Source organism: Staurois parvus, unplaced genomic scaffold, assembly GCF_062004578.1.
Source record: "Staurois parvus isolate SC_StPar_1 unplaced genomic scaffold, SC_StPar_1.0 ptg000122l, whole genome shotgun sequence".
NCBI lineage: Eukaryota > Metazoa > Chordata > Amphibia > Anura > Ranidae > Staurois > Staurois parvus.
In genome coordinates, this window is record NW_028317918.1 from 14,308,469 (window position 1) to 14,380,557 (window position 72,089).

The window sequence follows — 72,089 nt, forward strand, 5'->3', positions numbered from 1 at the left end:
AGAGGACAAGAGATCCTTCTGCAGCGGAACAGTTGGGATCCTCTTTTCCAGCAAACTGCCTTTAGGTAGGCTCCCTCCCTGGGGCCCCCTCCCAGGCTCCACACTCCAGCCTTCCTCACTCCATCTTCAACCTGACACTGACCACTGCTCTCTAGGCTCTGCGATATTTGAGGGTTGCCTTGCTTACCATGCCCAGCCTCCTGCCAGAGGATTGGTCACGGTCCCTCAAATATGCAGATCTGGGACTTCTCCTCTCCACTCCCCTGTTCCAGAAGATTCTTCACACTTTAGAAATGTGGGAGAGTTCCAGAAGACCTGATCTGTTAGAGCCTCCCAGCCTATCCTGAGGTGACCTCACTACCTCACTTTCAGGCTGATTCATGCCAGCCTATCTGCTGGAGAGTGTTATACAAGAAGGCAGAAAAACACAGTAAGAAACAATTAAATGGAAAATAGTTTACAGGGCCATTAAGTAGTGGATGTGTGTGAATTATTTTTGTAGAATTGGGATATTGTTTAGTGTCACTTGAACTGAACACAAAAATGTTGATTTACCTAAAAGAACAGGATCAGAAATGTTTGTTTCGTTGCACCTTTCCATGCATTGCTTGAAAAATGTAAAGTGGATCTAAACCCAGTCTCTAAAATCTCATATACATTTCAGCATGAAGTCATTTTTTATATCTTCAGCTTTCATCATAATAATATCTGGTGATTTTGCAATAAAGCATCCTATTCAGGCATTTCCTGTAGTAGGGTGACAATGTTCTGACCCTTTTCCCCTATATTACTCTCCTACATTGTTACCATGTCACGAGCACTTCCAACAGAGACTATAAGAAGCCATGCCAATGCTCAGACATGTTCCATCATTGTCTCTGACAGGTAATGTAACAGCATGCAGCTTACACTGGAACACTTGCATGTATACATGAAGTAGCTATGAGGAGGGTGGAGGAAACAAGCATCAATCAAATGCAAAAAAAATAAAAAATCTTCCAAAACAGTATTTTATAAAGGAAATAAACATGGCAATTGCTTCAATACACTGTGCTTTAGCATGCTTCATGTCATGCATCTATGTACTACATATATAGTGTATATGACTTTTGCCAAAATGGTATAGGATCTGCATTGTGTTATGTGTTATGAAAGTGATAAAGCTGAGCAAAGACCATGCATAAGGCTGCATTTCTTACATTTCTGTACATGATGCTGTAAGGCCTATCTCATCCTTGTATTTATTTATCTAAATAATATTTCATAGTAATATTAATTTAGAAGCAATTTTCTCTTTTAGTAGTCCAAGAAAGGTTTTCCACGTATTTATCTGTAATGTGTAAGGCTACTTTCACACTAATCCGTAGCAAAAACTTGGCAAAAATGCATATGCATTTTGTTGCATTTACAGTGTGTTTTTTACAGGACATGCACCAAGGATGTAACATAGGTGGCATTTTTGGTGCGTTTTTGCCATGTCTTTCATTGATTTCAATGGGAAGGTGCATTTTTGGTGTATTTTTTTACCGCACCAAACCTGCACCAAATGCTTTGTTTAACTTATGCTGTTCATATGACTTTTAAAACCTACTGCACAATGAATTGTGGAACTTAAAATGAGCCCTTAGGTTTGCACATAAAATAATTACCTTCTAAAAACATCAGCAAAATCAACATAGGCATAGAAAAAAATGTAATGTATTACAACATAATAGTGGTGACCACATTTGTTTTTTCTTTCCAGTTTTCATTGCACTCCTGATTTGGATGATAAACACCTTATCTCCTCTTAGATGGGTGAGGTGGAGTGTTTGTAGTTCACAGAAGATAGTTTGGAGAGCTCACAAGATTGCGATTTCAAGTAAAAGTCCAGCCAAATACTAACTGAGCCCAGTCCAACCCCCATTCTAAGCACTATAGTAACTACACTGTAAAGAAAGGATGTCTATACTTACCTATTCTTAGTGCACTCTGGTCCAGTCCCATGATTGGCTCCCAGAGCCCGCTTCAGTGTAGAGGAGGGACGGCTGACAATAGATGCCCCATAGTAAGTCTATGGGTGATATCACATTGCAACTGTTGTCGGTGATCTCTCCTCTTCACTGAAGCCAGTCACTGAGGAGATAATGTGAACGGACTGGAGAACCCTCAGAACAGGAAAGTATAGACATAATTCCTTTGCAGGATAATTAGAATAGGGCTTTGAATGGAGGTGGGAGTAGATTCAACCTTAAATTATATTTGACTGGACATTTACTTTCAGTTCAACACACAGGTACAAAATACTGAATTTCTGTCAGGGTCAACGGGTATTTTTCTGTACTAGCCTAAAAAAAAAAGAATGAAGCCACAACATCTAAGGATGGCTAAACTCCAATATATTACATATTTTCTTGGGTGTATACACTTTAATTTCTGTACTACATAGGAAAATTGGCAAAGTTCAAATCTGAATAGCAATCTTGTAGCCAGTCTCAAAACCTTGACACTAATCAAGATGAAGTATTCTCTCATCAATAAAGTTAGCAATGCACTTTTTCTTTCTATGCGGAGAAGAAATACATGAAAGATAAATGTATAGTTATTCCTGTTTTCTTTATTATTTATGAAAACTCACTATAGCAAGTAAAATATTGCTTTCACCACAGATTGGGACACAGCATGGATTTGAGAATAAAAAATCCATTTTGGTGCCCCATGGATTTACTCAGCACTGATACAACTAATTATAAAATAGATATCTACTTAAAAACTCATTAAGTCAAATGAAATGTAAACAGCAAAAATTAATAAGTCATTAATATAAAAGAATCATAATAATTAGTGATGCTTCACATTTAAAACTAATTATTACAAATATTTTGTAGACCTTTCCTGCTGTACAAAATGAACCTATTTCCCGTGCTGGAAGATGCCTCATTAAATAAAAATTGTGAGGAAAACCCCTATTGTTTGGGGTGAAGAAGTATGTCCCATTATATACTAAATAATGTATCCCCTGCTGTAAAAGGGCATGGGAATTCCAAAAGAATCCAGTGACCAATTAAATGAATGAGAGTTTAGAGGGAAAATTTACTAAACTGGGTCAAACAGAATTTGGTGCAGATGTGCATAGTAACCGATCAGCTTCTAACTTCAGCTTGTTCAATTAGGCTTTGACAATAAAACCTGGAAGCTGATTGGTTACTACGCACAGCTGCACCACATTCTGTGTGCGCCACATTTAGTAAATCTCCCTCTATGTGTATTAGGCTGATCGAAACAAAGTGATAGATAACGCCTGAGACAAAAACAGACTGATTGACATTAATGAACACAGATCAGCAGATGTTGATATTCATATAATGCAATAAATGAACACAAGTTGACAGGCAAAGACTGGCATTCAGCACTGAGTGAATTGTAGGTAAAATTAGGTTGTTTCAGCACTCAGTAGTATAAAAATTATGGGGGTTATTTACTAAAACTGGAGAGTGCAAAATCTGGTGCAGCTCTGTATTGTAACCAATCATCTTCCAGGTTTTATTGTCAAAATTTAATTGAACAAGCTGATTGGCTACAATGCACATCTGCACCAGATTCTGAGTGCTCATGTTTTAGTAAATATTCCCCTATGCTTTACCCAAAATATCATATAAAACTAGCAATTTTCATGAGAGTGCTTAGGACTTAACAAATACTTAAAGAGACTTGACAATACACTCGGCCGAGACTAAATTTACAGTCACAGAGTTTGCATATGGCAGTCAGACTTTGTAAACAGCACTTTATGATGTGTGGAGTATTTACACTAATACAAAAAAATGAAATTTCATAGCCAAATAATGAGATACTGACTTCCAGTACTGGTGTCACATGTAAGAGCAGCAGGAGAGGTGAGAGCTCCCACAGAGCAAGTGGAAAAGCCATCTATAAATTTGGACAACCTACCCAAATCCAGTTCCAACACCACCACAGACTGTCAACAGACCTACATAGATCAATTCCTGACAAACAGCATTCAGTGCCATGACTTTAGGCACTTACAAACCCTGAAGACAGAGTCAACATGGCTGCAGCACAATCCCTGAACAGAACACGAGTCTTCACCTGGCATTTCAAAGGAGGATCTAAGAGGGATCATACTAAAATAGCTGCTGAAGTTATTAAACTCCTTATACCCACTTTTAAATCTGTGGTTGATGGTGCAGGTAAATGGGGAATACAGCAGATAAAAAAGCTGAAGAGCAGGCCAATAGACATGCCCATGCCAAACAATAAATTCCTTACTAGAGGATGTGCTCATTCAGGCACACAAACCCACCTTCATGATACAGTGAAATCTTATCACTCCCCTATCTCAGTGGTTATGATGGACTCTAAGTTGTTAGATAAGACTATCCACTGGTGTTCTCCCAATTGCCTTTCAAAAAGTTAAAAAACTTCCAACACACTGTGAAAAATACCATTCGCTTCAACTCGTATACAAAAACTAGTTACCTAGTGATGACACAGGAAGAGATTAGTGCACTTTTAGAAACTTATTATAGACAATTACATATAAAAATGATTGCCCTGACCCTTTGGGAGGCTTAAACTTCATATTACATATAGACCTTTCTCATGTAACTACAAGCATTTGAAAAGGTTTCATGCTTAAATAACTTCTCAGGATGTACAATCCATGATGGCATTAGCAAATTCTACATCCTTGGCCCAGATGGGTGTACACCCAAATTCTTTAAACTTATGGACAAAATAGACACCCTGAACTCAGTGTACACAAGAATGTACTATGGAGGATATTATTTGCAAATGGGAAAGGAGGCATACATTAAATTTTTACGAAAGAAAGACAAAATCCCATTCAACTGGGTTGTGTAGACCAATACCCTTAGTAAACATAGATGTAAAAATGTGGTCCAAAATAATGGCTAATTGACTGGCATCCATATGCAAAAAAATAATTCATCCTTCTCAGGCAAGATTTATCAAAACCAGAAAAGGGGTAATAAATAGCCACAAAATTCCAGTATTGGAAAACACAAAAGAGCACATTGACTGTGTGAATATGCACTGACTGTTCAAGGTTATAGGAGGTTTGGTTTTCATGGCAAAATATTGACATTTTCTCAATCTATGTATAATTCTTATTTAGCCAGAATCTGCATACCAGGTCACCTGTCTTCCCCATTTATTTTGCAAAAATTCCAAAGGCAGGGATGCCCCTTATACCCTCTTCCATTTAGTCTGAAAGTAGAAGCCCTATCTCCCTATTTACTCATGACCCCTATCCATAGGGGACTCAGAAGTCTGAACAGCATTATTTGACTAGGTTTCTCTTCACTTCCAGACTTCTAGATGATATCTCAAACATACAACAAATATTTGAAGAATATAGAAAACATTCTCAGGTCTGCATATACATTTTTTAGAATGACGTTCCCTTCATTAATGGATCTAAAAGTGAATCTGGAATGCTACATTCAGCTTTCACCATATTAAAAGAGCATATCACACATCTGGGCATTAAAATAGGCAAAACAACCTCCTCTCTATAAAGCAAAAACAACGTCTGAAAATAACTCCCCCTACCTAAATAGGCAAGCTAGCACTCCAATTTCTGAAACACAAAACAGAAGGAAGACTTGTGTCACAGGCAAGGGGGCATGGGAAGGTCACAATGCATTTCTGAGGGTCCACCTCCTTTTTTCAAGCTGATCCATCAAGAGGAAGTCAAGGCTATTTCAAGTGTGATGCTGTGCTGGTCTTCTTAGTTGCAATACACTGGTATGACACATGACATAGCACTGCCTTTCTCCCGGCAGGCCTGCTTGAAAAAGGGGGCAGAGCCTTGGAAATGTGTTGTGTCCTGTCCTGTCCCCCTTGTTTGTGATGTGTCTTCCTCCTGTCAGAGGTGCAAGTTGATGGCCATGGACATTGGCAGCCATCCAACATTTTGGCAGGTCCCTTGCTGATAACTCTGCACACATTCCACACATTGGCTACTGAACCTGAAGCACAGACTTTTCAGATGTAAGTATATTTATACAATAAAGTGCTGTTTTTACTTCATGCTGATCCTTGTGCCTTGTTGCTGTTCTCTTTGCATGTTCCATTGAAGGATTGATTCCAGATCTTCATACCAGGATTCCATTCCACTTCATTGCCTTCTACTTAATTCCATTTCTACGTGCACTTTATGGACTGCTTATCCATTCCATTGGGATTGTGAGCACTGAATAGACTGTTTTTTGTTCATAATTGTATTTTATTGAAAACGTTAACAGTTACAGAAAATATAATGGTACATAGAAAAATCAAGGCCTCGTACAACTACATTAAAGATGTCATAAATGTATGACACATGAAACAAGTTCGAGCATGTTATAGCATTCTAGGCAAACATAATAGGTTGCAGAGAAAAACAAGGTAATTCACATATAATACATGCCTCGGATGTGCCCATCAGGTACATAATAGAACATGAAAATACAAATATCAAATCCAGTAAAAATAGAATCCGGGATATTAAAAATGGTTACAACTAAGGAAACCTTGGTAAAGGTTTTGAAAGGAAAGATACATATCGTTGGAAAGCATGGGCAATTTGACATGTCACTTAAGGTAGTAAGGTGCTTTGAGTAGTCTGTGAAGAGGGAAGTGGGGTGCCAAATGTAAATTGGTCCATGGCTCTCAGACAGCTTCAAAGAGAGGCACATCAGACCTCTGATGAAAAAGCTGATTGCTTTGAAACGCGTCACTTCCCCCACCCCTTCCTGCGGCTCCACGCTACGTCCTGACATCACTCCCACCCAACAGCCATCTTGGCTGGTTCTTCCTATGTGACCTAACCCATGCTGGCTGGAGAGGCCAGGCACACATGCCAAGGGACCCGGCTCTCTCTTGCACTGCGACTCCCTGGTCATCCATGTGCCCTCCTCGCTCCTCCCTTGGGACCCATCAAGGAGTACCAGCAATCACGGTAGCCTTGGCCCCTGGAACCCCAGTCATCCTGCTCATGAGATCTCGCCCCGGATGACGTCCACCCAATTTACTATTGATGCCTTATATGCATCAACCTCTTGTGAGTTTTTTTTACTTGTGTGCAATAAACTATGACTTTCTTACTACATTAAGTCTGGAGCACCTCTCTCTCCTCTATTTTCTCTACACAGAGTTCCGGCTTACTCTAGAGGGTGCTGCCTCACGACGGTGTCATACCTTGCAGCATTTTTAAGCTACCCCCCTTCCCCTCTCACCCAGAACTACCTAAGCAGCATGATCCCCCACCCCCACTGAACATCCCATACCCCTCCACAGAAACCCCCCCCTTGTCTTTGTGGAGAAGTCCCTACACATCCCTACAGCTGAACTTCCCCCATCTCCCTATGACTTTTGTGAGTATAATACCCACAACAACCTCTCCTGTGCCAATACTCATTTCTTTTTTTTTTTTTTTAATCTGTAAATATACATATTGATGGTGAGATGGTATATGTTTAAAAGAACTCAACTCAGCAAAGGACCTCAGACAGAGTTGACTATATTATGTAGTTGAAACAGGGAGGCTTTGGCCCAAGGTTCCTTGGTTCTATAAGTTAAGCTGTCAGGGAGATCTGGGTTGAATAAAATATTATTTAAAGGTGAACAAGGGGAAGAAAGGGAGTACTTTAACTTACACTGTTTTTATATACGGTAAACATCAAAAGGAGCAAGAAATAGGTATTTATATAAAGAGAGCTTACCAGGAGTCAGGGACAAAATTAGTGAACAAAAGAGTATAAGTTGTAGTGATTCAATTTCAGTCCATGTATTTGGAGGTTGTTGGGCCGACCAAGTCACCACAGGGCGTAAATATGTGGCTAGATAATATTTCTCTGGACCACAAAGAAAGTAGGACTGATCGTGCAATGCAGTGGCCTTTATTTTGCCACATAAAGTTGAGAAATAATTTTTGTATAGAATGCAACTTTGTCAATGGGATTTGGATCAGAAGAATTTCAAATAAAAACAGTAGTTTAGACATAAAGGTCATTTTAAGAACAATCCTTAAATTTTTCCTAAAAAGGATATGTTATAGAAGTACCAGTGTTTCAATGATTGAGTAATATTATGGAATATGGATGGGTAGTTAACATCATATAGGTGTTAAGTTAATACCTAAATAGCACAGATATTGGGAACACCAGCGATAAGGAAAATTTTGCTGGAGAGTTTCCAAGGTGGCTTGGGGGATAGGAATGGGCAAAACATCCATTTTGGATATATTTATTTTGTAGTCTGACAATGCACTAAAACTGTTAAAGGAGTAGCTCATCTTTACCAAAAAGCTGCCTATGCAGATAAGGGGTGTCTGTAGATAAAAACAATCTGTGCAGCTCTGACTAAAGTTGAATAATGGCCTTGCTATAGGTGTAGGCCATTTCCATACCTCCTGAAGCCTGACTGGAAAACTCCCAGGGAGGGATTTATATTGGAATATACTATATACAGTATACATTATATTGCCACAAGTATTGGGACACCACTCCAAATCATTGGATTCAGGTGTTCCAATCACTGCCATGGCCACAGGTGTATAATAATCAATAATAAAAATCAAGCACCTAGGCATGCAGACTGCTTCTACAAACATTTGTGAAAGAATGGGTGGGCCAACTCAATATTGATTCCTACGGACTAAGAATGGGATGCCATTAAAGTTAATGTGTGTATAAAGATAGGCGTCCCAATACTTTCGGCAATATAGTGTGTGTGTGTGTGTGTGTATATATATATATATTGTCAACAAACACAGCTGTCCCTATTTTATATGAATATGTTATAGAGTAAAGTACATGCATGCATTAATAATACTAAATGCTGACAAATAATAAAAAATGTGATCAATATAATCTGGACAAACGAAGAAACAAAGTCTTAAGAAAAACTATCTACAGTAAGATATTCATTTCAAATATGTGCACAGGTGATTTCTTGGAAATTCGCTTCACACCACCTTTTCCACCCTTTGTGTAAAGCTCACACTCCTCTCCCTAGTGGAGGTCTTATTAAAATATAATTAATCACATTCCTAAGTCTATATGCACTCCATTTTGCGCACACAGAATACAGCATAAAATAGGTCAGGAACCCCAAGCTGGGATGTCTCTGTCTGCTGGATCTGAACACACTTCGAAGATCTCCCCACAACATGATGTCACTACAGCCCAATACATTGCATCTAGAGATGAGCGAAGTATTCAAAAATTCGATTCGACTGATTCGGCGAATTCGTGGAAAAATTTTGATTCGAGTCGAATATATTCGCTGTGAATTTAACTTAAAAAAGGGTGTTTCTAGGCTTCAGAGAGACTTAATATTAGTGCAGAACACTGTACCTTTAATTTAAATGCCCTTGGAGTCTGCTGGGGAAGAGAAATAATACTGTCAGTCAGTATGACATGCAGATGAGTGCCGTCGATCTTAGAATCACCGCACACTTCACTCATTTGGGCAGTCACGGGGCCAAAACCAGAGTGTGGAGCCACAGTGTGGCGGTGGAGGCAGCAGCAATGGGAGGCCATACAGCACCCTATGACAAAAATGGAAACCACCAGCAGTGTGAGGAGACCTGAAAGTGGCACATGGCAGAGTGTGGCGATAGAGACAGCAGCAATGGGAGGCCGTACAGGAACCCATGACACACTCTGGACCTGGCAGCAGCATGAGGAGGCGGTACAGGGGCCCATGACAGATTACGGGCCTGGCAGCAGCATGAGGAGTCGGCACGGGGGCCCATGGCAGATTACGGGCCTGGCAGCAGCAATGGGAGGCCGTACAGGGACCCATGACACACTCTGGACCTGGCAGCAGCATGGGGAGGCGGTACAGGGGCCCATGACAGATTACGGGCCTGGCAGCAGCATGAGGAGTCGGTACGGGGGCCCATGACACACTCTGGACCTGGCAGCAGCATGAGGAGGCGGTACAGGGGCGCATGACAGATTACGAGCCTGACAGCAGCAACTTGGACAGGAGGACGTTCAGCTTCTGCACCGTCGGGTGCGTGCTCGCAAACTGTTGTCTCTTGGAAACGGATTGCAAGAAAGACTGCTGACGGAATCCGTGAAGAGGAGTAGCAGGAGAAGGAGCATCTGAACGAGCGGAATATGCCAACAAGTGACAACAGGGGCCCATGACAGATTACGGGCCTGGCAGCAGCATGAGGAGTCGGTACGGGGGCCCATGGCAGATTAGGGGCCTGGCAGCAGCTATGGGAGGCCCGTAATCTGCCAGCACCCTATGACAAAAAATGGAACACACCAGCAGTGTGAGGAGACCTGAAAGTGGCACATGGCAGAGTGTGGCGATGGAGACAGCAGCAATGGGAGGCCGTACAGGGACCCATGAGAGACTCTGGACCTGGCAGCAGCATGAGGAGGCGGTATAGGGGCCCATGGCAGATTAGGGGCCTGGCAGCAGCTATGGGAGGCCCGTAATCTGCCAGCACCCTATGACAAAAAATGGAACACACCAGCAGTGTGAGGAGACCTGAAAGTGGCACATGGCAGAGTGTGGCGATGGAGACAGCAGCAATGGGAGGCCGTACAGGGACCCATGAGAGACTCTGGACCTGGCAGCAGCATGAGGAGGCGGTATAGGGGTCCATGGCAGATTAGGGGCCTGGCAGCAGCTATGGGAGGCCCGTAATCTGCCAGCACCCTATGACAAAAAATGGAACACACCAGCAGTGTGAGGAGACCTGAAAGTGGCACATGGCAGAGTGTGGCGATGGAGACAGCAGCAATGGGAGGCCGTACAGGGACCCATGAGAGACTCTGGACTTGACAGCAGCATGAGGAGGCGGTATAGGGGCCCATGGCAGATTAGGGCCCTGGCAGCAGCTATGGGAGGCCCGTAATCTGCCAGCACCCTATGACAAAAAATGGAACACACCAGCAGTGTGAGGAGACCTGAAAGTGGCACATGTTTGGGGCATGATTCATGGCGGATTTAGTCAGTTGTGTCAGGAACTGGTGGTTTGAAATCCAGACTAATCCACGCCTGATTCATTTTCACAAACGTGAGTCTCTCCACACTTTGGGTGGACAGTCGTGTCCTCCGCGGAGTTGCAATACCTCCTGCCGCACTAAACACGCGCTCCGATGCCACGCTACTGGCCGGGCATGACAGCCTTTCAAGGGCAAATTCAGCTAGTTGGGGCCAAAGGTCAAGTTTCGTTGCCCAGTAGTCAAGGGGATTGTCTGCCTCGGTTGACAGGGTGCTGTCCAAGTAGGCCTAAGCCTGTTGTTTGAGGTCCTGCTGCAGGTCCACCTGATGCTGCTGCTGCTGCTGCTGCGGCTGGTTAGTAGTTTCCTCACTGCGCTGGTGAAGAAAGCTACTCATCATCGACTGCAGACTGAGGCAGCCGCTGCTGGTGGAGCTGCCACTGCTCCTACCACCCCACCCCTCCCCTGCTGCCATGGCAGCGGAACGCGAGCGCACAGGGCCCACAGTGTCTGAGGATGGACGTTGGCGCAGACAGGCAGAGACCAGCTGACTACATAGGTGGTTTTTATAGTACGTTATTTTGGCCTCCCTCTCAGCAGGTGTGAAAAAGGCCACCATTTTTGAACGGTAGCGAGGGTCCAACAAGGTGGACAGCCAAAAGTCATCCCTCTGTCTGATGGTTATTATTCGGCTGTCGCTACGCAAGCAAGCGAGCATGCTATGGGCCATTTGTGCCAAGGAATGCGAGGGACTCCCTGCCTCCATCTCCACAGCATACTGCCACGGTGCGTCTGGGTCCTCTGTCTCCTCTTCCTCCTCCTCTACCAGATGCTCCTGCTCCTCCACTCCTGTCCGCTGAGTGGAAAAACCACCCATTTCACTCAATAATTCCTGAGCACCAATGTCCTCCTCTACCTCCTCCTCTTCTTCCTGTCCTGCCCCCACAGGGGTCATGTGGCGTTGAGATCTGTGCGCCACGTCTACCGCACCCTGACCAGCCATTGTTAACAGCATTTGTTCCAGGACGTGCAACAGAGGAATGACGTCGTTCATCCCATAGTCCTGCCGACTCACGAATAGCGTGGCCTCCTCAAAGGGCCTGAGCAAGCGCAGGTGTCACGCATGAGCTGCCAATGGCTGACATCTAAGTTACACAGGGAGTACCTTTATCCGCTTTTAACATCAGGAAATCTGTGATGGCCTTTTGCTGTTCGTAAAGGCGGTCTAACATATGTAGGGTTGAATTCCACCTTGTTGCAACGTCACAGCATGAGGAGTCGGTATAGGGGCCCATGGCAGATTAGGGGCCTGGCAGCAGCTATGGGAGGCCCGTAATCTGCCAGCACCCTATGTCAAAAAATTCAACACACCAGCAGTGTGAGGAGACCTGAAAGTGGCACATGGCAGAGTGTGGCGATGGAGACAGCAGCAATGGGAGGCCGTACAGGGACCCATGAGAGACTCTGGACCTGGCAGCAGCATGAGGAGGCGGTATATAGGGGCCTATGGCAGATTAGGGGCCTGGCAGCAGCTATAGGAGGCCCGTAATCTGCCAGCACCCTATGTCAAAAAATTCAACACACCAGCAGTGTGTGAGGAGACCTGAAAGTGGCACATGGCAGAGTGTGGCGATGGAGACAGCAGCAATGGGAGGCCGTACAGGGACCCATGAGAGACTCTGGACCTGGCAGCAGCATGAGGAGGCGGTATATAGGGGCCTATGGCAGATTAGGGGCCTGGCAGCAGCTATAGGAGGCCCGTAATCTGCCAGCACCCTATGTCAAAAAATTCAACACACCAGCAGTGTGTGAGGAGACCTGAAAGTGGCACATGGCAGAGTGTGGCGATGGAGACAGCAGGAATGGGAGGCCGTACAGGGACCCATGAGAGACTCTGGACTTGGCAGCAGCATGAGGAGGCGGTATATAGGGGCCTATGGCAGATTAGGGGCCTGGCAGCAGCTATGGGAGGCCCGTAATCTGCCAGCACCCTATGTCAAAAAATTCAACACACCAGCAGTGTGAGGAGACCTGAAAGTGGCACATGGCAGAGTGTGGCGATGGAGACAGCAGCAATGGGAGGCCGTACAGGGACCCATGAGAGACTCTGGACCTGGCAGCAGCATGAGGAGGCGGTATATAGGGGCCTATGGCAGATTAGGGGCCTGGCAGCAGCTATAGGAGGCCCGTAATCTGCCAGCACCCTATGTCAAAAAATTCAACACACCAGCAGTGTGAGGAGACCTGAAAGTGGCACATGGCAGAGTGTGGCGATGGAGACAGCAGCAATGGGAGGCCGTACAGGGACCCATGAGAGACTCTGGACTTGGCAGCAGCATGAGGAGGCGGTATATAGGGGCCTATGGCAGATTAGGGGCCTGGCAGCAGCTATGGGAGGTCCGTAATCTGCCAGCACCCTATGTCAAAAAATTCAACATACCAGCAGTGTGAGGAGACCTGAAAGTGGCACATGGCAGAGTGTGGCGATGGAGACAGCAGCAATGGGAGGCCGTACAGGGACCCATGAGAGACTCTGGACCTGGCAGCAGCATGAGGAGGCGGTATATAGGGGCCTATGGCAGATTAGGGGCCTGGCAGCAGCTATGGGAGGCCCGTAATCTGCAGCACCCTATGTCAAAAAATTCAACACACCAGCAGTGTGTGAGGAGACCTGAAAGTGGCACATGGCAGAGTGTGGCGATGGAGACAGCAGCAATGGGAGGCCGTACAGGGACCCATGAGAGACTCTGGACCTGGCAGCAGCATGAGGAGGCGGTATATAGGGGCCTATGGCAGATTAGGGGCCTAACAGCAGCTATAGGAGGCCCGTAATCTGCCAGCACCCTATGTCAAAAAATTCAACACACCAGCAGTGTGTGAGGAGACCTGAAAGTGGCACATGGCAGAGTGTGGCGATGGAGACAGCAGCAATGGGAGGCCGTACAGGGACCCATGAGAGACTCTGGACCTGGCAGCAGCATGAGGAGGCGGTATATAGGGGCCTATGGCAGATTAGGGGCCTGGCAGCAGCTATAAGAGGCCCGTAATCTGCCAGCACCCTATGTCAAAAAATTCAACACACCAGCAGTGTGTGAGGAGACCTGAAAGTGGCACATGGCAGAGTGTGGTGATGGAGACAGCAGCAATGGGAGGCCGTACAGGGACCCATGAGAGACTCTGGACCTGGCAGAAGCATGAGGAGGCGGTATATAGGGGCCTATGGCAGATTAGGGGCCTGGCAGCAGCTATAGGAGGCCCGTAATCTGCCAGCACCCTATGTCAAAAAATTCAACACACCAGCAGTGTGTGAGGAGACCTGAAAGTGGCACATGGCAGAGTGTGGCGATGGAGACAGCAGCAATGGGAGGCCGTACAGGGACCCATGAGAGACTCTGGACTTGGCAGCAGCATGAGGAGGCGGTATATAGGGGCCCATGGCAGATTAGGGGCCTGGCAGCAGCTATGGGAGGCCCGTAATCTGCCAGCACCCTATGTCAAAAAATTCAACACACCAGCAGTGTGTGAGGAGACCTGAAAGTGGCACATGGCAGAGTGTGGCGATGGAGACAGCAGCAATGGGAGGCCGTACAGGGACCCATGACAGACTCTGGACTTGGCAGCAGCATGAGGAGGCGGTATATAGGGGCCCATGGCAGATTAGGGGCCTGGCAGCAGCTATGGGAGGCCCGTAATCTGCCAGCACCCTATGACAAAAAATGGAACACACCAGCAGTGTGTGAGGAGACCTGAAAGTGGCACATGGCAGAGTGTGGCGATGGAGACAGCAGCAATGGGAGGCCGTACAGGGACCCATGAGAGACTCTGGACCTGGCAGCAGCATGAGGAGGCGGTATATAGGGGCCTATGGCAGATTAGGGGCCTGGCAGCAGCTATAGGAGGCCCGTAATCTGCCAGCACCCTATGTCAAAAAATTCAACACACCAGCAGTGTGTGAGGAGACCTGAAAGTGGCACATGGCAGAGTGTGGCGATGGAGACAGCAGCAATGGGAGGCCGTACAGGGACCCATGACAGACTCTGGACTTGGCAGCAGCATGAGGAGGCGGTATATAGGGGCCTATGGCAGATTAGGGGCCTAACAGCAGCTATAGGAGGCCCGTAATCTGCCAGCACCCTATGTCAAAAAATTTAACACACCAGCAGTGTGAAGAGACCTGAAAGTGGCACATGGCAGCAGAGTGTGGCGATGGAGACAGCAGCAATGGGAGGCCATACAGGGACCCATGACAGACTCTGGACTTGGCAGCAGCATGAGGAGGCGGTATATAGGGGCCTATGGCAGATTAGGGGCCTGGCAGCAGCTATAGGAGGCCCGTAATCTGCCAGCACCCTATGTCAAAAAATTAAACACACCAGCAGTGTGAGGAGACCTGAAAGTGGCACATGTTTGAGGCATGATTCATGGCGGATTTAGTCAGTTGTGTCAGGAACTGGTGGTTTGAAATCCAGACTAATCCACGCCTGATTCATTTTCACAAACGTGAGTCTCTCCACACTTTGGGTGGACAGTCGTGTCCTCCGCGGAGTTACAATACCTCCTGCCGCACTAAACACGCGCTCCGATGCCACGCTACTGGCCGGGCATGACAGCCTTTCAAGGGCAAATTCAGCTAGTTGGGGCCAAAGGTCAAGTTTCGTTGCCCAGTAGTCAAGGGGATTGTCTACCTCGGTTGGCAGGGTGCTGTCCAAGTAGGCCCAAGCCTGTTGTTTGAGCTCCTGCTCCAGGTCCACCTGATGCTGCTGCGGCTGGTTAGTAGTTTCCTCACTGCGCTGGTGAAGAAAGCTACTCATCATCGACTGCAGACTGAGGCAGCCGCTGCTGGTGGAGCTGCCACTGCTCCTACCACCCCACCCCTCCCCTGCTGCCATGGCAGCGGAACGCGAGCGCACAGGGCCCACAGTGTCTGAGGATGGACGTTGGCGCACAAAGGCAGAGACCAACTGACTACATAGGTGGTTTTTATAGTACGTTATTTTGGCCTCCCTCTCAGCAGGTGTGAAAAAGGCCACCATTTTTGAACGGTAGCGAGGGTCCAACAAGGTGGACAGCCAAAAGTCATCCCTCTGTCTGATGGTTATTATTCGGCTGTCGCTACGCAAGCAAGCGAGCATGCTATGGGCCATTTGTGCCAAGGAATGCGAGGGACTCCCTGCCTCCATCTCCACAGCATACTGCCACGGTGCGTCTGGGTCCTCTGTCTCCTCCTCCTCCTCCTCTACCAGATGCTCCTGCTCCTCCACTCCTGTCCGCTGAGTGGAAAAACCACCCATTTCACTCAATAATTCCTGAGCACAAATGTCCTCCTCTACCTCCTCCTCTTCTTCCTGTCCTGCCCCCACAGGGGTAATGTGGCGTTGAGATCTGTGCGCCACGTCTACCGCACCCTGACCAGCCATTGTTAACAGCATTTGTTCCAGGACGTGCAACAGAGGAATGACGTCGTTCATCCCATAGTCCTGCCGACTCACGAATAGCGTGGCCTCCTCAAAGGGCCTGAGCAAGCGGCAGGTGTCACGCATGAGCTGCCAATGGCTGACATCAAAGTTACACAGGGGAGTACCTTTATCCGCTTGTAACATCAGGAAATCGGTGATGGCCTTTCGCTGTTCGTAAAGGCGGTCTAACATGTGTAGGGTTGAATTCCACCTTGTTGCAACGTCCCAGATCAGGCGATGCTGTGCAATTCCGTTCTGCCGCTGCAGCTCAAGGAGGGTGTGCTTTGCCGTGTAGGAATGGCTGAAATGCATGCAAAGTTTACGTGACATTTTAAGGATGTCTTGCAGTGGGATGGTGGATTTTAGGAACCGCTTGACAACCAGATTGAACACGTGAGCCATGCATGGCGCATGGCACAACCTTCCTTGACGCAGAGCAGACAACATGTTCTTTCCGTTGTCGGTCAACATGGTTCCGATTTTGAGTTTGCGCGGAGACAGCCATCTGTCGATTTCTCTGTTCATTACACTGAGAAGTTCCTCCCCTGTGTGACTACGTTCGCCAAGGCATACCAGGTGCAGCACAGCGTGACACCGTTGCGCCCTGCACATGTGATATGCCGGTCAGGTAATGGGACTTGGCACGGGGGTGGCGGCTGAGGACACGGCGGAAGAAGAGGTGGTAGAGGCGGACATCTTTGCCGGACCAAGGACGTGCAAACGTGGAGGCAAAAGCGGCGTGACCTGTCCAAGTTGCTGGTGCGGCTGTGACGGCACCACGTTCACCCAGTGGGCCGTAAATGACATGTACTGTCCCTGACCGTAGTTACAGCTCCACACGTCGGCGCTGCCGTGCACTTTGGCAGAGACCGACATGCTCAAAGACTGGCCCACCATCTCTTCTACATGTGAATGCAGGGCTGGCACTGCCTTTTTGGCGAAGAAATGACGGCTTGGCACTCTCCACCGCGGCGCGGCACAAGCCATCATTTCTCGGAAAGGTGCTGAGTCCACCACTTGGAAAGGGAGGGACTGCAGCACCAGCAACTTGGACAGGAGGACGTTCAGCTTTTGCACCGTCGGGTGCGTGCTCGCAAACTGTTGTCTCTTGGAAACGGATTCCAAGAAAGACTGCTGACGGAATCCGTGAAGAGGAGTAGCAGGAGAAGGAGCATCTGAACGAGCGGAAGATGCCAACGAGCGACAACTCCCCTCAGCAGAGGTGTTGGAGCCTTGACTGGCTGATGGAGGGCGATTGACGTCAGGTGACGGAGCAAGTAACGGAGCGGGTGATGGAGCGGGGGCTGGGGCGGGCAGAACCGCCGTATCTTTATCACGGTTTTCCCAGGCCACCAAATGGCGACGCTGCATATGCTGCCGCAACGCTGTAGTCCCAACATGGGCCCCCTGGCCACGCTTGACTTTCTGGCCACATAGTCGACATACGGCTACGTTTACTTCCTCGGGCGGCTTGACAAAAAATTGCCACACCGCCGAGTAGGAAACTTTGCCCCCGATACTCCTCACTGGCTGACTGCTGCTTCCTCCGTGCACACCGGCACCACTACTGGCCATGGTGGTAGGCTGCAGTGGAGCTGGTGCTCTACTCCGTGGCCGTTTGGCTCCACTGACACTGCTGCGACCCTGCTGCTGTCTCCTGGGCAACCCACCGACTGTTTTGCTCGCTGCCAAGCTGCCACCCTCTTCTCCTGATGATGCGGAAGAAATTGCCTGATGACGACGAGGCTGCCAAGTGCGATCAACCTCCTCATCATCAAGTAGGGTCTCCGCCTCACTACTAGCCCCCTCGGCTGCGTCTGGGTCAGGAGACAGACCTGTCTCTAGACCGGCTACCGAGCCACTCTCCTCGCCACTACTTCTTCGCCTGGCTGCTGAAAAGGCGGATGTCTCCCCCCGTTCCTGACCGCCCTCTGTTAGCTCTTCCTCACTGTACAGTGGGGCTGAGCCCACAGCATGCGATACTTCGCTTGGTGAGGGAACACCAAAGGACAGGGGCAGGTAGAGGACACGTGATTTCAGTGGGCTTGGTCCCGGGCCATGCCAACTAACGGTTGTGTCTGACGTACCCACCGACCGTTGGCTGTAGGTGTCAGAGGTGACCTGGGAAGAGGAAGATGACCGAGCCAACCAATCGACGACGGCAGGGTTGTCGGTGGAGACACGACCGCTGGATGACACCGGGAGCACTGGCCTCTGGCTGCGAATAGTGCTGCCTCGACCCCTTCCTCTGCTGCCACGTCTGCTCGCTCCTAAAACATTGCCTCCTCTGCCACTCCTCTGCATGTTGTCTGACATACTCTTTAATTCAACGATTCTGTGTCCCTGAGTAACAATTCTGTGTCCCTGAGTAACAATTCTGTGTCTGTCCCTGAGTAACAATTCTGTGGCCCTAAGTAATGGTTCTGTGGCCCTCAGTAACAATTCTGTGTCCCTCAGTAACAATTCTGTGTCTGTCCCTGAGTAACAATTATGTGGCCCTAAGTAACGGTTCTGTGGCCCTCAGTAACAATTCTGTGTCCCTGATTAACATTTATGTGGCCCTAAGTAACGGTTCTGTGGCCCTCAGTAACAATTCTGTGTCCCTGAGTAACAATTCTGTGTCTGTCCGAGTAACAATTCTGTGGCCCTAAGTAACAGTTCTGTGGCCCTCAGTAACAATTCTGTGTCCCTGAGTAACCTTTCTGTGGCCCTAAGTAACAGTTCTGTGGCCCTCAGTAACAATTCTGTGTCCCTGAGTAACAATTCTGTGGCCCTAAGTAACAGTTCTGTGGCCCTCAGTAACAATTCTGTGTCCCTGAGTAACAATTCTGTGGCCCTAAGTAACGGTTCTGTGGCCCTCAGTAACAATTCTGTATCCCTGAGTAACAATTCTGTGTCTGTCCGAGTAACAATTCTGTGGCCCTAAGTAACAGTTCTGTGGCCCTCAGTAACAATTCTGTGTCCCTAAGTAACAAATCTGTTGCCCTAAGTAACGGTTCTGTGGCCCTCAGTAACAATTCTGTGTCCCTAAGTAACAATTCTGTGGCCCTAAGTAACGGTTCTGTGGCCCTCAGTAACAATTCTGTGTCCCTAAGTAACAATTCTGTGGCCCTAAGTAACGGTTCTGTGGCCCTCAGTAACAATTCTGTGTCCCTCAGTAACAATTCTGTGTCCCTCAGTAACAATTCTGTGTCTGTCCCTGATTAACGTTTACGTGGCCCTAAGTAACGGTTCTGTGGCCCTCAGTAACAATTCTGTGGCCCTGATTAACGTTTATGTGGCCCTAAGTAACGGTTCTGTGGCCCTCAGTAACAATTCTGTGTCCCTGAGTAACAATTCTGTGTCTGTCCGAGTAACAATTCTGTGGCCCTAAGTAACAGTTCTGTGGCCCTCAGTAACAATTCTGTGTCCCTGAGTAACCTTTCTGTGGCCCTAAGTAACAGTTCTGTGGCCCTCAGTAACAATTCTGTGTCCCTGAGTAACAATTATGTGGCCCTAAGTAACAGTTCTGTGGCCCTCAGTAACAATTCTGTGTCCCTGAGTAACAATTCTGTGGCCCTAAGTAACGGTTCTGTGGCCCTCAGTAACAATTCTGTATCCCTGAGTAACAATTCTGTGTCTCTCCGAGTAACAATTCTGTGGCCCTAAGTAACAGTTCTGTGGCCCTCAGTAACAATTCTGTGTCCCTAAGTAACAAATCTGTGGCCCTAAGTAACGGTTCTGTGGCCCTCAGTAACAATTCTGTGTCCCTCAGTAACAATTCTGTGGCCCTAAGTAACGGTTCTGTGGCCCTCAGTAACAATTCTGTGTCCCTAAGTAACAATTCTGTGGCCCTAAGTAACGGTTCTGTGGCCCTCAGTAACAATTCTGTGTCCCTCAGTAACAATTCTGTGTCCCTCAGTAACAATTCTGTGTCTGTCCCTGATTAATGTTTACGTGGCCCTAAGTAACGGTTCTGTGGCCCTCAGTAACAATTCTGTGTCCCTGATTAACGTTTCTGTGGCCCTAAGTAACGGTTCTGTGGCCCTCAGTAACAATTCTGTGTCCCTCAAGAAACAATTCTGTGTCTGTTCGTGAGTAACAATTCTGTGGCCCTAAGTAACGGTTCTGTGGCCCTCAGTAACAATTCTGTGTCCCTGATTAACGTTTATGTGGCCCTAAGTAACGGTTCTGTGGCCCTCAGTAACAATTCTGTGTCCCTGATTAACGTTTCTGTGGCCCTAAGTAACGGTTCTGTGGCCCTCAGTAACAATTCTGTGTCCCTCAGTAACAATTCTGTGTCTGTCCCTGAGTAACAATTCTGTGGCCCTAAGTAACGGTTCTGTGGCCCTCAGTAACAATTCTGTGTCCCTGATTAACTTTTATGTGGCCCTAAGTAACGGTTCTGTGGCCCTCAGTAACAATTCTGTGTCCCTGATTAACGTTTCTGTGGCCCTCAGTAACAATTCTGTGTCCCTCAGTAACAATTCTGTGTCTGTCCCTGAGTAACAATTCTGTGGCCCTAAGTAACGGTTCTGTGGCCCTCAGTAACAATTCTGTGTCCCTGAGTAACAATTCTGTGGCCCTAAGTAACGGTTCTGTGGCCCTCAGTAACAATTCTGTGTCCCTGATTAACGTTTCTGTGGCCCTCAGTAACAATTCTGTGTCCCTCTGTAACAATTCTGTGTCTGTCCCTGAGTAACAATTCTGTGGCCCTAAGTAACGGTTCTGTGGCCCTCAGTAACAATTCTGTGTCCCTGAGTAACAATTCTGTGGCCCTAAGTAACGGTTCTGTGGCCCTCAGTAACAATTCTGTGTCCCTGAGTAACAATTCTGTGGCCCTAAGTAACGGTTGTGGCCCTCAGTAACAATTCTGTGTCCCTCAGTAACAATTCTGTGTCTGTCCCTGAGTAACAATTATGTGGCCCTAAGTAACGGTTATGTGGCCCTCAGTAACAATTCTGTGTCCCTGAGTAACGTTTCTGTGGCCCTAAGTAACGGTTCTGTGGCCCTCAGTAACAATTCTGTGTCCCTGAGTAACAATTCTGTGTCTGTCCCTGAGTAACAATTCTGTGGCCCTAAGTAACGGTTCTGTGGCCCTCAGTAACAATTCTGTGTCCCTGAGTAACGTTTCTGTGGCCCTAAGTAACAATTCTGTGGCCCTCAGTAACAATTCTGTGTCTGTCCCTGAGTAACAATTCTGTGGCCCTAACTAACGTTTCTGTGGCCCTAAGTAACAGTTCTGTGGCCCTCAGTAACAATTCTGTGTCCCTGAGTAACGTTTCTGTGGACCTAAGTAACAATTCTCTGGCACTCAGTAACAATTCTGTCTGTCCCTGAGTAACAATTCTGTGGCCCTAAGTAACAATTCTGTGGCCCTCAGTAACAATTCTGTGTCTGTCCCTGAGTAACAATTCTGTGGCCCTAACTAACGTTTCTGTGGCCCTAAGTAACAGTTCTGTGGCCCTCAGTAACAATTCTGTGTCTGTCCCTGAGTAACAATTCTGTGGCCCTAACTAACGTTTCTGTGGCCCTCAGTAACAGTTCTGTGGCCCTCAGTAACAATTCTGTGTCTGTCCCTGAGTAACAATTCTGTGGCCCTAACTAACGTTTCTGTGGCCCTAAGTAACAATTCTCTGGCACTCAGTAACAATTCTGTCTGTCCCTGAGTAACAATTCTGTGGCCCTAATAACGTTTCTGTGGCCCTAAGTAACAGTTCTCTGGCACTCAGTAACAATTCTGTCTGTCCCTGAGTAACAATTCTGTGGCCCTAACTAACGTTTCTTTGGCCCTAAGTAACGATTCTGTGGCCCTCATTAACAATTCTGTGTCCCTGAGTAATGCTTCTCTGTCCCTAAGTAACGTTTCTCTGTCCCCAAGTAACGTTTCTGTGGCCCTAACTCTGTCCCTAATACAGAGCGGTCTGCCTCTCTTGAATGACTGGAGGCAAATGAAGAATTCTAAAATGGCCGCTATTTATAGCTCGACCATTACACAGTGCTGGCTGCCTGGCTGCTGATTGGCTAATGCGATCACATGTCATTAAGGAATGCATTATGGGTCAGCGCGCCTTGTCTGCGCGCCTTCCCAGACATCCCCGCTCCGTCGCCGCACATGTCCGCCGCCATTTTAGGAAAAATTTCGATTCGCGCGTCCGAAGTAGGCTATTTTTCGGATTCGGCGCGAATCGAAAATTTTCCAATATTCAACTCGAATTCCACTTCGCCTACTTCGATTCGCTCATCTCTAATTGCATCCATTGTCTTCCCCAGGGTAACCCTGAGAATCTGATGTTCCCACAAAACAGGGTCTACATTTCAAGAATGGAGAAAAGCTGCTTTACAAAAATACTGGCTCTATTTGATGATAAAACTTACAAGACAAAATCTTTTCAGGCTTTAACATCTGACTATCACATTCCATTGAAAAACACCTGTTTCACTTTCTACAAATCATTAACTACTAAAAAGCTCAAATAAACAATTTTGCTAAAGACGTACAACCCAATTTATGAATACTTTGATTGCCAACAAGGCCATCTTTATATCTGCTCTATATCATCCACCGAACAGGCTGTTTTTTAGAGCACTCTAGCATTGCTAACTGGAGTAAGGATTTCCATAAGGATGACATTGTTAAGAAATTGGTAAGAGGTTTCAAAGCAAGCACATAATATGTGACAAATTAAATATGGAGGTAAACACAGTTGAAAAGCATTCAGAGAGCTCATGTTCATTTTTCATTAGTATTAAAAGTGCAAGATCTTCTTGCTTGAAATGAGGGCAGCACAAGCCATCTGTAATTGGCTATCAGTGATCACTAGCTGCAAAACCTGTACTCTTTCTCCACTGAATAGAGAAAACATACATTGTACACAAAAGAAAGAGTTCTAAGAGAGATCAACCCCTATAGTTTAATCTCTGGTGTGACGGTCGCAGCGTCAGACCCTCAGCCCTTCTCACCAACTCGTGACCAAAGGACTAGCCAATCTAAAACCGCGCTGTCACATGCGTAATAATGCCACGCTCAGCTGCACATTGCACAAAGATTTTCCAGCTAATGGACCACAATCTATGTACCGCAGCCTGATAGCGATTGTTACTGGATCAGGTTAATTATGCAATTATTCACACTGCCACCACCGCCTTTTTGTACAGAGTAGGAAGAAACTCGCCAATCTTAGCAATAACATTATGATGTTTGAATAAGCATCTGGATACACACTGTCACCGCAGGCAGATATATCCAGAGGTTTTAAAACACACAGTAGCGCTCTTCAGAGACAGAGATCCTTAGTTTGCATTAAAGAGCTTTAGAAACATTTCAACACTTTTCAGAAAATAGGATTTATTACTAAAAAGGGTCAAAATGGTGCAATAAAAATATTTTTCAGAAAAAGATGTAGCCAATATATATATATATATATATATAAATACATAGAGCAATACCACAACAGAGAGATAACAGAAATAAGTTTAGAGAGGTAGAATACTTACCGTCAGCCTTGGTTTAAGCAGATCAAGGTCCTGAACAAAAGGGTCCCATTCTCCCAAGTTGGTTCCTGATGTTAAAAAGGGAGAATTGTTCAACTTATTTCTCCAAGCTTGACAACCTCTTTTCTAGGAACCCAGCAGGGTGTCTCCTTAAAGCAGAGAACCAATCGCCTCATTTGGGGAGGGTGTTTAGGCGGGGAACTCTGCTATGACCAAATCCCTCCCGCATTTATACCATGGTCAATAATCTTCCATAGATACATGGAGCATCCTATCCACTGGTAGGATAATATGCAGAATCATCTGCTGAACATTTAGATATCAGATATGACATATCTACCTGTGATGGTTAAAGAGATATCGCTTTCTGCTCTCGGGTAGACGTAATCTAGAGGTGTAAGATATCAGGCGACTCGCATTAAACTGAGCTATCCAAATATATGCTTTGTTTGGTTGTATGCATTCCCTATTTTAAGCTATGAAAAGTGGTTTCTAAATGGGATGTATGTTTTATGGCTATTCTGGAATGTGTTTCATGTCCAGTGAAGGACTGGTTTATAGCTTTACGATAATTTCCAAGCAAGAGTCTCACAGACACACTGTGTCAGGGATCCGGGTGTGACCAGAAATGTGTGGACTGACACAGGGAAGTATCAGGCTTCAGGAACACAGGCATAGTCAGGGCTGGAGAGGTGGAATGGTCAGGCGGGCCATAAGGTACTGTCAGGCACCGCCCGGCGGGATCTCTAGTGACCCACAGAACAGGATTCCCCAGGGCGCGGAGTCTAAGCCCCAGTCTGCCTTTTCACCAGAGCCCCTGATGGTGGGGATGGACTTGGCGCAGGACTGAGACCAGGTCGCGGCTCCTGAGTGCACCCAACTGTGGTAGAGGGGTCCGCCTAGGGTATGTACCGGGAGAAAGCCTGATGTGAAGGGGCTGGCAGGTTTTCACAGTAGTGACTGGATCCGTGCGGGATGGATCGTCTGGGTAGCATCAGGCATAGTCAGGCAGGCCAGGTCAGCAATGTGCGGGCAGTGAGGTACCGGAGGAGCAGGCAGAGAATAGTCAGGGTCACAAGCCGGGTTCAGTAACTCACGGCAGCGCGGTAAAGAGGATCAGTCAGAAGGATGGTCAGGCAAGCCAGGGGTTCAACAAGAGACGGTCAGCAGAGGTCAGGATCAAAGCAGGGTCAGCAACTAGGCAGATAGGCAGGAACACAGGATACCAGGTACAGGGGCTCATGGGAAACATACACCAAGGCCCTGACTGCAGGTCTGGCCATTCCTTAAATACACCTTCTGCAATCAGCCCCAGGTGTTGGCTGATTGCAGGAGTGAGCTTCTGGCTGCTGAGAACACCCACTGGTCAGCCCTGGTACTGCAGCCCACACAGCAGGTGAGTCCCACCACCAGTGCTGAGTCCATTCCTCACACACTGGGCCCAGGCTAATTGGGGTTTATAACCATGATGCTATCCAGCTGTGCCTGATGCCTGAGGGAGAGAGAATGATACAAGATGGGGGATCTTCAGCAAGATGGATGACCGCGTCCATATCTGTGTGCACAATTGCTACAACTGGTATTGAAAAGGGAAGGGTTTTGAATGAAAAATAATTCAGTGTTTCTTATATTTTGGGATGTTGAAGCCATTCATTCAGCAACCCCTCTAGGAACTTGTGAATATATCTGTCTTCACAAAGACCCTTGGTCCAAGGTTGGTGCCTCTTGATGTGTGTGGGGTGGTGTCTGGGGATTTAAAAAAAAAGGATGGAAGAAGTCTTAGTAATGTTCATGCTCAGTGGTAAATTGGTACTGCCAAAAACTGGAAACATTTAGAGGCACCCATGTGAATAAAGACTCCATCGGAATAGAGTGAATTTGGAGCATTTGTACTGTACCTGAATGTATGATATGTAAAAAAAATCAGAATACCTTCAATGTGTTTCACGGCATTCCAGGCCAACTTATCAGATATGGTATAACAGAACTTTGGTTGTTGGCAATGCTCCTGAATTACAGGGACCAGAGATTGTAAATCTCTAGAATCTATGCTGCATGCACTGTACTACCTTTAAATGCCAGTTCCTCATGAGAATATTAACCCATGCTGTAAAATCTTCAGAATGACATTTGTATTTCACATTTTGGGATAAATAAATAAATGACAAGAAGGGATAGCTTACTTTTCTGATGTCGGTTTCATGCATTTTATAAACATCTCAAAGCTGCTTTTCATATTTTTGTACTGTTAACTCACATTAGAAGAGCAAATTGAGATCAAAGTCAACATTTGTTGAAAATGCTGACGAAGCAATATTACAACATATAATCAGGGGAAGTTACTTTTGCCGCACAATGTTCAGACCCATGCCCTATGGTTTTATATATATATATATCCTAGATTGTAAGCTCTAACGAGCAGGGCCCTCTGTTTCCTCTTGTACCAAATTGTATTGTAACTGTAATGTCTACCTTCATTTTGTAAAGCGCTGCGCAAACTGTTGGCGCTATAAAAATCCTGCATAATAATATATATATATATATATATATATGTAACATATTAGAGGCAGCACATAGATCTTCCTCCTATGGCAATCTCAGGGACCTAGTAGTAGTGCACCATGTTTTCCAGCTAGTGCTCTGGTTCCGGAGGTTGACGTCACTGGAAAGGCCGGCTGGGTTCTGTTGCTCTTGCCCTCTCTAGTTTGTCCCCAGCTGTATGTATGCTTCTGTGCAGGGGCAGACTGACTATTTGAGCACTCGGGCACTGCCCGAGGGCCCAGGGTCAGTAGGGGGCCCCATGAAATGCCCCTGGCACTTTTTATAGGCTTTTTTGGGTGTGTTTTGAGTGTGGGCAAGGACACAGGGGCCACATGATCCCCTATTGCCCAGGGGCCCCATGAGTTGTCAGTCAGCCCCTGCTTCTGTGTAATGTGTGGTTACTCATAGAGCTGCTCAGTGAAGCAACCTGCCTCTCTACCCCCTGAGCTTACAGCAGATAACTACCACATCATGGAGGCTTTAAAAGACTGCCAATTTACTGAGATTATGAGGTGCCTATCTGTTAGATAAACCCTCATGTGGAAACAATTCCTGCTTAGATTTTACTGTCTTGTTAATTCAATTATGTATCCATGAAGGGAAGCAAACTACTCATTAAATGATTCCATGTATGTCTTTTGGTCTAATCATGTGATCTATGGTTTCACTTTCAGGGTACACAATAGTGTTGCATAAGGTAGGAATCTTATTTGTTTAAAGCAAAAATCTGCTTTTAAAGTGAATACAGACCTAGATTTCTGGAAAAGCCATAAAGCCAAAACATAGGTCAACTAAAGTAAATATCTGCAAACAAAATAGGAAATGAGTATCAATTTACACAGAAAGCATATGTTTTGAGGTTTATAGAATGTCTGAACCACAAATACTGTATATTGCAATCTAACTCTCAAAGTATTTAAATGTACTCTGTCATAAAATGTAAACATTCATTAGTACTTTTACTGTTATAGAAGGATGTAAATTCTTACCTCTTCTATGGCTTGTGCCATGAAACACCACTCCAATGAAGATTAGCTGTCTTTAGTTTTTTTTCTGAAACTTACACTTCTGAGAGTGTTGATCTCCAGTGTCACCAGCTATGTTTGGTGTTTCCTCCTGCCAATTCCTATGTCACTACAAGACAAAGGAGTGGACAATCCTAAAAGTGTCAGCTTCATGGGTACCTTCTGGTGTCAATTCTTTTTTCATTGGAGTGATGTCCTGTGTGTCATGGACAATGGGGGAGGTAATGATTTACATTCTTTTTACATCCTAACTACAATATATACTGTATATATATAAAAATATTGAAACACTACCATTACTTTCAGGTGAAAATTTGATGCCATGTAACATTCTTTGGTTTTTGCTGTGCAATGAGATGCCTAGCTAATAGGTGGAAAGCCTCACTTTCATCATTCAATGCGTGTGCTGCTAGTAATAGTCATGTCAGAGCTTACTGAGTTACAAAGAGGGCAAATTGTTGGTGCACACTTAGTTGGTGCCTTTGTGACTGAAGTTGCCAATTTATTTAAGGTATTGCGATGTACAGTATCAAAGATTATGACGGCTGCTAAGCATAAGCATGGAAGCGCGGTCGACATGGTCAACTGACCGAAAGAGACGAAAGGACATTGCCCGGGATTGTGACCCGGAATAGAAAAACAACTTCTGAAAAAGTGACTGCAGAGCTCAGTCTTCCAAAATCTGTATCCACAAAAACTGTGCAGAGGGAACTCCATAAGCAAAACATTCATGGGTGGGATGTAATTGCCAAACCACTACTGAGCAATATTAGTGCTCAGAAGATGATGGAATCAGAAGATAATTCAATGGAAGACTGTAATATGGTCCAATGAATAGAGCTTCACACTCAACCACCAGATGAGTTTACGTGTAACAAAGACCATCCCAAGCTTATGACTGGGACTGTCTTGACTGGTAAAGCATGGTGTTGGCACAATCATGGTTTGGGCAGCAATATTTTGGAATATTGCAAGCCACATCATCACCTTGAAAGGCAGTGTCACTGCCAGCAACTATGTACAAATCTTTTCCAACCATGTGCACCCCAAGGTGCAGACAATGTTTCCTGAAGACAAAACCATTTACCAAGACGATAATGCTCCATTTCACACAGCTGGTGTTGTCAAATTGTAGTTTGGTGAGCATGCAGGCGAAGTCTTGCACCTTCCCCACGTGCCGCAGTCACCAGACCTCAATATCATAGAGCCACTGTGGTCAATTTTGGAAAACAAGGTTTGGGCTCGTTTTCCACCTCCAGCATTTCTGCAGGAACTGGAATTTTCTCATGAGGGGTGGAAACTGTTGTTAAGGGTGTTTTCTTCACCAGGGAAAGAATTCTTCGCTCATCCACCACAGTTGTTTTCCGTGGTCTTCCGGGTCTTTTGGTGTTGCTGAGCTTACCGGTGCGTTCCTTCTTTTTAAGAATGTTCCAAACAGTTGCTTTGGCCACGCCTAATGTTTTTGCTATCTCTCTGATGGCTTTGTTTTGTTTTTTCAGCTTAATGATGGCTTGCTTCACTGATAGTGACAGCTCTTTGGATCTCATCTTGAGAGTTGACAGCAACAGATTCCAAATGCAAATAGCACACTTGAAATGAACTCTGGACCTTTTATCTGCTCATTGTAATTGGGATAATGAGGGAATAACACACACTTGGCCATGGGACAGCTGAGAAGCCAATTGTCCCATTACTTTTGGTCCCTTAACAAGTGGGAGTCACATATGCAAACTGTTGTAATTCCTACACTGTTCATCTGATTTGGATGTAAATACCCTCAAATTAAAGCTGACAGTCTGCAGTTAAAGCACATCTTGTTCGTTTCATTTCAAATCCATTGTGGTGGTGTATAGAGCCAAAAATGTTACAATTGTGTCGATGTCCCAATATTTATGGACCTGACTGTATATATATATATATATATATATATATATATATATATTTTTTTTTTTTTTTTTTTTTTTTTTTGCTACAATTATTTTCCTTTCAAATTGTTGTATTGTCACTTATTTATCTTATAATACAATAATGGTAACTGTTGTATTTGAAGCCATGTATCTTTTTAAATTTTAGTTTGTTGCGATGACATTACAGTGAGGTCCACTTGCTGCTTGTCACAATCGTGCTGAGAAAGTTTCAGAAACATACTGTCCTAGCATGTGCTGCATAAATTTATATTTGGCAGATTGGAAATGTAATCTAAAATAAACAGAACCCATGTAGTAGATAGTAGATGAGTATGTTCTATAAATAGAGGCTCATGACAATGTTTAGATTACTTAAAAAAAAAATTCAAGTCAGGGATAGATCAACAAGTTCACATGCTGGAATGGAAACCAGATGGAACATCCGGCATAGTCATGCTTACAATTGTGTGGTGTGGGAAAATCCCACAGAAACATCCATTTTGCTCAATATCAGAATTCAGAGTCTCTGAATTCAGAATTTCTTTTTTGTGAGAATAGTTTGCATTTTTCTCAAACTTACAAAAAGGAACTCATTAGCTAATTCACCAAAGGGATGGTTTTATGTTAACCCAGCCTTCCTTATTTTTTTTAATTTCCTAAATTATTTCTACCCTATGAGGCAGAAAAACATAACTAAACTAAAGTATACTTTGGACATGGCTACTGACCACAAACTGCCACTTTGTTGGGAAGCTGGGAGAGTGCAATGTGTTCTTCCATGCCCAGAAGATCCAACTATTGCTCATACTGCTTGTTTTACAAACGTGTTACTTTGCCCACACAGGGCAAGTTCACTTTAACCACTTGTCCTCCAGAGGATTTACCCCTCTTCCTGACCAGGCCATTTTTTGTGATACAGTGCTGCTATAAACAAAAAAAAGACCAACAATTTTGAAAAGAAAACAATATTTTTGACTTTTTGCTATTAAACTAAAATCCAGTAAAATTTTTTTAAAAAACTAATTTCGTCATACATTTAGGCTAAAATGTATTCTGCTACATGTCTTTGCTAGAAAAAAATCCCAATACTTTTAAATTAATTGGTTTAGGTGAAAGTTATAACATTTACAAAGGGCGGTATATACAGTATACTGCATTTTTTTTTTTTTTACTAGTAATGGTGGCACTCAGCGACTTATAGCGGGACTGCGGCAGGCATTCTGACACTGGAGGGGAACTGACTTGGTGTCACTGACATCCCCAGTGACACCAATACAGTGATCAATGCTAATAAAAAGCACTGACTCTGTACTAATGGCACTGGGCAGGAAGGGGTTAAAATGTGTGGCGATCAAAGGGTTAATTGTGTGCTGTTTTACTATGAGGCTGTGTCTTGTGTTTCACTGTAAGCATACTGCAGTGTGCATGAGCTGACAGGGGAGAGATCTGTACTATTTACAGGTCTCACCCTGTCGAAAATCCTCCCAGGTGTCGGCGAGGAATCACTGGCTGGGACCCGGTGATTGACAGCCGAGGCTGCTAATGGCAAGCAAGCCCCCTACCCAGAACTGCAAAATCATATATATATATATATATATATATATATATATTTGTGTGTGATTTTGCGCAAGCATGCTGCCCTGTAGCAGTATTTCTGCTTTAGGGCGGCGAGGAAGCGGTTAAAGTGGAAGTAAACTTCCACTGGACACTTGTACCTGAACATGCACCATTTAGGAGATATTCAGTGTCCCTGCAGCCGATGACATTATCAGCAAAGGCACTCTGAAGGATTGGCATGCCCATCAATTTCTTCAGAGCTTTGTGCCGCAGCCAAGACTCCCACATGCATGCACAGGAGTGACTTCATTGTAGCTTGGCCAAACAAGTTGCCAGAGCCCACAAAGCCAAAAGGAAGATTGGGTGAAGATGGAAGCCCTGTCAGTGTTGACAGCGTGCTGCTGGAGGGCTTTGTTCTTCATTATGCGATGCATACTAGCACATTATGACATTATTTTGCAGGGGAATTTTTTTTTACACGGTTTACTACCGCTTCAACAGACTTTGGTTCCTGTATAAGAGTCTAGAATGAAATCCCATAAAGTACCTATTTTTTTTGTCGGTCTCACTTTTGTCACACACAGAAACTATCTTGGACTGGATTCCAAGATAAAGTTATATTATTAATGTAGAACTATATATAATCAGATAAACACACAGGAGAAATACTATATTTTTTACCTGCGAAAAGATTTGCATATCTGTCCATCCAGTTCTGAGGTTTGCACAGCCTTGCCATACAACAAAGGCACTTGCAGTTAAAAAATGCAGTGGTGTTCTTCCATCTCTGCCAGCCTGCTTATTAGAGGATAGCAGAAGACTGAGGAGGGCATGTCGCTGCTCCCTCTGCTCAATCCTCTTATCCTCATGCTTGTTTCAGGTCATTGATTCAAAGTATTGAAACAAAAAGGACAGTATGAGGGCTAAACAACCAGCATTATTAGAAGAAGTGGGTCAGCTATGGCAGCCTTCATGTTTCTCTCATAACAGGTTCCCTTTAAGCCATCTCAGAAATTTTCCATATATTTTGCAAGTTTTTGCTGCTCTAGTTGCTAAACAATCTGAAAGTTAGTACATCATTTAACATGATTTGACAACATTTTGATATACTGGAACCAACTGACAGCTCGTTCTTTTGAAAATAAAGTTTGCAGTTTTCATTCAGACTTTATAATGTACAAAGAGCCCTGGGGCTAAGAAAAAAAATATCTGACAATTCTGAGATAATATCACAGAAGTCTGAGACAGCAGCGCAGAATATAGACTTGTTTGAGAATAGTTTTTAAATAGCAGTTAGTTACACTTTACATGTACAACAATGATACTGTTCTGCACATTCAAGCTGAGTCTGATAAACTAATCACCATTTGTTGTGGAACTACAAACTCCAGCACTCCCTGCCAATTGTCCTGCATATGCATTGGGGGGGGGGGGGGGGTAATGGGAGGGGAGGGAATACAGTAAGCTACACTGATCTGTAGATAAAAAACACATTAAACGATTTGACATACAGCCTGTGATTTCTGTATATATCTCAATAATAACCTATTAACATGATTAACATAGATGTAGCCTGCAGAGTAGACAGAGCTGGCAGGTTGGGCCAGCACCCAGCACGTTCGATCAAAATGATGTATAACTAATGGTATACTCAGTTGTGCTCAAAAGTTTGCATTTCCTGGCAGAAATCATAACATTTTGGCATTTGTATTGAAAACATGACCGATCATGCAAAAAAAACTGTCTTTTGTTTAAGGATAATGATCATATGAATGCATTTATTATCACATAGTCAATTAGCTTCTGTTTAAATCATAATGATAACAGAAATCACCCAAATAGCCATGATCAAAAATTGACATCCCCTGGAATGTTTGGCCTTGATACAGACACACAAGGTGACACACAAGGGTTAAAATGACAATTAAAGGTTAATTTCCCACTTCTGTGGCTTTTTAGTTGCAATAGTGTCTGTGTATAAATAGTCAATGAGTTTGTTAGCACTCATATGGATGCACTGAGCAGGCTAGATACTGTGCCATGAGGAGCAGAAAAGAACTGTCAAAAGATCTGCATAATAAGGTAATGGAACTTTATAAAGATGGAAAAGAATATAAAAAGATATCTAAAGCATTGAATATGCCAGTCAGTACCGTTCAATCACTTATTAAGAAGTGGAAAGTTTAGGGATCTCTTGATATCAAGCCAAGGTCAGGTAGACCAAGACAGATTGCAGCCACTGCCAGAAGAATTGTTCAGGATACAAAGAAAAACCAAAAGCCTGGGTTCACATTAATGCATGTTGAAATCACACTGCGATTCAGGGATGTGATTGTGGGTGAATAACCATGCGTTTTTAATGCGAATTTAGTACTGCTGCAATTTTCAATCTGCCTTCATATGCTATAAATGCTGTCCATCCTCTTCTCTACAAAACTATCTTCCTTCCACTTCTATGCAAAACTGCCTTCCAGCCACTTCTATGCAAAACTGCCTTCCAGCCACTTCTATGCAAAACTGCCTTCCAGCCACTTCTATGCAAAACTGGATATGAATCACATTCTATGCAAATTGTTATCTCAGAATGCCACTATACTTTATGAGAGTTTGGAACGCATCACTCCAAACTTGCACAGGGCCCTTTTTAAAACTGCACTCAAAATGTCCTGCAGGTGGATCGAATCTGTGTGAACCACCTCCATAGGAATATATACTAACCGGCCTGTCATGCAAATCTGTGCGTTTGAAAAAAAAAACAGTGCTAAAATAATGTGGGGCTTTAAAGGTGCACACCAATCAAATATAACATAAAACAGCGTAGACTTTTATTTACCTTAGGTTGAAAAATACTCATTAGCTGTTTATAAAAAAAAAAAGTAATGGGGCCATTATTTGTGATTAACTCTAAATTAATGACCTGTAAGGACATACACAATTTCTGCAGCTAGGAGAAAGGTTAGTGAAAAGCTACTTCACTGAAATATGTTGAGTTACCTTCCATGGGTAATTTGGGCCTACTTCCCCCACTTGCTTACACAGCCTTGCGCACAGCATTTTTGGCATTCTTCCTTTGGCTGAAAAATCAATCTAGGGGTTTCCCTTTGGGTTTTTATTGGAGAACGATAAACTTGGATAGGGGTCGGGAGCATGGGATTGCAGGTACTGTAAAACGTGACTTTGAACAGCTTGAGGACTCTTAAATTTCTGGCTGCTCTGCACGAGTCTTGTAGGGCTGGCACAACTTTGGCAGCACTGTATAATTTCTGGCTGTATTGAAAACTGCTTGGCTATACTGCACAACTTCTAGATGCAATTTCTCAGCAAAGGCCCATAGGATTTGCAGCTGTCTGTGAGCTGGCTGCACTGTATGAATTCCAGCTGTATTGGAAAAAACTGCTTGGCTATACTGCACAACTTCTAGCAGCTCTTTCTCAGCAAAGTCCCATAGAATCTCCAGCTGTCTGTGATCTGTACGTCACACACAGTCCCAAGTACGTCACTGTCACCCTCACAGTTCTGGGGTCTTCTACTCACTCACTATATCCCTCCAGGCTTCTCCTAGTGATGGAAATGTAGACTCACAGCTCCTCTTGGACAACTCGGGCTGTCTCCCACAGCTTCCCACTGGCTATCGTATCCTGTGAGCTCTCTCCTGACCCTCTGGATTCATTGGTTGCTCTATGAATAGGTCCCTCAGGTAAGCCTAGCTGGGACCTCAATGTCTTCAGGCTGTCTTCCTTCCCTGGCTTCTACCCAGAAGGGAAAGGCCCCTCAACAGGGGTCTTCTCCAGCAGCCTTGACTCAGGAACAATGCCCTAGACCCACATACTGTGAGGTGCCCCTGCTGCACAGGCTTCAGACTATTTATGGACTCTTCCCCACCTTCTGGGCACACCATCCCAGTGATTAGCTGAATTCCCATACATTTTCAGGATGCCCTCCCACCCATTGTGTTCCAGAACACTCTGGAAAAACAGGGGGAAGTAGCAGAGCAACAGCCTGTGAAACTCTGAGCAGCCCTAATTATTCAAGCTCTGCTCCGCTGTGTATAGTGGAGCTTAAACTAAATTTAGCCTTGCAGCTTACTCTAACGAGGAGAGTGCACAATTATGCAACCTCCTCCATGTGTATATTTTGATTTTGATACCTAAACAGCACCTTTCTATTGGCTATTTCTTTGTATGTTTACTTATTTTGCTATCTTATTTAATTATAGTTTATGTACCAAAGATTGTTAAATGGACACTTGGATGCTATGTTTGTAATCCAACTGTCATATTTACTCAATAAAAATATTGAACAAGAAATATTATGATATAAAACAGAACAAATACTATGAATAAAAAACAGGCAAAGAAATATCCACTATATATATATATATTTTTTTTTTTTTTATTTATTTATTTATTTATTTTTTTTCACTTTGTAAAGAAAAATATAAAAATTGTGTGTGTATATATATATATATATTTATTTCATGCATATTTCTTTGTCTGTTTTTTATTCATGGCACAGAAATCCAGGCAGGCATTAGTCTTGCAATAGAGAGAAACAGTTTGGGGATTTGTGCTGAGAATCATATGCGAGGATGTGTCATTAAAGGGGGAAGCTTGCTCTCTCTGGCAATACCTATTGCATTTAGTGAGGAAATTGTCAGTAATCAAACCCTGCTGAGCTGTCGTGAGTGTTGAAAACAGACTACGTGAACTAGACTATCTTTCTCCTAACATGCTGAGCCAAAGCTTTTATGGTGCATTCCAACTTCATTTCCACACTTTTTATTGTGCTTGGTTTTCTCCTGTGTGCCTGAAAGGGGGAACAGAAAAATGAAATACACTTTTCATCCTCTTGAGATAGATAAGAAGAGAACTTATGAGGCTAAGAAGCAGAGCTGCAAATCTCCTCAGAACATGACAACAGAAAATAAATAATATGTTAAAAGTCAGTCTATAGGCTGTATATTTCTTCACCAGTGGGCGATTTGTTTTTCCAGATACCATCATCAAATATAACCTTTCTTTTACGATACATTTTAAATACTAAATGTCGCTTGCATAAGCGTCGTCATGCCACCCCAACGGAATCCTATGTTATTAAAAAAAAGAGAGATTTAGATAGACCGGAATATTGTCAGTAATAAAAAAAAAACCAATAAATACAGTATATAAATAAATATGTAATGCATTTTCACTTCTGTTATACTGGCTGTTTTTAAAGTAAGATGTAGATTTGCTATCTTGGTCAAAAACACTTTTCTTTCAATAAAAACTTCCTTTATTTTAAGCCCAATTGAAACATCTTGATTTAAAAATACAATGTAGGCAGGCTTCATATACAGTAATTTTTTTACTTATTTTTTTAATCTGCTAACTTCTGCAGCAAGGGTTAAAAACCTTATGCTTGAAGCACTAGGAGAGTCAGACCACAACTAAACCATTACCCAATTCAACAGCTCTTTTCAGGAACTGAGAGCGATATTATTAATACCATTGTTCAGTGAGACATGTCAGACCATTGGAGAACTAATGCGTGAGAACCATGAACATTAGCTTATCATTAGTCCTTAAAATTTAACTAAACCACTGAACAAAAATCTAATATACTGCAGTCCTTAGTTGTGGCGGCAGCATCGGTTTACATTTTTCAAACTAAGGCTACATTCACACTAGCTTTGTCAGCAGGCGTCAAACAGGCGTTTGGGAAGTGTTTTTAACACTTCTCAAACCCCTATGAAAATTCTGCACATGGCAGCACACAGTGCTGTACACAGGGAAGTGTTAGCATTGTTGCAAAACTGACGCCTCTTGTGGAGTCAGGAGGAGTTGAAGCCTCCCATTCAAGTCTATGGTGCCGCTCCGCAAATGCCTGGCAGGCGTTTTCAGTGCGGTTGCAACACGGGTGTGACGCGGTTGAGGAGCATTAATACCATTTAACTTCATTATAGGAGTTTTTGGTGCGGTTTTAATGCTTGGCAAACTCCTATCAACCACCTCAAAACCGTGCATGGGGCGTTTTGGGGGCATTTGGGGAGCGTTTGAGGAGCGTTAAAAATGCTTCCCAAACCCCTGTCAAACGCTATAGGGGCATTTGCCAAGAGTTAGAAATAAAGTCAAGTGTGAACGAACCCTACGAATGTTTCCAGTGACCTGATCTGGTATAGGAAGAAGGGGGGTTGCACACTGGCTGTTATACCTTTCCTGGCCACCTAGGTCACATTCCTGGATAAAGGTGAAATTTAGGGAGAACTCCATGCTGGACTATATAATTCTATCCAAACACCATAAGCAATTTTCAGGCATCCCCCAATCATGCTATTTATAATACACAACAAAAAAGTCCCTAATAGAAAAATCTAAGCAGGTCTTTAACCACTTGCCTACCAGCATTTTTACCCCCTTCCTGCCCAGGCCAATTTTCAGCTTTCAGTGCTGTCACACCTTGAATGACAATTGCGTGGTCATGCAACACTGTACCCATATGACATTTTTATTTCATTTTTTTCATACAAATAGAGCTTTCTTTTGGTTGTATTTAACCGCTTCCACACCGCCATATAGCAGAAATACTGCTACAAGGCAGCACGGGTGAGCACAATCACGTATATATATGTGATTTTGTATTTTCGGGTAGAGTGCATGTGCAGGGCATGTGAGCGCCTACCTGCGCCACCATTCGTAGCCATTCGTAGCTGTCAATCACCGGGTCCCGGCCGATGATTAATTGCCGATTTCCGATGATCTCCGACGGGAGGAGAATTGTTTTGTTTACTAAGAGTTCTCCCTGTCAGCTCGGGCACACTGTTTTGGATCCGAAGCAGTGTGCTTACAGTGAAGCACACTGACATGGCCCCCTATGTAAAACACTCCCAGCACACAGTTAACCCTTTGATCGCCCCTCGTGTTAACCCTTTCTTGCCCAGTGCCATTAGTACAGAGTCAGTGCTTTTTATTAGCACTGATAATTGTATTGGTGTCACTGGGGATGTCAGTGACACCAAGTCAGTTCCCTCCAGTGTCAGAATCCCCTCCGCAGTCCCACTATAAGTCGCTAATTGCCACCATTACTAATAAAAATATAAATAAAAACAAATTCCAGTATCTATACCGCCATTTGTAAATGCTAAAACTTTCACGTAAACCAATTAATTTACACGTATTGGGATTTTCTTTTAGCAAATACATGTAGCAGAATACATTTTGGCTTAAATTTATGACAAAATTAGATTTTTTACATTTTTTTACTGGACATGTTTAATAGCAAAAAGTAAAAACATTGTTTTTTTCTCCAAATTTTGTTTTAATAGCGTAAAAATAAAAAAACGCACAGGCGATCAAATAGCACCAAAAGAAACTCAATTCGTGTGAAAGAAAGGAAACAAATTTCATTTGGGTGCAGCGTTGCATGACCATGCAATTGTCAGGTAAAGTAACGCAGCACCGTAACAGAAAAAATGGCCTGGTCAGGAAGGGGGGTAAATCCTCAGGAGGGCAAGTGATTAATTACCACTGGGTGTTTATTTTTTCCTAAACAAATGAAAAAAATAATAAATTTTGATAAAAAAAAGGTTTTCTTATTTTCTATTAAAAAACTGGGCAAACAGGTAACTTTTCTCCTTCACTGATGTGCATTGATGAGACTGCACTGATGGGCACTGATAGGCAGCACTAATGGACACTGATAGGTTGCACTGATCAGGGAGCACTGATGTGCAATGATAAACTGCACTGATGGGCACTGATGAGGCGACACTGATGAGGTGGCACTTGTGGGCATTGATGAGGAGGCACTGATGAGGCTACACTGATATGTGGCACTGATGGGCATTAATAGGCGGCAATGATGGGCACTGATGGGCATTAATAGGCATCACTAAAGGGCACTAATAGGCAGCACTGAAGGGCATTGATAGGCGGCACTGACTGTAAGTAATGATGGGCACTGATTGGCAGCACTGATGGGCACTGACAGCACTTCTGGGCACTGATTGGCAGCACTTTTGGGCACTGATTGACAGCAGTGAAGGACACTAATTGGCAGCACTGATAGACCTTGATTGGCTTTATTAGGCAGAACTGTTGGGGGTGCACTGATAATCAGGGCACTGATAATCAGTGCCATGATTATCAGTGTAGATATCTCCTTTCATACTTGCCGGTTCTCCTTTCTTACTGTGACAGCGTGAGAAATGTACTGGCGATAACTGGCAAGTGTGTTTACATTGTGATCAGCTGTGATTGGACACAACTGATCACATAGTAAAGGGCTGCTGTGAGTGGCCCTTTACCATGACATGTGACCAGCTGTGTCAGAAGAACTCAGCAATCACAGAAAGCATTGGGTGCGCATGGAAATGGGCATGGTTCTAGAATGTCATATGACGCGCTCCTGGAATTGGATGACTGCGCTCTAGACATCATTCAGCTATAGTGCAGTTAGCAAGTGGTTAAAGATACCATACCATATGTATATAAAAAATAATCAGCATTTTTTTTTTACCATATAAAAGTTAAAATCCCACTAGTTACACATATTTACTTCAATATCATATACACACAGATAAGCTATGATGCACAATATATATCCTCAATCTTTAATACATATTAGGTCACATAAACCCTAAATAAATTGTTCAGATGGGATTAGTTAGTTCATATGACATGTTTTTACAGGTCAAAGCCTGCTTCTTCAGGTCATGTTATTTAATGGCTAAAGATAAGTGCCATTTAAATCACATGAAAATTCCCTCTTCCCACTGAACGTTTTTTGCTATTGGAAAATGCTCCCGGAGACTTTTTGTCCATTATAGCTTGCCTATTTTCCTTGCAAATGGCCATAAAAAAGCCAGTTTCATCCTCCTATAGACTTTAACGGGATTTGCCACTAAGTTCACAGGTTTCCCATTGAGTTTACTGAACCTGGCTCAAACCAAACCCAGTGCAGATTCACTCATCCCTAATGAAGAAGGAGCAATGTTTCCTACACAAATACTTTCTTACCATCTTACGGCTGCTGATAAATGATATACACTACAAGCTTCTTGGTTCCTTCAGCAGAGCATACCTTTACTTTTTTGCAGCTGTGACATGGACCACCACCATTCTTTCACCTTTGGAAACAGCATCTTTTAAACTGTGAGGGTCTTTGTTTCTCTTAACATTAGTCTTTGGACTTGACTTTGGATTGGTACATTTTATGTAATTTAAATGTCATGCATTACTTTTCTGAAAGCATGGCCACCATTTTCTACTGTATTTTTGAGGGCATCTGCTATTTTTACAGCAGAATTATCTTTACATTAGACTAATGGTGATATAGGGATGATGTAAGATGTTCCCTGAAAATCTGTTTGAACTCTAACCTGACAAATTGTATCCCATTATCTGTGTGAAATGTGTATTCCATGCTGACTAAAATATACCTTGCGCCATTTACCAATGCTTCTTGAAGTAGTGCCAGAAACTGCTTTTATCTCCCACAGACTGCAAAATTATCGACTATTATGTAATTCTGTGCTTGTAAAGAAAAGACGTCTGTCCAGTTTTCTCCAGGTTAGAATGGTTTCACTGTTTGCTTCTCAGACAGTCATTGCAAGCGTTACAATCCTTTACTGCTGCAATTATACAGATGGCCATTCTGTGAGCATACTGAAAATGTTGCCTACATGTATATATTTGTCATTAGGAGTATTTAGTGGGACCCCCTCACCCCCCTTTTGCATATGTATTTACATGTATTGGAACAGTTATAGTTCATTAAACATCATTCAGTGATGGTCCAAGGAAAAAGAAAAAAGGTATAGAAAGCCTTATTAACACTACAGGGTATCTCTACAGTCAACGTTCTATCTGAAACATGAAAAGAAAAAGGGTTCCATCTGTAAAGGGAAAAATAAAATAAAATTAAGTCCTATGTACTTGTTATAATTTACAATGTATTTTAAAAATGCCGGAAAATCCATTTGTGCAATGGGTTGCAGTAAAGTATGCCAATTATCTAGTGATTTTCTATATTGAGTTTTGTTTTTTCATTAAAGATTACACCTTCTCAATGTTAGTATTGCTATGTGGTAGAATCAAAGGATGCTTCACAACTGTACAAGCCCTGGAAAGAACAGTTGATTTAATTTTAGTCACACACGTTCTTTGTCTTCCAGTGTTCTGTGTTCTTCCTTCTATCAACCACTTACTGCCCCGGCACTGTAGATTTACTGCACAGGCAGGCTCAGTTATACAGTTTTATATATATATATATATATATATATATATATATATATATATATTCAGGAAATCACATTGTATGGTTTTTAAAGAATTTATTTGTCTTGCACTGCTGAACATATGTATTTGAACACCTAAGAAACAGCAAGAATTCTGGCTCTCAAAGACCTGTTACTGTGCCTTTAAAAAGTCCACCTCTACTCCACTCATTAATCTAACTTAGTAGCACCTGTCTGAGCTCTTTAAAGGCACCTGTCCACCCCACAGTCAGTCAGACGCCAACTACTACCATGGGCAAGACCAGAGAGCTGTCAAAAGACACCAGAGACAAAATTGTGGACCTCCACAAGGCTGGAAAGGGCTATGGGGCAATTGCAAGCAGCTTGGTGAAAATAGATCAACTGTTGTAGCAATTGTTAGAAAATGGAAGAGGCTAAAGACGACTGTCATTCTCCCTCGGACTGGGGCTCCATGCAAGATCTCACCTCGTGGGGTATCACTGATGATAAGAAAGGTGAGGAATCAGCCCAGAACTACAAGGGAGGAGCTGGTCAATGACATGAAGAGAGCTGGGACCACAGTTTCAAAGGTCACTGTCGGGGAACACTACGTCGTCATGGTTTCAAATCATGCATTGCACGGAAGGTTCCCCTGCTCAAGTCATCACATGTCCAGGCCCATCTGAAGTTTGCCAATGACCATCTGGATGATCCAGAGGAGGCATGGGAGAAAGTCATGTGGTCAGATGAGACCAAAGTAGAACTTTTTGGTCTAAACTTCACTCGTCGTGTTTGGAGGAAAAAGAAGGATGAGTTGCATCCCAAGTACACCATCCCTACTGTGAATCATGGGGGTGGTAACATCATGCTTTGGGGGTGCTTTTCTGCGAAGGGGACAGGATGACTGCACTGTATTAAGGAGAGGATGAATGGGGCCATTTATTGTGAGATTTTGAGCAACAACCTCCTTCCCTTAGTCAGAGCATTGAAGATGGGTCGTGGCTGGGTCTTCCAACATGACAACGACCCAAAGCACACAGCCAGGATACCCAAGGAGTGGCTCCGTAAGAAGCATATCAAGGTTGGCCTAGCCAGTCTACAGACCTAAATCCAATAGAACATCTTTGGAGAGAGCTGAAACTCCGTGTTGCTCAGCGACAGCCCCGAAACATGACAGATCTAGAGGAGATCTGTGTGGAGGAGTGGGCCAAAATCCCTGTTGCAGTGTGTGCAAACCTGGTCAAGAACTACAGGAAACATTTGACCTCTGTAATTGCAAACAAAGGCTTCTGTACCAAATATTAACACTGATTTTCTCGGTGTTCAAATAATTATGTTCAGCAGTGCAAGACAAATAAATTCTTTAAAAATCATACAATGTAATGTCCTGAATTTTTTTTTAAATTCTGCCTCTCAGAGTGGGAATGCACCTACAATGTGGATTTCAGACCCCTCCATGATTTCTAAGTGGGAGAACTTGCAAAATCACAGGGTGTTCAAGTACTTCTGTGCCTCACTGTATATATATATATATATATATATATATATATATATATATATATACTATATTGCCAAAAGTATTGACCTGCCTCTACACGCACAAGAACATTAATGGCATCCCAGTCTTAGTCCATAGGGTTCAATATGAAGTTAGCCCACCCTTTTCAGCTATAACTGCTTCAACTCTTCTGGGAAGGCTGTCCACAAGGTTTAGGAGTGTGTCTATGGGAAACTTTGACCATTCTTCCAGAAGCGCATTTGTGAGGTCAGGCACTGATGTGGGATGAGAAGGCCTGGATTGCAGTATCCTCTCTGATCCTCCACCCCAAACTTGCTCATCCATATCTTTATGGACCTTGATTTTTGCACTGGTGCGCAGTCATGTTGGAACAGGAAGGGGCCATCCCCAAACTGTTCCCACAAAGTTGGGAGCATGAAATTTTATAAAATATCTTGGTATGCTGATGTCTTAAGAGTTCCCTTCACTGAAACAAGGGGACCAAGCCCAAACCCTGAAAAACAACCCCACACCATAATCCCCTCCTCCACCAAACTTTACCTTTGGCACAAGGCAATCAGGCAAGTACCATTCTCCTGGCAACCACCAAACCCAGACATGTCCATCATATTGCCAGACAGAGAAGCATGATTCATCACTCCAGAGATTATGTCTCCACTGCTCTAGAGTCCATTGGTGGCTTGCTTTATACCACTGCATCCGACGCTTTGCATTGCACTTGGTGATGTAAAGCTTGGATGAAGCTGCTCAGCCATGGAAACTCATTCCATAAAACTATACACTGTTGTTTGTGCTAATCTAAAGCCCACATGAAATTTGGAGGTCTTTAACTATCTATTGTCTCTGCAGACAGTTGGCAATTTCTGCGCACTGTGCACTTCAGTATGTGCTGACCCCACTCTGTCATTTTACATGGCCTACCACTTCATGGCTGAGTTGCTTTTGTTTCTAGTCACTTCCACTTTGTTATAATACCATTAACAGCTGACCGTGGAATATTTAGTAGCAATGAAATTTCACGGATGGACTTATTGCCTAGGTGGCAACCTATCACGGTACCACACTTGAATTCACTGAGCTCCTGAGAGTGACCCATTCTTTCACAAATGTTTGTAGAAGCAGTCTGCATGCCTAGGTGCTTGACTGTATACAACTGTGGACATGGAGGTGATTGGTACACCTGAATCCAATGAGGATTGGAGGGGTGTCCCATTACTTTTGGCAATATAGTGTAAATATGTGACTGTCCTATTCTGGGTCTGTGGGTGTGCACATGCGAGTCCCCTGCTGACCTGCACTGTGATTGGACACAGCACAATTTTGTCAATGGGTTTCAGCCAATGATTTTGGCTGACACCTGCTGATTGGCTGTGTTCAATTGCAAGCCAGAGTACACATGCCTCTGAGTAAACAGAAGAGTAATCTTGCTGTTTCTTCTCCCTGAAAAGCAGGGAGAAAAAAAAAGCAAGATTGCAAGTAAAAGCAGCACATATTGCACACATTACACTTGTTAGGAACAAAATTAATCCATTGATTGCCCCTAGATGTAAACCCCTTCACAGCCAGTGTCATTAGTACAGTGGCATTGTACAGAATTAGCACTGATCACTGTATTTGTGTCAGTTTGTGTACTTCCAAGCCAGTCAGCTATTGCCAGTTTGCCCGCCACACTCTCACAGTCCCACTATAAGTCACTGATGACAGCCATTACCAGTATAGCGTCATAGCTGTGTAAGTTGCAGTATATACTTGTGGAAGCTATAAAGCAATTAATTTATATTTATTGGGATTTTTTTTACCAGAATTACCAGATTTTTATAGCAGAATACATTTTGGCCTACATTTATGAAAAAAAAGATTTTTTGATTTTTTTATTGGATATGTTTTATAACAGAAAATAGAAAATACCGTATTTTTCGCTCCATAAGACGCACTTTTTTCCCCCAAAAAAAGGGGGGAAAATGTCAGTGCGTCTTATGGAGCGAATATAAAGTGGCCGGTCCGGTATTTCTGCCACCACCATGTCAGAATACCGGGCCGGCCGCTCAGCTGTTCTCTCCTGCAGGGCCTTACCTGTTCCTCGCTCCAGCGCTGCACAGTCTTCCAGCGCTGGCTTCTGTGACAGCCGGGTGCCCACTGTGCATGTGCTGCGCTTTGTGAATGATCCGGTGTCTTCTGGGACACATGACAGGTCCCAGAAGGCGCCGGGCCATTCACAAAGCGCAGCGCTTCTCGCGCATGCGCAGTGGGCACCCGGCTGTCACAGAAGCCAGCCCGGGAAGAAGAGGAGAAGACAACTCCGCGGAAGTGGGAGCGGGTGCCTGTCAAATTCAGGTACCCGCTCCCCCTCCCTCCCCAAAGGTCAGCAGTCTCTGGTCATTCCCTGCATGTCTACAGTCTCTGGTCATCCCCTGCACTGTCTGCAGTCTCTGGTCATCTGTACTGTGTCCCTGGTATTTTCCCTGTACTATGTCCAGTCTCTGGTCATCTCCTGTACTGTCTACAGTCTCTGGTCATTCCCTGCACTGTCCGCAGTCTCTGGTCATCTCCTGCACTGTGTCCGCAGTCTCTGATCATCTCCTGTACTGTGTCCGCAGTCTCTGGTCATCTCCTGCACTGTGTCCGCAGTCTCTGGTCATCCCCTGCACTGTCTGCAGTCTCTGGTCATCTCCTGTACTGTGTCCGCAGTCTCTGGTCATCTCCTGTACTGTGTCCGCAGTCTCTGGTCATCTCATGTACTGTGTCCGCAGTCTCTGGTCATCTCCTGTACTGTGTCTGTAGTCTCTGGTCATCTCCTGTACTGTGTCCACAGTCTCTGGTCATCTCATGTACTATGTCCGCAGTCTCTGGTCATCTCCTGTACTGTGTCCGCAGTCTCTGGTCATCTCCTGTACTGTGTCTGTAGTCTTTGGTCATCTCCTGTACTGTGTCCGTAGTCTCTGGTCATCTCCTGTACTGTGTCCGCAGTCTCTGGTCATCTCCTGTACTGTGTCTGTAGTCTTTGGTCATCTCCTGTACTGTGTCCGTAGTCTCTGGTCATCTCCTGTACTGTGTCCGTAGTCTCTGGTCATCTCCTGTACTGTGTCCACAGTCTCTGGTCATCTCATGTACTATGTCCGCAGTCTCTGGTCATCTCCTGTACTGTGTCTGTAGTCTCTGGTCATCTCCTGTACTGTGTCCGCAGTCTCTGGTCATCCCCTGTACTGTGTCCGCAGTCTCTAGTGATCTCCTGTACTATATCCGCAGGCTCTGGTCATCTCCTGTAGTATGTCCGCAGTCTCTGGTCATCTCCTGTACTGTGTCCGCAGTCTCTGGTCATCCCCTGTACTGTGTCCGCAGTCTCTGGTCATCCCCTGTACTGTGTCCGCAGTCTCTGGTCATCTCCTGTACTGTGTCCGCAGTCTCTGGTCATCTCCTGTACTGTGTCCGCAGTCTCTGGTCATCTCCTGTACTGTGTCCACAGTCTCTGGTCATCTCCTGCACTGTGTCCGCAGTCTCTGGTCATCTCCTGCACTGTGTCCGCAGTCTCTGGTCATCTCCTGCACTGTGTCCGCAGTCTCTGGTCATCTCCTGCACTGTGTCCGCAGTCTCTGGTCATCTCCTGCACTGTGTCCGCAGTCTCTGGTCATCTCCTGCACTGTCCACAGTCTCTGGTCATCTCCTGTACTGTGTCCGCAGTCTCTGGTCATCCCCTGTATTGTGTCTGCAGTCCATTGGTTCAGAATATTTTTTTTTCTTGTTTTTTGCCTCTAGGTGCGTCTTATGGTCAGGTGCGTCTTATGGAGCGAAAAATACGGTATATTTTTTTTCATAATTTTCAGTATTTTTTGTTTATATATTAAAAAATAAAAAAAACAGTGGTGATCAAATACCACCAAAAAAAGTGGTGTGAAAACAATGAAATAAATGTAATTTGCATACAGTATTAGATGATCACGCAATTGCCAGTTAAAGTAGTGCAGTGCTGAATAGCAAAAAATGGCCTGGTCATGAAGGAGGTAAAACCTTCCAGAGCTCAAGTTGTTAATTTATCCACATTTTTGGAGAAAATTACAAGGAAGGAAGACATCTATAGAAGCTGTAGGGTTTTCACTGTGTAACTCTATGCAGTTAGGAACATCAAGTTTCGGAGCTGAAAGCCTGAGAACCAAATCATGTAACGTATTGTCACATAAAAGATTATTATTTTTCTAAAAAGAAAACATCTACATCTCCACATTTAAGATATGGAAATTTTGTTAACTGTTTTTTTTTGTGAATCTGAAGAAAAAATTTTCAAAGTTTTCAAGACTGATTCAGTGTTATTCTTTTCTGTCAAAATTTTCTGTCATTCTTTTTTGACAAATAGAGAAGGAGCACCTTGCACCTTAAGGCCCCTTCCACATGGGGTGGACCCACCAGCAGATTAATTTGCTCAGTAGGAGATCTCTCCACTGATCCCTTCTGAGCAGTGGATGATAGGTCTGTGTCCATACCACTGCTGCAGAACAGACACAACCTGCTTTTTCCTATGGGGCGGTCAGATGGAAATGGACCACCTGTCCGTTTCCACCTGACTGTTATCCAATCCACCAGAAGGACAGGGAGCAGATTCCTATCCATCAATTTTTGGCTTATAGGAACAGATCGGATGCTGGAGGATGTCAGCGGACACTTGTCCACTGACACCAGCCGGTCCATAGAAGTCTATGGATGGTCCGATCGAGTCCACCTGAAAAACTGACAGGCAGACCCGATCAGACTATCACTGTGAAAGGGGCATTAGAAGTATTTTTTGTTGTTTTATAAATGTTTTCAGATTAACAATTAAAGGTAATATGTCATAAAAAAAGAAAATAGGTATAGTTCTGCTTTGGGATTTCACAGCAATTCATTTTCTCTTCTTAGCTGCAGATCTGTTCCACTTACAAATTCATGTAGGAATTGATGGCAGGCAACTGGTCAAAATCTTTCCTAGCAGCTTTCTTAATTGAATGCCAAAGTGTTGCTACATGTTTGCACTGTTTGTGGATTTTCATGTTGCAAAATTTCCAAAGACTCATCAGTTGTACAATTATTTTCTCTACTGACAAGCTTACACAATTTTTCCAAGAAACGGTTGAGTTCCTGGAAAAAATATTCAAAAGGTATAGTGCATCCAGAAAGTATTCACAGCACTTAACTTTTGCCACATTTTGTTATGTTACAGCCTTATTCCAAAATGGATCAAATTCATTTTTTTCCTCAACATTCTACAAACAATACCCCATAATGATAACGTGAAAGAAGTTTGTTTTGAAATCTTTGCAATTTATTGAAAATAAAAAAACAAAAAAAAAAACACATGTACATAAGTATTCACATCCTTTGCTCAATACTTTCTTGAAGCACCTTTAGCACCAATTACAACCTCAAGTCTAAATGGAACATGCGCAATGGACTAGAGATGATATGTAGATTAAACTGGCTGCTGCTAGCAATACCACAAATGCGTCAATAAAATGTAAATAAATGCTGCGCTGCCACTAGTGAATAATTGTGCCACACAACCCTCATAGTTGTGACTCACAAATGGATTGACAAAGAAATAAGTGACTACATACCATATAAAACATACTATCCATAGTGCGCACCCTTCCTCCCCAGGGTCTCAATGCATCCCTGTGGTTAAGGGGAATTTGGTATATCTATATACTGTGCATGTAAGACCAATATTAACAGACTGTGCTATAATTGTGCAATACTGTGCAAAATAGGTGTACAAATAATAATACAATCATGGACAGCAATCCTCTCAATTAACCGGTTGCAAATACAAAATTCTAAATTGAAAAATGATTGAAAAAAATTAGTATAGTAGTTCGTCCTATATACTGAAGGTGAGATTCAGATCCACTTGTCCAGACTCTGACCTGATTTTTTTTTTTTTTTTTTAGTCCATCTCTTTCCTTTCCTTTTATTCTTTTTATTTTTCACATGTTCTACAGAAAGCAGCTGCTCACCGTTCATTTCTTATGTTTTCCACCACTGCTTGTTAAGCCTGTATGCATTATACATTTTTTCTAATTCACTACCCCGCCCCTCAATTGCCCACCCCTTCCTCCTCTCCTTATTTGTTGGCTCATCCCACTAGCCAATCAGGTCTGATGAAAAGGCAGGTTGCCTAGAAACGCATCACCGCCCCCTTGGAGGATTCCCAGCAACGTCCTGATGTCATTTCCTGCCCGGCGGCCATCTTGGATGTGCCTCAAGCTGGCTCCTGTACCCACGCTGATGTGAGAGATCAGCAGTGCCTGCCCTGGATCCCGGTACTTATCTGTGGCGCGACTCCCGGTTACTGCACCTGCCATCCTCGCTTCCTCCTGTGGGACCCGCCTAGAGCGCCAGCCGCGCAACACCTTGGCATTGCAGCCATCCATTTGTGAGGTGCAGCACAGATGACATCCTCCTCCTTATATATTGATGCCTGATATCTACCCACTTCTTGTGAGTTTTTATAATCTTGTGTGCAATAAACTTCTATATTCCTACTGCACTTAGTCTGGCACACTTCTCTTTCTTCTCTATTGACCTGATCATGATCCTAACAGGTGCCTGGACTACAACAAAATGGCGGCCTCTAGTACCAGCAATGCAATACAACATAACAAGGAACCGACCACAACAATATGGCAGCCAGAGGGACTACAACAAAATGGCGACTGCCAGTCAATATCGATTATTATCAGGATTTTGGGGGCTATATATAGATAACCAGTGGGGCACTCCAGCTCCACTCTTGATGACATCATATGATGAAACGCATAGAACGGTGTTTGTTAGCGCCACATCTGTTCCTTGAGAGGAAACATAGAGGAATTGCAGTGTCCTAGGAATTTAAAGTGCCATACACAAGTGCATTTTTAAGTGTTTTATACCCAATAAAAACAGTATTACGCTATGGAAGATTTCTTTTGATTGTTTTTCACAATGGTGGAGGAGGATTATGGATGATCTGCAGTGTTCTTTCATATATGGAGTTCATTACCAATGGATAGAGGCTCCAAGAACATATAGGAAGCTGATTGCTTTAGGGGCTAGCTGAAGCACCAAATGCACAGTTTGACCTACCTATACAGGGGGTCAACATCTTGTGGTAAGTGGGGCTCTGGAGGGGAAGCACTAAGTGGAGCACTCGACACAAAGATCTTTATGCATAAGAAGATTGATCACTGAATCACATAGCATCACAAATGATATGCGTTGATGAGGCTGCACTGATAGGCAGCACTGATGGGAGTTGATAGGCAGCACTGATGGGCACTTATGAGGTGGCATGGATAGACAGCACTGATGGGCATTGATAGGCTGCACTGATGAGGTGGCACTGTTGATGATGCACTGATATGCAGCAATGATGGGCACTGATAGGCGGTGGAACTGATGGGCAACACGGATCGGTGGTGCTAATTAGCGGCACTAACTGACAGCACCACTGGGCACTGATGGGCGCAGCTGCTGGGCGGCACTGCTGGGCAGCACTGATGGGTGGCACTGCTGGGGACTGATGGGTGGCACTGCTGGCCACTGATGGGTGGCACTGCTGGGCACTGGTGGGTGGCACTGCTGGGCACTGATTTTCAGGGCACTGATCATCAGTGCCCTGAAGATCAGTGCAGATGTCCTCTGTGACAGTTGCCGGTTATTAGCAGTACTTTCCTCATGGTGTGACAGCGTGAGGAAAGTGCGGCCGATAACCGGAAACTGTATTTACTTGGTGATCTGTTGTGCCATTGGACACAGCTGATCACGTGGTAAATGTCCGCTGTGATTGGCCTTTTATCTCATCACGTGATCAGCTGTGTCCTTAGGACACAGCAATCATGGAGATAGCCGGGTGCGCGCCGCTAGGGGCGCACGTGAGGGCGCGTTCTTGGAGGGCGTCAGATGACACCCTCCCAGAACTGAACAACCACGCTGTAGCCGTCATTCATCTACAGCGTGGTTGGCAAGTGGTTAAGTCATTTTGTAATCGCCAAGGTATCCTATAAAATTGTAGACAGCTTCACTGTCTAGTTGACAAAGAGTTTTCTTGCCCAAGGCCAGAGACATTTACAAGATGGCCCAACATGGGAAGCTACTTTGAGACATAGCCAGCATACTGAAGAACTACCATCAGTATGTAAACAAATATCAAAGCTCGCCAAAGTGGTCGTTTCTTAGTAAATATGTATCTAGGGAGAGTGGGCTAATTTAGCTCAGGGAGCTGCACTTTGTGCACTTATTATGTAATGCATTTTTCCAACAAGCATGACAATGTCCTTTGCCCCAAAGACATCTAACATTCAGTTTATTTACCATTTTTTAGCCCATACATTTACTTTTCTCTGTCTATTGACTATTCCATGATGAAAGAAATGTACAGCCTCCATCTTGCTCCCTTGCATTATTTGTATTTACAGTTTCGTGCACTGATTCTGCATGTCTAAAGTTCTTTGTACGTTGAGCTCTGGTACTCTTAACATTCTCTTCCATAGCTGACATCCTTTGATCTTATCACTATCCTCTCTCTAATAGGTTCATTATATAATGTTCCAGATTCCTGTGTCCCAGCTAGTTTTCTCTCACTGTGACACATTAGTTTATAGTTTTTTACTGATCTTGGGCTATAGTTTTAAAGAAAGATTAGTGTATTGTCAGTGACCATATATTTAAAGTTTTGTTTTAGTGTTTACATTTAAAGTGGTTGTAAAGGTAGAAAGTTTTTCTTTACCTTTATGCATTCTATGCAATCTTCTCTGTTTAGCAGCCCCCCCTAATACTCACCTAAGCCTAAGCCTCCTCTCGATCCAGCGATCTGTACTGGAGTCTCAGCTATCCTGGGACTCCCTCTATATTAATAGCACAGGGAGTTCATTGTTTTGATAAGTTTGCACCACCCAGATCAAAGCTTATTTCCAAACACAGCCCCTATCTAAGTTCAGCTCATCTACCTCCCCCCCCCCCGTTCTGTGTTTACATTAGTTATTAAAGGGCTGGAAGGTTGCTGACTCACTGCTGGAAGAGGGAGCAGGGTGACTTGAGCTACTCAGCAAAGCTACTTTAATTATTTTAGTGCTTTTGCTGTGACTTTAGATGATGAATTTCTCCTCAGTGCCCATAGCTACATAGGGCAGTGGGGGTTCTTTTAACCTCCCTGGCGGTATTCCAGAGTGTAGCTTGGGGTAAAGTTTCAGTACCACAAGCGGTAACCCCGAGCTACACTCGGGTTTACCATGCGGCGCTGCTCCGCGATCCCTCGATCACTTACCTTGCCCTTCGCTCCCGCGATGTCCCTCCTGCAGTGTCCGCGGGAATGTAATCTGGCGGATGCCGGCATCTGTCATCTGGGTTCCGTCCCCTGCGAGCGTATGGGGGATGGAACGGCGGGAAATTTGAAAATGACAAAAAGTGACATTCACTAAAATCACTAAAATCACATAGTAAAACATTACTATATCAAAGCATGTCACATTCATTTTGTCGCGAGTGCTTTGTCCTGTGCCCTGCCTGCATTTTTACTGTTCTTTCTGTATGGAAATTGAGAAACATCCATGCCGTCCAAAAAGCGCCCCTTTAGGTCAAAAGCGGTTTTAGACCAGCTAGAGAACAGCGATAGTAAATCAGAACCACTTGCAGAATTGAGTGATAATGATTCGTGGGGAAATTCGTCATCAGACACTGAAAACGATTTTGCGACTTTGCTCAGTGATGTGCAAACTTGGCGCTATAATTCAAATTTCAGTGTTTTTGGTTTGATTATATTATTGAATTAAATTTATTATTATTATATTATTATTTTTATGAATATTTATTAAATTATAATTTATGATTTTGTGTTTCAAGTTTTATCCCACCCGGGATGTTTACTAGACTCTTGTTTGGACAGATTTCAGTGAGTTATTCCTAAAAATTACAGGCCTACAATAAAAAAATACATATTTCCATGCAAAAAAATTTACCTCTTTGAGCACAGAAATACTGACATAATCAGACCGCTAGGGAGGTTAAAGCTTATTTCCTACTTTAAGAATATGTAACTACTCAAATGTCCATATTTTGGCCATATATTCACTTTACACATTATCATTTAATATTATTTTCTTAGTTTTAGCATGCAATATAAAATATAACTGATTAAAGAGTCAGACCCATTTGAGGGTATTTACTAAAAGTGGAGCACTCAGAATCTGGTGCAGCTGTGCACGGTAGCCAATCAGCTTCTTACTTCAGCTTGTTCAGTTAAGCTTTGAGAATAAAACCTGGAGGTTGATTAGCTGAGATTTTGAATGCTTCAGTTTTAGTCAATCCCCCATTGTGTCCCTGCGTTCAAAATCAACACAAAAAAAGAATTACCGATATATAATTGTATTATTAGCAATTTAAAACATGTATGGTTAGCCAGTTCCCATCAGCTATACGTATACATGTGACCTCTAGCCAAGTGGGCTTTAGTGCTGATTAGAATTCCCACCTTCACCTCCCATCATTTAGAACCTCTTAAAGGGCTGGTAGGTGGTGGCGGGAAGGGGTTAAAATCACATCATTATAAATATTTAAAATATCTAGAACACAAGGATGATTTCATATTGGATGAATGACATCATTCAGCACAACCTCATTATTTGTCCATAATCATGTGTATCACGTATGTATTTAGTATATCAAAACAATATATGACATATGTGATACTCCAAAGAGCCCTGGATGGAAAGATGATTACTTCTCAATGCATTTTGTGAACCAACAGTCAACTTGTTCAGAAGAATGGAAGATAATATACATTTTAAAAGGATTTTACCTAAACAATGGCAGCTTCCACTATATTACGTTCAAGGTGAGCAGAGACTGGGTGACAATTTGAAATTGTTATGGAAGTAAGTTCTTTGATAGCTGATATGTGATAATATTAGTGACCTCATTTATCAATTTTTATAGATCATTTCGAATGGCTTCCTCCTGAATGTCCCATTACTCACATTGGGCTTTGTACGAGCATTGGCACACAAATATTTGTAAGTGTTTTGGCTGATTTAGCTGAATATCTGATGTTTGTGTGTAAGAACAGGCTCTGTGGTGCATAGTTTCAAAATATATCATTATAATAAAATATTACCAAATGAAGTAAACCTTTGGTTCAGAAAACACGTTGAGCAGTAATCATCTTTCCATCTAGGAGTCTTTGTATTTTATATGTGATATGTTGTTTTTATATGCTAGATAGATTTGTAATATCCATTGGCATGGACAGATATGGAGGCTGTGCTTACAAATGTCATAAATAAAAAGTTGCAATTTTTAACTATACACAAATGTCCAATTTATGTGTACTGCAAAAGTCACAATTTTTTTCTCTATGTATATTTGGAATGTTGGTAAACTATGATTACAGTTAAACAGTGGAGCTTTCAAAACATTTTTTATTGTGTTATGTATTTATTCATTAATCCAATCATCCAAAACTTATAACCAATTAAAACCCTTTAGTTAATTTTCACCTAAAGGTATATGGCTGGCCAAACTAAATAAATAAATTAAAAAGTCCGCCCAAGTGGTGCCACACCCAGCTCTCGCTCTCCTACACATAGGAATTGACAAATTTAGCAACACATCCCGTACTCAGTATCCATATATTAGCAGCCGCAAAACTCACTACATCACTAAACTATGGAACTCTTCCAAAACCCCTTCTCTCTCTGCCCTTATAGCGGACCTGAACTTCCAATGTGACATGGAAAGAAGGTCAGCCTTTAATAATAACTCTTCCCATCACAAATTTAATAATCAATGGTCCCTATGGCTACCTAACCCCAATTGCTCTTTAAAATGATATAACACTCACAGGTGAATAACACTGCGACCCTAAGTCCTAGACTGGTGTCCCCCCCACCCTTTTTTCTCTCCCGCCCCCTCCCTACTCCCTACCCCTTTCCAACTTATATAACATTTTCTTTTATACCTAACGGCTCACACTAAATAAATAACACGTTGAAACACTAACTAATTGTTCATATACCCCCGACCAATTGGTGGGGTTTTCTCTTACTCCTTCATCTAAGTATGTATACATTTGATTGTGAACCGTAATGATATATATATTATTTTGTATTGTGTTAAAATCTTTCAATAAAAACATTTGAAATAAATTAAAAAGTCCATTTCTGCAATAAATGCATATTTCTCCATGTTTTGTATGTAAAATTTTTGAAAATTTTTGAATGAAAAGACTTGTTGAAACTTAGTGTGCTCCTACCTTTTTTGTTTGAGCTGACAACAAACAGTACCTACTGCACTGAAATACCAATCAAATTTGTCAAACTGTCTACAAGTCTACCTTCCTGGACTAAAAACACATTACCCTTACCTCATTTTCATCAAAGAAGGGAGAGGTGTTCTGTATTTCAAAAGGAGAGAAACTCTGGAAGATCTGATGACATTTCTTAGGATTTCAATGCAGCAGATTTGCCAGCTGAAACACAAAAATCGGGTGCTTACTGAATTTCTGGTGGGAATATCAGGTTCATTTTTAAAGAGAAAAAACACAGAAAATGTGCTTGCTTTGCAGAGATTTACTGTATTTTTTTGCCCAGACATATACTTTACCCACCAGACACAAATCACTTTTTTAGTATCCTCACAGTGCAGCCCTTGAGGTTGAGATTGTGTATATGAATCTTTGACAAGTGGAACCACAACACGTTTAAAAGGAAAACAATTGCTTCTAATCCTTTAGCAGCTTTTCTATCTATCTAGTTCCCCCAAGCCTATTTTTCTCACTCTAGGATAGTCTGATTTTCAATATAATTACTTGAGTTAGGGGAATTAGAACATTCATTGAATGAATTAGTATTTTATTTTTCAAGTTACTTTGCCATCTGTTATACTATGGGAACCTTTCCTAGAGTAAGCTTGCATGGGTTTTTCTCACAAACAAAAACAGATCTGAAATATATTACTCTTTTATTAAAACTCCCATCCTGTTTTAATGAATAGCAAGCAGTCAGGTCTAACTAGCTAGATCAACCTTCCTTTCTGAAATAACTGTTTAGTTCTCGTCATGGAGAAATAAAAAGACAAAGTAAAGTGGCCCACCAAAATTAAAACTCAATTTGGCAAGGGCCTCTTAATTTGCAAGTCATGGGACAGAATACTATTTTCTCATTTCAGTGCATACTTCACCATCACTAATTAGGCAAAACATTTTTATAAGCTTCTTAGTAACTTAATTGAGATGTAAATTCAAAGACAGATCCTGCTGAGTTTGTGAAGGAAAGATTTTTATGGAATTTGATCATTTTCTATACATAGTTAAATTCGGCTAGCTTGTGCTCATGAAAGTTTAATCAATGGTATCATGGTAAAAACAATAGAAAGTATTCTACGGATTAATGGAATAATCTACCATTTCAATGGACAATGTCTCAATTTTCTGTAGAGTTTCTTGTGAATGGATATTGTTGGTTGGCTTCCAGTACTGAACTTGACATCTTTATTTCTTTTGGGATGGCAATCCAAAAAACAAGGGCACTGTTGAGGATTTCTGACACCAGCATCATTTCTTAGCTCAAGACTGGATTGAAATGCAACAGAAGCTCTGGTTATGACAGGTGTGTCAGGCGGGAGACATTCTGTTCATATATTACACCTTCTATGTGATCCTTCACACCGTCCAAATGAGGTCCATATTGTTCTGTTGACTAATAAAATTATGTTTTTCTGCTAACCAGAGGCTGTTCTCGAAATTTTTTTTATTTGTGCTTGGTGTGTGATGTTTGGGGTATATGTTGGAGAATTTAGTTCCTGATTCTGATCCTGAATCCTAAGAAATATGAAAAAAGACATAAAGATAAAAGTGAAACAAAGCTGCAGCAACTGCTACTCTGTGGCAAAGGGTGTGTATAAATACATCTTGCTGAACAGTGGCTACGGCCACAGAACTTTGGAGGCTCAACTGGTACATACATTGATGTAATAGAAAAAATGAAGTCCCCTAATATTTATGATAATAGGAAATCAAAACACCTTTAACGCCTGCTTATGCTGCTCTTCCTATAAATCCTGGAAAGTCAATAAGTGCAAAAGTAATAAAGACATAAAACAGAATGAAAAGTTACATGTAAATTATAGGAATATCTTTATCACTTTAAACAAAGTCCAATATACCAATAAAGGTAAAATATCAAAAGAACGTCCATACACTAGTATAAGTGAATCTTTAAACCAAAAGCAAACACTCCATGCAATGCAGTACTCCTCCTATGTGGATCACCCAGTGCTCTCTCGGTTTCACCACACATATGAGCTTACCAGAAACAGTATGACCAGGGGCGGACTGACCATTTGGAAACTCAGGCACTGCCTGAGGGCCCGGGGTCAGTAGGGGGCCCCATGAGATGCCCCTGGCACCTTTTTCATAGGCTTTTTTGAGTTTGGGCATGGGCCCCATGATCCCCTATTGCCCAGGGCCCCATGAGTTGACAGTCCACCCCTGTGAATGACTCTCAATATATGAGAAGTCAAATAGTGCTTGGCATGTGATATTGTCTGTCAGCAATATATAAGGGTCACTGCCAATGATCCAGTCTAAGCAGACATCATGGGACCAAGGCACCAAAAAATAAAGAAAAAAGGAGCACCAAGCTTACATAGCATAAAAACCTCCTGAATAAAGTTTGTTATAATGGTTAAAAACACTTGCATATGTGTAGACAACAATCAGCATCTAGCAAACTACAATTCCCACAATGCAAATGGTGTGGTGATGTCATAACTGGTAAGAGCCGGAGTGTTTACTGTTGGTTTAAAGTTTCACTCATACTGGTGTATGGACTTCCATCACTGGGTTTTTTGGGATAATTTAAGATAAATTTCAGATGCAAACGCTTATAAATGCGATTTGCCGCATTTAGCAGCGTTTACAAGCATTTTGCATTTGAAACGCTGATAAAATCGACTGCTGAACGCAAGTTTTCTGCGTTCAAAAAAACGACTGTAAACTCAAATGCCTTTAAATGACTGTAAATGATAATGTGTACACGGACACATAGGAAAACATAAGGTTGAGTTCAGGGGCTGCTGAAAAAACCGCTGAACAGCTCCTAAACATGAGTTTATCAGCTGCAGTGTACATGAGCCCTTAGATTTGGTGTAATAGAAAAATTAGATTAGATTAGATAAATAGTTTAAAATTAGATTAGCAACTAGACTCATTGATGTCTTCTCAGACTCTCTGATGGTCTGGCTGTAGACTGACCCTGTGTCAACAGTCAACATCCTTGGCATGTAATACTGGGGACAATTCACTAAAGGTTATCGCATATGTTATGTCAGTCATGTGACTATATATCGCATGCAATACTGAAAATGTCAATTCACTATTGCAGTATGCAATATTTACTGCAAATAGCAAAAAAACTTGGTACATACCACATAAAAAGACCTTAAAGTCAATTCACAAAAGGAAATAAATAAGTAAGTACATGCAGTAATTAAGTAGCGGTTGAGGAATGTGGTATGTACTGGTAACTGTTAGCAACTTTCATGGTTGTTAAGGAGTGAGCGGCTGCCATGTCCTTAATGGCCTATGAGTCATCATCTGTCAGTGGGGTTCCCCACTGACAGCTGAATGTAAAAAAAAGAATTGCTGGCAATTAAAAATTAGGCAAAAACAGTCTGACAGTACGTAAATAACTAAGGGGCGAGGCCACCTGGTGAAGTTGTTGGGAGACCCCAAACCCTTGTGATGTCATCAACCCAGCAAGCCCCGGGCGTTGATGTTACAAGGGGGCGTGGTCACCCTGTGATGTAATTGGTCACCCCCACGCCATTTTTTTTACATTTTGGTGTGGGGGTTCCTCTTAAAATACATACCAGACCCAATGGGCTTGGTATGGATTGGGGGGTGACCCCATGACATTTTTTTTTCTTAATTTATGAATTGCCTGCAATTCTTTTTTTTACATTCTGCTGACAGCCGATACATTACTGCATGTTTTCACTACTAAAAGACCACAAGACTTAATAAAATAACTCTTTAGCGCTTTGCAATATAACGGGAGACAATACAGCAACAATACAGTTCAATACAAGAGGGATTTGAGGGCCCTGCTCCTTGGAGCTTACAATCTAGGGAGGGAGGGGCTAGTGGTACAAATGTTAGTAACTGTGGGGGATGGACTGGTTTGAAGAGTAGAAAATTCCATTATTAGCTGAGGGCAGGATAGGCTTCCCTGAAGAGATAGGTTTGCAGAGATTGCCTAAAAGTGAGCAGAGTAGGCAATAGTCTGATAAATTGGGGTAGAGAGTTCCAGAGAATCTCTGTGCTTCCTGTAATACTTCTACTGGACAAGACTAACTTACACCAATGCCTATGTTGGATGCCTATGTCCCCTGCGACACACTGCAGTTCCTTGCTTTGTGTCTTGTAGCTTCACCACTACAGGTCACTATGGATGGTCTAAGGCTGAAGAGTCTGGTGGAAGCTGCAGCATTTTAACTGAGATAGGATAGAATGCATGGGCCTCTAGAGAGGTAAGTGTAATATTTCTTCTTTTTAAAGGATTTCCTGATTTATTTGGTTTGCAACAACATTGTAGCTTTAATATAGCACTCTGGTAAAGCACCCAGGGTTTGTGGTCTTACAATGATGACTGGGTAAGAAAGATTGTCAGAATCAGAATTTGCTTAGATAGGCATTTGGGGAGATTAATTAAAGTTGGTTGGAATCTGTGCACCTTTGCAAGGTAGTCAATCAGCTTCTAACCTCAGCTTCTAGCCAGTTAAGATTTGGCTATAAAACCTGGAAGCTGATTGGTTTTTATGCAGAAGTGAACCAGATGTTGCACTCTCTGGCTTTAGTAAATAAACCCCATTGGGTCTTTTACAGCTTAGATTCATGTGGCACTATTTCTCCATTATTAATGGTTGCTTATTTTTTTCTCTCTCTCCATTGTTTCATTTTAAAAGAGAAGTTTTGAATTTTTTTTTCAATTATACTTACCTAGGTGGATACAGTATTGATCCACTGCTGCATCTGTCCCCCTCCAGCTCTAAGGCTGAGAACTGAGCAATCAAACACTGCTGATCGCTCAGTTCTCCCTGCTGCTACTGTCAGCCACTACCATCTGCTCTGCCCCCCAGCACTCATTGGAGTGCTAGGCTGTAAAGAAAGCAGGAGTGGCTGGCTCAGGCTCTCAGTGCCTCATTGGGAGGCTGAGCCAGGTGCCAGTCCTAGCTCCTGGGTGGATCCCAACCATATGGTCGCAATCTTTTCCTGAACCAACTGAGTGATGTCAGCCAAAAGCGGACTTTAGCCCCCTGTCTGCTGAAAATGGATCACAGCAGTGCAGAATGAACTTCACTCTTGTGATCCACAGTCGAAGTACAGCCAAACAAGCATTGGCTGTACTTCTCTTTTAATGTTAAAGAAAAAAACTACTGTACTGATACTTGCATTGGCAGCTTAATTTCTTCAGTGTATAATTCAATACAGTAAGCAAGCTGTGATATTATTTCTTGTTTTATTTGAGAAGCACCATGCATTCCACCTATAGATTTCCTTTAATTTGATTTATGTACTATGCAGATAAGACAAAACCAACAACCAAGTTACAGCAAATGCTAATAGAACACAAAAACAAAAATCTAATCCATATATTGTTTCCTTGTGTGCATAAATGACATGTTTGTTTAATGATGTGTGCTGGCTTGGCTGGATACAGAAATATGCAAACACTGGATATTTATAGACTAAACTCGGAAATGCAGAGATGGAAATTATATAGTAATCATTAACCTTCATGTCATACTGTGCATTTCAGACATGTATATTGACGTACAAAATTTTATAGAGTGCTTTGTTTGAGCAAAATATATGAATGCTTGTTTTTTAAGTTTTTTTAAGGTTCATGACAGGTTTCAGGAAAAGGAGATTCTAAGGTAAACTATAACATTATTTTATGGTTTTTAAATATCTCCAGACTAATGAAATCATCATTGACTTTCTACTTTTGCTGGAGAAAAAAAATCATTCAAAGACTTGGAAGAAAAGCTCTGGCTGATTGTCATTCAGTGGCTGCTCTGCTAAGCCTTATCAATTAACATTTCTCTAAGCTATTGAATATTAATGTACGGCAGTACACTGCAGTGATTCCTGGATGCATGAAATGGGCACCCAGAGTTACCAAGCAGATTCTTTACTTAATGATGTCATTGTGCTAACCGAGGTATGTCCTTCAGAGTTTGTAGGCAAGAACTTTGTTTTAACTAGTAGCAAGCACATTGTAATATGGCCATATTTAAAGGGATTTTTACTTCTCTCTATGGAGTTACTATGACTGTTTTGATTTTTTAAGGCACCAAAGTTAATATCTTCTTTTGTTTGCATCTTGTCTACTGACAGTGCTGGGCTTGTTGGCAAATGTTGGTGTCCCTTTTACTTTTGCCCCTCCTCTAGTGATTTAGAGGGTGGAGATAGTGCCCCTTTAAATGTCAACTGTGGGGGGGGGCCTGGTTGAGTAGGGTATGGGAAAGGGTTACACCTGAACATCACCATGTAGAGCTACAGTACACATCCGGGAATTGAGAGGGACAGTGTTCAGCTGGGCAGGACTTTGAATTGTGACAATTTGGCACGATGCAGGGTGCAGATGGAGTGACCTTCAACTGTGGGTCTGTGGCTTGCTAAGGAAAGTGCTGAAATGTAACTGGAGTAGACTTTCATTTATTCTGTGTATTAGGCCTCTAACAGAGAATATAGTGCATGGTCCTCTGTTTGGGAGAAATGTTACACAAGATGGTGGAATTCATTCCTAAAGATTGGTATGTGGTTGCCTTATCCCAAGAAAAAGCAGGGAGGGTCCAGAGTCAGCACAGTGTGAACTTCCAGCCAACAGGAGACCCCCTTACAGACTAGTCACACATAATAGATAACTGTCTATAACAGTGATATTTTCATTGGATCTTTGGAGATTTCGCAAGTACTTTTAATGTGACATAATTAAGGTTTGTTAGCGCCATGTGGTACCTGCATTGTAGGGCTAGTCTTTGTACAGCATTCCCACAGAACAGATACACCTTGAGGGTTGGTTTCTAAACGCACTAAGGACAACTAAAAACAGATGCAATTTTTATCTTTTGTTCCTGTATGTGTAATTCTGTGAAACTATCAGTGACTATACACATTTTGTTTGAATGTTGAACACTTTGAAAAATATAGCTTGACTCTATTCGCATTTTGTAGATCTTAGACTTGCATATAAAAACAGTTTTCAGCATCTGACAACTATTTCATGAAAATGTTCTCATGGGAAATGCCCTGGAAAAATACAAGGTTTGCAGAAATTGCTACTTTTGCCCACAGTACAGGATGCTGTCTACTTCTTTTGGAAAACTTCCAACATCTCAGTTGCATTGACCCACAATTCCATATGCCTTACAATGTAGTGCGAAGATTTGTAAGCATGATATGTCTGGAAGTAATTTTCTTTTTTATTTTGCTCACTCTCACTAAATAGGAAGTTATACAGAGGCATTTTGTTGAATCTCTCTTTAAAATGCACTATTTAAATCAAACTGCAGTTCTTACATATTCACATGTAGCCCCAGTAAGAAATAATGATCTGCAGGAGTTGAAGATTTTGCAGATAGGATTTAAATTGACTATGTGTTCTCATTGAAGAAGAATGCCAGGTATGGATATATTATACAAAGTTACATTGGCCAAGCTTGGACCAATGTCCCTGGAAGCTAGAAATTACTGAAGTAGACACCGCTACTCCAGTGATCTCTACTTGTTTCCAGGTCCTGCTCCGAGCTGCTGCCCTGTGGCATTGTGAATTCAGGAGGTCAGTCTTTCAGCACAGGTGCTATTCAGAGAATTCTTCGCATTTTTAGAACAAATGCAAAGCTTTCTCTGGTTGGACAAGGTGAAGAGGTGGGTCAGTGATGTCAAGCTCTCCACCTCGTCCAGTCATAAAATGCTTGGCATTCATTCTTTGAATTAATTCAGAAAATGAAAAGCATTTCATGCTGTAGGGGACACAGGAGATCGACATTTAATAATAATAATAATAATAATAATATAATTAAGTAATGTAATTATTATAACTTTAAAGCAAAACTAAAATCCTGTGTGCTGGGTCTGTATGCACAGCAAACTTGCACATTTTGGCATACTTACCTCCAAGTGGACCTAAACAAACAATCGACCATTGCAGTGAAGGATGGCCCTACTGCAAGGGTAAAGGTTTACATTTACCAGAAGCAGCCTTTACTGTCTGTTATTGTTCATGCTTATTGTGGGTATAGATTTACTGTAGCAGAGCAGCCCTGCTGCGTTGGATCGTATACATGCACGTGATCTGGCAATTCTGAGTTGGGAGCACATACTCGAGCACCCACTGCTCTGGCTGTGCTGTCATTCACTACAGTGCAAGCTGTTCAGAGGGTCCCAGCCAATGATTTATGGCTGGGACCTGCTGATCGGATGAGCAAATGATAGTAGTGTGCCCTGTGTTGATAAACAACACAGGGATCACTACAGAGTGCAGCGATGTGGCTGTTTTTTTTCTCTCTCTGCAAAACAGGGAGATAAAACAGTCACAGTAAAAGCAGCACACACTACATACTTTACACTTGTCAGGCACACAGTTAACCCTTTGATTAACCCTAGATATTAACTCCTTCCCAGTTAGTGTCATTAATACAGTGACAGTGTATAATATTAGCATTGATCACTGTATTAGCGCCACTGGGATGTCATTGTCAGTTAGTCAATTCCTACAAAGTGTTAGTGTCAGTTTTCCCACCGCACTATCACAGTTCCACTATAAGTCGCTAAACGCCGCCATTACTAGTATAAAAAAATTTAAATTCCAGTATATACTGTATACCATCATTTGTAGAAGCTATAACTTTCATGCAAACCAATTAATATAACCTTACTTTGGCCTAAATTTATGATGAAATTAGACTTTTTAGCAATTTTTATTAGATATGTTTTTTTGTTTATATAATAAAGAATAAAAAATCCAGTGGCGAACAAGTATCACCAAAAGAAAGCTCTATTTGTGTAAAAAAGAGTATATGAATTTAATTTGGGTATAGTGTTGCATAACAGCACAATTACCAGTTAAATTAGTACAGTGCAAAATATGGCCTGGTCATGAAGGAGGTAAAACCTTCTGGAGCATAAGTGGTTACACAACTCAACTTTTAATGGACCCGCAACACTTCTTTCAGTACAGTACATCACAAACTACAGATTGTTCACATCTGTGTGTTAGTGTTTTAAAATGCATGTGTGTTCGGGTGCCCTGGCTAGGTACACACACTGTAACTGCATATTTATATATTTTTCTATAATTTACATTTACACTTCTTTCTATAAACACATTTTCTTCATTAGAGGGGGTCTAGCTCTGGTCAGTGAAGAGCTGATCCAGACCCCCTATGCAGGCACATTTTAACAGATTACTTCTAATTGTGATCTATTGCTGGTTATAATCAGCTAGTAATAGATCCCATTAGCAGTGATCTACTGCTGCAAGGGTGGCTGCTGCGGCTCTGTCTTATCATATGTACTAATAGTGCTGTGACATCACTAAACTCCAGTTGTAAAAAAAGTGGAAGCATTCAGTTCCACGGCATGCTCCTATGCAGTGATCTGTATAAGAATAGTTAGGTGACCATTTCAGCCACCTGACTTAACATTTTACCCAAAGGAGCAGCCAAATCTCAGTTTCATTGTAAAACCATGTTGGGACAAATAGTCATTTTATTATGGCACCCAGGACTAAAGTGGTTAAGGTCAGTGAGACCTTTAAGAATGGGAAATCCAATGTAGATGAAATGTGAATGTGACATAATTCATAGAAAGTGTGGGTGACTATAACTAGAGTAAATGGCAGCAAACAAGTGAATTTATGGCAAATTGTCTGAAAATGAATCATTTGCTGCTTTATAGATCTACTGTAGATTGTAACCTAAATGTGAAACTCTCCACTAAATGTAATGAAGTTCCTGTATATAATTTGACATCTTATTGATTCTTCAGAACATTCTCATTCTTCACTCCTGCATCCACAATAGCTACATAAAGTTTTTATAAAATTATGATTTCTGAGAAACAAATTAGATACAGTAAAAATATATTCATTGTGTTTTTTGGGGCCAATAAACGCCATTTATCAAAAGTCCCCTTTACAAAGTCAATTTTTATTAAAGGAAAAAAATAAAATTGATTCCTTCTCCTTACATTTCCTCCTCTTTCATATTATTTGTGTTTGAGAATGTGGAAGAAAATTAATTTTATTGGCACAAAGACATATGAGGTAAAGCACAAGTCTGAATCCCAGCCATATCCTTGTCTCACAATCAATTCAAGTGGTTACTATGAAAATGCATTCGCTTCCTGATTAAACTAAGCTGTGGGATTAAACATATGCAGCTACTCTTTAATGAAGTAATGTTTTACAAAATAAACTTCAAAGTGAAGGTCACAAGTCTGTCTTAGCTTGATTAGCACTACTGGATTTTACACATTATGTTAGTTATTTAAAATTAGTGCAGGACAGCAATTTAAAGGATACGTCCACTTGAGCATATATGTAAGTAGTGAAATTATAGTCACACAAAGATAATTTATAAGTCATGCAAGTACTCATTCTGTAACCTGTAATAATCAGTGCCATTTAACTGTTGCTCTCAGACTGTTTTAGTAACATTGATGGAAACAAAAAGAGGTAGGTATTTCAACAGTGGGCTGGGTACTTCAAATATTTGGCTCAGAAAAAATATATATTTCATGTTTCAGTACTGTAAACAGTATATATTAGTATAGATCAGTGGTCTCCAAACTGTGGCCCAGTGGCTGAATGTGGCTCTTTGCTTGCTTTTGGTGCTTTTGGCAGTATTCCTCCCACTGATACAAGACACTATATTGCCAACTGACATCAACAATGGGATGCTATTTCTCCTACTGACACCAACAATGAGCCACTATTCCTCCCAATGATATCAATGATTCCACACTATTTCTTCCCCTAATAACAGATGTGATGATGTTTACTCCCATTTATGCCAGAAAAGTGTGCACCCCCGCTGGCCCATGGGACACTATTCCTCCCATTGATATGAGACACTATACTGCCAACTGACACCAACATCAGGCCACTAGTCTTCCAAGGATATCAACGATGCGGCACTATTCCTCTCCCTAATATCAAACATGCTAATGTTTACTCCTATTGATGCCAGGAACATTTTTCCACTCCCACTGACCACAGTCTAGCCCCCCTAAAGTCTGAAGGACAATAAACTGGCCCTTTGTTTAGAAAGTTTGGTGATTCCTGGACATAGATGAAACATGGCTGCTCCTAATGCATAACTATGAGTTTCTTGTTTATATATTTTGTTTTAAATATAGCCACACATTTTCTATTTGAGGTAATTATTAGGGCTGGGCTACATGTTCGAGTCAAACATAAGTTCGGCCATTCATGTGTTCATGAAAAAGGTGCATTGTGATTGGCCAGAGCAATGCACTTGACCACAGAGCATGATGATGTCACAAGGGTGCGGGGCCACCCTGTATACTTGTGACATCATAACAGTATTTAAGAACTGTCAGGCAGCTGTCAGACAGTGGGAGCCAGCGTTTTTTCTTTTTTGGGGTTGGCGGTGGTGGCGGACATTGTGATTGATGTTGGATCTACTCCAGGGAACATTTTTTAAATTTTTGTTTTTAATAAAGGACTTGTCAAACATTGTCTTCTGTCATTTTTTACACTATTCTTTTTTTTGTGAATAAAAAAGCGGTACCATGTACCCCATACTCATTCACATGGGCGGGTCAGAATCTGGGGGCCCCTTAATAAAAGGGGCTTCCAGATTCCGATAATGTGCTTTGGGGGGAACCTCCCTCAAAGCCCCCCCATGTTGAGGGCTTGTGACTTGATATAGTTCAGAAGGGTGAGCGCTTGCTCATCCCCCACCTTTCCTGACCTGCTGGGCTACATGAGTGGATAAGGGTCTGGAATGGAAAATGTCCCTTCAAAATTTATTCCAAGACCCTTGCTATGGGTGGGGGGATCCCACGGCATTTAAAAAAAAATGTAATTGCTGGCAAATCTTTTTACATTCAGCTGTCAGCAGGGAACCCTGCTGACAGCTGAAACATTAAAGCATGTTTTCACTACTGAAATAATGCATGACTTTAATTTAACTCATGTGGTATCTTAGTAGCTGTGCGGTATTTTACCCCTTACTCACATGCAGTAAGATACTGCTTAGAGAATTGTCCCTGTCCGAAGTTTCTGATCGAACTATCATTAGGTTTTAATGTTCGACCGTGAACCGGACAGAGGGCTGTTCAGCCCATCACTAGTAATTATTAAATCAATATTTGCCAAATATAACTTGTGAAATTGCACCATTTTCCCCACATACTTCAAAACGCACTTTACTAATGAATTAGCAGAGGAGGGCATATATACAGTAAATTGACTTGCAAACAGTGAAACTGAATATCAGAGGTAAAAGAGTGCTCACATCTGTATCAGTAAATCATATCCCTATATTACTTGCTAATGGGTTAATTAAATTCTAACAGACGTATTTGATTTCCACATGCACAAAGTTTACAAATTTGTTAGTGCAAAATGTCCTTCAAAAACACAATATGTTACTATATGATTTGAAAATGTTCATACAATAAAATGTGTAAATATCAACTTCAATGATCAGTCATGTGGAAAGAAAATCCCTGTTTGCTTATTTCATTTGTACATGATTGGTTAACTGAAGTGAAGCTTCATACGGTATATTTGTGAACATTTTCAAATTTTAGTAAATAAGCCCCAGCTATTTTGGGGGGTAAGTTACTCAGTTGACAAAACGTAGTGTGCTCACATTTTAACAAAAAATTACTCACCAATTATGGTAAGCTGGTAAGCAGGGTGAAGTGATCCTAAGTATCCACTGTTTGACAGACCAGGGGAACATTTAGTCAAAAATACCTAAGTTCATAATGTCCAGAATACACAGCAGCTCACCTAGCAGATAGCCTGTACTCCAAGAGCACTCCAAGCGTATCTCTTTTCTAACATCAGGGCTCTTATATATATTATATTTAATATATATGGGTCAGGTTAATTATGCAATTAACCATTCACACTGCCACCACCACCTTTTTACAGAGAAGGAGGAAACTCACAAATCTTAACAGTAACACTATGATGTTTGAATAAGCGTCTATATACACACTGCAACCGCAGACAGATGTATGCAGAAGTTTTAAAACACACAGTAGCACTCTTCAGAGACAGGGATTCTTAGTTTGCATTAAAGAGCTTTAGAAACAGTTCAACACTTTTCAGAAAATAGGATTTATTACTAAAAAGGTCAAAATGGTGAGACCAATAACACAACAGACAGATAAAGAAAGAAGTTTAAGAAGGTAGGATACTTGCAGAAGTCCTGGTTTACGCAGCGTTCAAGTGTTCTGAACAAAAGGGTGCCTTTTCTCCCAAAGTTGGTTCCTGATGTTAAAAGGGAGAATCTCTTCATCCACTTCCCCATGCATAACAGCCTTTTTTTCTAGGAACCCGGCAGGGTGTCTCCTTAAAGCAGTGAACCAATCGCCTCATTTGGGGAGGGGTGTTTAGGCGGGGACTCAGGCTATGACCAAATCCCTCACGTGTTTATACCATGGCCAATAACCTTCACTAGGTACATGTAGCAGCCTAGCCACTGGTAGGTTAATATGCAGAATGATATCCTGAATGTCCAGACATCAAATATGACATATCCTACTGTTCCAGATAACGACATATTGCTTTCTATCTCGTGTAGGTGCCACATAGGGTGGTAATGTGTCAGGTGACTCGTATTAAACTGACCTATCTGAATATATGCTTTGTTTTATTGTACCTTGTTCCTGTTGGGATTTATGAATTTGTATGAAAAAGTGGTTTCAAGTGGGATGTATGTTTTACTGCCATTCTGGAATGCTTTTTATGTCCAGTGACGGACTGATTTATAGCTTTACGACCAGGCCAAGGCAAGGTTCTGACAGACATCATGGAACCAGCTAATTGGGTTTACAACCATGAAGCAAATAGAGGGGCTGGAGGGAGAGAGAATGATATTTGCAGAGTATGATACAATTATTATTATTATTATTATTACATCTAGTTTATATAGCGCCAAAGGGTTTGCTCAGCGCTGTACAATAGAGGGGTGGACAATACATGAAACATTACAGCACCTACAAACAGCACACGAGGGGTTATAGGGCCCTACTCTTTCGAGCTTACAATCTAGGAGGGAGGGGGTAGTGGTACAGGAGGAAGTGGCTGTGGGGGATGGAGTGGTAGGAGGAATGAAGGAGAGCAGCAGTTAGGTGAGGGTGAGGTAGGCTTCCCTGAAGAGGTGGGTTTTCAGGGAGCGCCTGAAGGTGAGGAGGGAAGGTGACAGTCTGATGGATTGGGGTAGTGAGTTCCAGAGGATGGGGGAGGACCTGGAGAAGTCTTGCAGATGTGCGTGTGAGGAGGAGACCAGGGAGCAAGATAGAAGGAGGTCCTGTGAAGAGCGAAGGGTACGGGTAGGGTGGTACTTGGGAATCAGGTTGGTGAGGTAGTTAGGGGCAGTGTTGTGAAGGGCTTTGTAGGTCAGAGTGAGTAGTTTGAATTTGATGCGTTGGGCGATAGGGAGCCAGTGGAGGAATAGGCAGAGGGGGGTGGCAGAGGTGGAGCGGGTGTTGAGGTGGATGAGTCTGGCCGCTGAGTTCAGGATGGTCTGAAGCGGGGAGAGCCTGCACTGGGGTAGGCCGGTGAGGAGGGAGTTGCAGTAGTCAAGGCGTGAGATAATCAGGGAGTGTACGAGTAGTTTAGTGGTGTCTGGGGTAAGGTAGGTGCGTATTTTGGCGATGTTCCGGAGGTGGAGCCTGCATGTGTTTGTAAGTGATTTGACATGAGGTTGGAAGGAGAGGTTAGAGTCCAGAATGACTCCAAGGACTTTAGCTTGCGGGGCGGGATTGATGGTGGTGATGTTAGTAGTGATGGATAGGATGGGGGGGGGGGCGCGGGCAGGAGGGAAGACGAGAAGCTCAGTTTTGGAGAGGTTAAGCTTGAGGAAATGGAGCGACATCCAGTCAGAGATGTCGTTTAGGAGGTGAGTGATGCGGGCGGAGAATGTGGGGGTGAGGTGGGGGGTGGAGAGGTAAATTTGAGTGTCATCAGCGTAGAGGTGGTAGTTGAAGCCGTGGGAGTGTATGAGTTTGCCAAGGGAGGAGGTGTAGATGGAGAAGAGAAGGGGTCCAAGGACAGAGCCCTGGGGGACCCCAACAGAGAGGGGGAGGGAAGGGGAGGTGGCACCATTGTAGGAAACGCTGAAGGAGTTTCGGGATAGGTAAGAGGAGAACCAGGAGAGAGTGGTTTCTCTGATGCCAAGGGAGAGTAGTTTATTAAGGAGGAGGGGGTGGTCAACTGTGTCGAAGGCCGTGGAGAGGTCCAGGAGGAGGAGGACAGAGTAGTCGCCTTTGGCTTTGGCGGTTAGTAGGTAGTTGGTGATTTTGAGGAGGGTGGTTTCGGTGGAGTGTAGGGGACGGAAGCCGGACTGTAGTGGATCAAGGAGGTTGTTGTCAGTTAGGTGGGCGCTTAGGCGGTCGTAGACTAAGCGCTCCAGGAGTTTGGAAGTGAATGGCAGCAGGGAGATGGGTCTGAGGTTGTTTGGGTCAGAGGGGTCCAGGGAGGGCTTTTTGAGTATGGGGGTGATGTGCGCATGCTTTAGGGGGGAGGGGAATATGCCAGTAGAGAGGGAGAGATTGAAGATGTGGGTGAGGGAGCAGATGAGGGAAGAGGGGGGTGACTGGAGGAGTCGAGAGGGGATAGGGTCCAGGGGGCAGGTAGTGAGGCGGGCTTCTGAGAAGACCCTGGTGACTTCCTCAGTGGTAGCGGGGCTGAAGGAGTGCAGAGCTGGGGGGGTTACGGTAAGCGGGGTCTTGGGTGTGGAGGGGGGCAGTGCGGTTGCGAGGTCAGAGGAGAGAAGAGATGAGGGGGAGATGGGGGGGGGGGGGGCTAGGTGGGGAGGTAGATTGCGAGTTGACTATGTCCTGATGGATTGCATCAATCTTGTTGTGGAAATGAGTGGCAATTTCGTGGGCGGTGAGTGAGGTACTGAGTGGAGGAAGGGGGGGGGGGAGAGTAGGGAGTTGAAGGTAGAGAAGAGTCGGCGAGGGCAGGAGGAGAGGGTGTTGATCAGGTTTATGAAGTAAGCCTGCTTGGCGGCGTGGAGGGAGGAGGTGTAAGTGAGGAAGGCAGATTTGTAGAGGGAGAATGAACGGGGGGACCTGGTTTTGCGCCATAGTCTCTCTAGCGCGCGACTGCGGCGTTTGAGGCATTTAGTGTGGTCGTTCTGCCATGGTTGGAGCGGTCTGGGTTTGATGTAGCGTGTGGTTAGGGGTGCCAGAGAGTCTAGGGTAGCTGATAGTGAGTCGTTGTACGTGTTAGTGGCTAGGTCACGACATGACAGTGGAAGGATGCTGTCGTGTAGGCGGACGGCAGCTGAGTGGAGGGGGGCCGGGTTCAGGTTGCGGAGGTTGCGGCTGGTGATGGTTTGGCGCTCTGGGGGGGGGGAGTTAGGGGAAGGGGAGATGGAGAACATGAGGAGGTGGTGGTCGGAGAGAGGGAAGGGGGTGTTAGAGAACTGGTTGAGGGTACAGAGGTGGGAGAAGACGCGGTCCAGGGTGTTCCCAATGATGTGGGTGGAGGATTGAGTGTGCAGTGTGAGCGCGAAGGAGCTCAAGATGGTGGATCTTTAACAAAATGGTTGTCCACGTCCAATCGCCACACCAGCCACTACTGACCCCACCAATACAATGACCAAAGTGTTTTATTGTCTCAACAGCTGTAAACTATGTATTCACTTACTGTTTTATGAAGTTGCTCTTTAAGGTACGCTGAACAAAATGGATGAGTTTCATTTTTTTTAAATGATTGTGCTGAGTGTTGTAAGTATTTGTTAGAGTTAGGTTTTATGCTTCTTTAACACCATCCCACTCTGCACAATCTTCATGTGATGCTTTATTATGAAAGCATTTGGAGGGGGGGGTTTAAAATTAAACATGTGGAGGTCATTGATGTGTGGCATAGCTCTATGTTATTGTGGGCTCACAATGGGAGGGGGGCACAATTTATGATCCTGCACAGAGGCCAACTACTTTCATAAAATGCCCCTTGTCCCAAAAGAGACAGGGTAAAATGTTGGCCCATGGTCCCTAAAAATTGAGCCAGGAAATTAAAATAAAGTATTGGTGGAGTGAGGGCTCAGAGGTTATGATCATTTTGCATGCTGTGGTCATGTCATCTTACTGCAAATGGCACTATACATTTTTGAAAATAATATTTTCTATCATTACAGTGGGCTT